Genomic DNA, 60,948 nt, shown 5'->3' on the forward strand with positions numbered 1-60,948 from the left:
TTTAATAGACTTAATTTGTTTAGAAAATTGCCTAGAACATAAAAAAATGCTCAGTAAATGGGACATTTTATTATACAGAATTAATTATAGAAAAAAATAGAAAATGTGATAAAAGGTATATAGCATTGTATATGAACAAGGAGGCAAACAGGAAAAGTTTTATCTGTTTAGTAATTATTTAATGGTGAACATATTTTCTTTTTAGATTTCCAGGGACATCTAAAATTATGATTAATTATTTTTCTTCTCCTTCTTCTCCTTCTTCCCATTCTTGATCTTCTTCCTCTTCCCCTCCTCCTCCTCGTCCCCCTCCTCCCCCCTCCCTCTCCTCCCCCTCTCTCTCCTCCTTCTTTTAAGTAGGCTCCACACCCAATGTGGGCTTGACCTCACAAACTTTACATTAAGAGTCACATGTTCTGTCATCTGATCTAGCCAGGTGCCCAACCCTCAAGATTAGTTAAATTTTTAAATTAAAGAAAACTGTACTCCTAAAAAGCCACTCTTAAAAGCAAATATTGGGGGAAGAGAACTGTAAATGTCCTAAGAGACAGATTGGAATATCATAAATTTTTTTCAACATACTGTTTTTCATAAGAGGATGAAATTTCCTTAGTGTAAAAGCAAAACAAAAATCTTCCTTTCCTTATCTGTATGTCTGGCACAAAGCACTACCTAATATCCTACATTCTATCTAACTACCTTAAAACTATCTTATAACTATCTATCTAACTATCTTAAAACAAGTATTAAAAGGTGTCTGAGGTGTGTATGTGAGTTTGTGAGTGCACAGACATCTCTGTAGTCAATGAGTTGGGATATCACTAAACTTACTATTGCCAAAGATCTGGGAATTGCCAAATAAATGATTCTTTTTCACCTATGAATTCGATCAACCCACACCACAGAAAAATTGAAGGCACATTTTTCATACTAAATTTTATGAGGACCTCTGAAAAATTTCTCTGAATCAAGGGATACCAAATTTTCTCTGCTCTAGGAATTGGCAACATCAGAATCACATATGGGCATTAGTTAAAAATAGAGATTCCTTGATCACTTTTGCTTCAGTCACAGAATGTATCCCAGGAATGTGATTGTCCAGCATAGATTCAAGGTGATTGTGATGTGTGAGGCACTCCTTGGTCAGATCAAGTTTCTGGCTCTCAAAGGCTATTTCTCTTTTTCCATTGAGGTTCTGATGCAGAAGACAGAATCCATTTGAACTAGTTTGAACAGAGAGAGATTTATTATGGAGTGTTGAATGACTTTCTCAAGAAGCAAGATAAAATAGATAAAAGGAACAACCCTCAAAGTGACAACAAATCAAGAAAGTACTGTTTCTGCCTCTCCTAACATCAGGGGCTTCCCAAGAAGGAAGCTGCTATATCAGGACACTGATGTGATAGCTTCCAGCTCCTGAACCATGCTGCCTCTGCCAGCCACACAAGCAAGATGGATGCCCCACCACCAGCTTCTCTCTCCACCTTAGGTTTGTATTCATTTCCTATGCAGTTGTGTTGGGTTAGTAGACATACAGAAACTTGGTGAAAATTAGTCTGAGGAAATTTTAGTTTTTTAGCTTCTTCAGTCCAAGAAGAAAAACTAGAAAGAAGTTGGAAAAAAAAATAATGAGGTGGCCAATTTATCATAACTTTTACAATCTCCAGGTTCTCTAGTCAAATCTAAATTTAATTTGTTTGAAACAAGATTATTCAGAAAATGATTAGATTTCATACCATAAGCTTGTATCATTGTCTCTCTCTCTCTCTCTCTCTCTTTCTCTCTTTTTTCTGATTGATAACTTCATTCCCCTGAATCATCAGATCATTTTATCTGGACCTCCTTATCAACATGCATCATTTTCCACTATGTTCTACGGATATTGGTTATTTTTCTTACTGTTCCAGAAGAAAATCTGTAAAACAGTTGGATTTATTGTATCTGCACCAAATTTAGAGTGGTTCTTTGCAAGAGAAAGTACTTATTCTCAAAAACCAGTTGTTCTAAAAGTGCACACTATTTTAACATTCTTGTTATTCATACTTCTGTGACTTTGAAGAAATTAATGAACAAATGTTTCCATTTTGACTACTCTCAGTTGTTTTAAGGCATTATAGAGTTATATTTTTATATAATTTAGAAATATTCAGATTTAATATGATATATGTCTATGTGTGTCAGTCTACTGCTGAACTTTAGTATCATATGATAACATTGGATGCAAAGTCTGGAAAGGTCGGTTTTGCCATAGAAATTTGTTCTTCCCAGAATACATATCCCTTTCTTAAAACAAAACAAAACAAAATAAAAAACCAGCCAAAACAAAAAGAAAATGTCCTCACTTTATATTATATTGACTCAGATTCTATTCCATGGACCATGCAAGAATTATAGTTACTCATTAGCATGCACCAAACTTGCCCCACCAACCTTTGCATTCTTAGTACTTGGAGAACTCTACTGCTGATTAAATCCAATTTTCTACCACTTTATACTTGCCTTTTCCTAGCTGAAAATCCCTGGAGGAAAACACAGCTGTGCTGAATGAAGTATTTGGTACCCAACAGGGCTCTCACAGATACCCAGTGATACTGTTCTATTTGCTGGGCCCAGTCATTGTCCCACTTCCCAGTGGACAATTTCATACTTTTCTGTCTCTTCTACAACCTCTTCTACAACCTGTCTCTTCTACAAACCTGTATTGCCGTATCTTTGTTATTATTCCATGGCTGTGTTTCCTACAGCAGTACAAATACTGAAGCAATGAGCCTGAAACTTCCAGGCTCCCAGCCACACATTCACCCATTACTTACCTCTTTGCGCATTTATCCTGCCTGGTCCTTTGTGCATATTACTACAGAAGAACTATTCATATTCTTATCTAAGTCAACACCTTGAATCTATCCATTGCCTCCTGCCTTCTTAAAGACAATGCTCCATCAACTAGTTTCCTCTCTGTGCAATCATCAAATTTTCCTTATTTATTGGATTATTTGTATAAGCATAAAGCACATTATTTTGGCCCTCTTAAATAATAACCATCTTATGCCACCTCTTTTGTCTCCAACTGCCACAACTTTCTGCTTCTCTTTACAAAAAACAAAAACAAAAACCTCCTTAAAAATGTGGTCTATGTGCATTATCTAAATTCCTCCCTCCCATTTCTCCCTTAAATCCTTGCAAATGAGTTATTATTCCCACAATTGTATTTAATCAGGCAGTCATTAATTCATTGATTCTACTACACAATTATTTGTCCTTCATTACTGAAGACTTACCTATTGCTAAATACAACTGTCAATTCTCCATTCTTATCATACTGGACCTGTCAGAAAAATTTGGCCCAGCGGATCACTCCTACATTCTTTTTTTTCTTTTTTTTAAAGATTTTATTTATTTATTTGACAGATGGAGATCACAAGTAGGCAGAGAAGCAGGCAGAAAGAGAGGAGGAAGCAGGCTCCCCGCTGAGCAGAGAGCCCAATGGCGGGTTCCATCCCAGGACTCTGGGATCATGACCTGAATCGAAGGCAGAGGCTTTAACCCACTGAGCCACCCAGGCACCCCACTCCTACATTCTAAAAGGTTTTCCTTTGTTTAGAATTTTAGATGCCACACTCTCTTTCTTTTCCTTCTACCCTCAAGTCAATACCTCTTCACAGGATCCTTTTGCAGATCCTTCTCAACTTATCTTCTTACTGTTAGTTTCCAGGCCTCAGTTCTCATTCCTTGTCTGTTTTCCATCTATATTTACTCTTTAAGGGATCTTATCTAGTCTTTTGGCTTAACTAACATCTATGTGCTACAATGCACAAACTTTGAAACCCACCTAGGACTCTGCTTCACAGTCAGAACCAACATCTCCAACAACCCACTGGGTATTTTCTGTTGAATTGCTAGTGACATTTCAAAATTAGCATGTCTGAAACTAGGCTTCTGATATTCTCCCCAAAGCCTGTCTTTCCTATAATAGTGCCCATTCAGCAAAACAAAACAAAATAAAAACCACAATCTCATTTTTTTCCAGTTGGATGGGGGGAAAAAAATGTGGAATCACCCATAACTCCTTTTTTCACTCACATACCTCATACCAGGTATCAGCAAGTCCTTGTGAGCTTGGCTTTCAAAACGTACCCTATATCAGACACCTTGTCCACATCTCGACCAATAACACTATAGGCCAAGGTGTTATTGGTCAAGATGATCTCTTGCTTGGCTTATGTTCGTAGTCTGGAAATTGGTCCACCTACACCAGTATCCATCCACAGGTTATGATTTATACAATTGCAACTTTTATTATACTTTTAAAACACAAATGAAAGAATGCTTTCCTTTCCCAAACCCCTCTGCGGGCTTCCATCTCACTAAGCCAACATCTTTATTTAAGCCTCTAAGACTCTATTTTTCTTTTATCCACCAAATCTATTATCATCCCCCCCCCTTTGTTTTTCATCCCCCTCTCTCTTTATCGTTCACTGTGCTCTAGGTCCATATGCTTTTTTCAAACATAGCAAATAAGCTGCCAGGTCATTGCCTTGATCATTCTTCCCTCTGTACCACTCTTCTCCACTCAGATACCTCATGAATGGACGCTCACTTCAGATTTCCTTATCAGAACAATAATTCTTGGCCATTCTCTTAAGGAGCAAATTCTCTGCCAATACCACTGTACTCCCTGTACCTCTTGCCCAACTCTATTTTTCTCCATAATATTTGTGTCCGTCTGGTGTACTTCATAGTTACTTATGTATGTCCTTATTCATTTATCATTGCCCCAGTAGAATATAAGTTTCATGAGATCAGAGATTCTATTTGGCTTCTATTATCACACCTAGAATGGATCCTGGTCAGAACAGGTGCTCAATACAGACCTATGGAATGGATGGATGAACATTCTTAAAGTTTTCATTGAGACTTCAATACCTTTCCATTTTCAGTCCTTTTAGTAAGTGGTTACTAATTGAGTCAGTTCATCAGATGACCCAGGCCAGAGTTATTAGTTGAGTGCCAGACATGTGGCATGAGCTAATTCCATAAGAATAATATGGTCTTGGTGATGGCTGCTATAGAAGAGAGCCTTTCTTCCCTGGACTTGTAATCAAGAGTATATGAAATTAGGGTGACTTTTACAAGAATCCACCTCCTGAAGCATGAAGAGAAGCTAACAAATGGAAAACAACTGAGCAAAACCAAGATACAGAAATTTAGGATGATCGCACTCTTTGAGCCTGAATCCAGCAGCTTTCAAAAGCACTGTACTTCTGGAATTTTCCGATTCTGAGTCAATAAACCCACTTAAAGAAGAAGAAGAAGAAGGAAAAAAAAAAAAAAGTCCAGCTCAGAGTGGGTTTTCTACCACTTGTAATCAAAATAGTCACAACAGAAATGTCCCAGATTAGGTCAGGAAGTCTTTCTAGTATTTATTTCCATGATATCCTGTAATTTCTATTTTTCTCAGCATTTAAAAAAGTACTTAGATGCATTTTCCTCTTTACTTGTCTGTCTTCTTCATCAGGCTATGTCTTAAAATAAAGTATTGTAAATCGTTCATTTTTTACATGCAGTACCTGAGCCAGTCTTTGACACAGAGAGAGAGATCACAAGTAGGCAGAGAGGCAGGCAGAGAGAGAGGGGGAAGTAGGCTCCCTGCTGAGGAGAGAACCCGATGCTAGGCTTGGACTCCATCCCAGGACCCTGTGATCAGGACCTGAGCTGAAGGCAGAGGCTTAACCCACTGAGCTACCCAGGCACCTCTGTTTGTTAGTTTTTGTACCAGCCATTCACATACCTCATTTCAATTGTGTCCGTCTAAAGGTGGGAAAGATCATGGAGTTTGAAGTCATATATGAAAACTTTGAATCACACTCTATAGAAAGGCAAATAATAAGTGAACTATTTTGCCTTGTCTAGATTTTTCACTAAGACAGGGATGTATACTTACCAGACCAGAGGCAAGAAATGAGCATGGTAGTTAGCTTTAATTATGTTATACATGGAAAAATCCATTCCTGTATTTATTCCTTCAACAAATAATGTTTTTGTGTGTGTCTTAAAACAATAGAAATTTATTATCCCACAGTTCTGAAGGCAAGAAGTGTGAAATCAGTTGCACTGGCCTCGAATCATGTTGCAGCAAGGCCAAATTCCCTCTTAGGCTGTGGGGGCAGTCTCTGCTCCTTGCCTCTTCCCACTTCTGGTGGCAATTAGTGTTCCTTGGCTTATGGCATCAATCCAATCTCTGCCTTTGTAGTCACATTGTTCAATATGACTCTATGTTCTTATGTTCAATATGACAAGATTAATTCTTCCTATGACCAGCACTATATTAGGCACTGTTATGGACTGAATTGTGTTACTGCAAAATGTATTTGCTGAATCCCTATTCCTTAGTATCTCAGGATATAATGTATTTGGAGATAAATTCTTTAAATGGGTGATTAAATTAAAATGAGACCTTTAGGGTGAGCCCAGTTAAAAGAATAACTGGTATTCTTCTAAAAAGAGAAAATTTGGACACAAACACACACATACACACCTACACACACACACACACACACACACACACACACCAGGATGTCTACACACACAGGAAAGACCATAGAAGGACACAGCAAAAAGGTAGTCATCTACAAGAAAAGGAAAGATGCTTCAGAAAAATAGCAAAACTGTTAAAACCTTGATCTTGAATTTCTAGCCCCTAAAACTAGAAGAAATAAATTTCTGTTGCTTAAACCACTCAGTCTATGGTATTTTATTATAACAATCAGAGCAAACTAACAAAGACACTGTGTATGGAGTATATATTCTTAAGAAGACTTCACCTTTTGAGGCTTAAAACATAATTATGAAGCAAAATAAATGTAGAAATAATTATACAAATGTATAGCTACAAACCCAGAAGGGGCTAAGAGGGCGATTTCCAGGAAGCTATAAGGGCGTGGGATAAGGGAGCTTGGCCTGTTCCAGGGAGTTAGCTCTGAGAAAGTTTGTCACAGAATTTAAAAATGACTAACTATTAACTAAATGAATCAGGTAGGAGGGCCATGAAAGGGGAAGAAACAGCTTGTGAATAGGTACTACTGTAAAACACAGCCAGATTCATTGGAGAATTTAATTAAAGGCTTATGTGGTTCTTTACCGCATATGAAAAATAGGGATCAGGGTCAAAGCTATGCTGCACTTCATGGGTCATATTAAGAACATCTTAAGAGCAGAGAAAGTCCTTGAGGATACAGTCTGATGAAAAAATAACGTTTCTATTTCTAGAGGTGATGGTAAAAGCAGGATTTTTTTTATCCTCCAAATTAGTTGACATATATACATGACAGACTCACATTTATGGTATCTTATTTCGGAGACATAGTCTGCAAGTAACAGAAGTCATGAAATTTGTTAAGTCACTCATAACTGGAGACCAAGTTGTAGAGTAAGCTGTAAGACTGACCAACTCAGTGGTTCAAAAATTTATCAAGAAAAAGGTTCATTCTATCACTCTGCTCTGCTACTCTCAGAGTTAGATTCATAATTAAACTGGCAAAAACAAAATGGCTGCTGGCCTCATATTCAGTCAAGACCTCATACACCTGTTCTTTTGGCTCTCTTAAGGATGATAACCTAATTCCAATAACCTAACCAGGAGACTTCTTTTTATACCCCAAAGGCCACAGCTGAATCACATGGATATTTGAAGTTGGGTAAAATCAAGGAAGGAGACAGAATTATAATGGGCTTAGACAAATTACTGATGGTAGAATGGATGATGGGTCTCTGTCACAATGACAACTACCTATGCATAAAGTAAAAGTAGGCTTTAGGACTTCCTTCCATCCAAAATAGACACAATGGGAACAAATGGAAGGGTTTATTTAAGAGAGTAAAGAGTTAGAGTTCCTTCCTATCTTAGGTAGGCTTCCATGTACACCAATGACAGAGAAGGAGGATTGATTCATCCTTACCATTCAGAGGTCACCATGAGATTGAGTCTGCCCTGATTCACTTAATTACATGTAAATTACAGTAAGACAGTGATGGAGCTCACTGAATGTTCATCCTGTTGCTTCAAGATAGTTTGAAGAAAAGACTACAGATTCTTTCTTTCTAAGGCTATACAATACTAATCCAGGAAACTGAGCATGGCCAAGCCTTCAAATTCCTGACTAACTAGGCATAAGTAATACACAAATTAACAAATAAAATACACAGATAAAAGTCAAATATATGTTTGCATTTTGGATATAACATTGAAATCAACTGCCGTGAATTGTGTGTTGCCTCAAAATTCATATGTTGAAGTTCTAACACCTAATGTGACTGTACTTGGAAATAAAGCCTTTATGAAGGTAATTGAGGATAAATGAGCTCATAATGATAGAGCCCTAATTTGATAGGACTAGTGTTCTTTTAAGAAGAGGAAGAGACACCAGAGCTCATTCTCTACAAGTGCTCATGAAGAAAGGTCATGTGAAGACAGAGCAAAAAGATAACCACCTACAAGTGAATAAGAAAACCCTCACTAGAAATCAAATTTGCCAGCACTTTGACCACAGACTTCTAGCTCCCAGAACTGTGAGAAAATAAATTTCTTCTGTTTAAACCACCAGTCTGTGATTTTATTATTTATTTTTTTTTTTTGGCAGCCTGAGCTGACTAATGCACCAACTATCCAACAACTGAAGAATAATCAAGTTCATCTGTCAGTTTTAAATCTAATGTCTACAGGCTGCAGTTACTTTAGAAGATAAACTGGTAACTAAAGAAAATCTCACTATGAAGTGGCATTTGCCTGAAGGATTCCATAGAGGAAGTGTCTTATGATTCCCATACCAAAATAAAGCACTTACTCACTAGGAAACTATAAACAGGCTTATGCTTTTTTTTTTGTTTGTTTTTCTTTTTAAAGATGGCTTTGGTTGTATTGTTGTAAATGTGTTCTTTTGTGAAAGAAAGAGAAAGAGTAGATGAGATAAAACACTTCAGTAGGATAGTAGAGAAGCCCAAGAAATAAATAATTGCGAAGAGTTTCACTTTGGATTAAGATGTAGTAGGATAAGGAAGAACATATCTCCTATGTTAAAAACAAGGGGAAAAAACTGATAAAATATAAAGCATGCTTTTCTTTTCTTTTTTCTTCTTTTTTATAGCATTATTTTTTTAAATTGAAGGATAACTGGTACAAATTTTTACATTAGTTTCAGATGTACAAGGTAAGATTCAACAAGTCTATACACTATGCTATGCGTACTTTTCTAAAAAGAAAAAGTTTTTGAAAAATAGCTGTTAGAAAGTGCTATAATAAATTAATACCAAAAAGGGATGAAATCTTCAAAGGTGCGCAAAGAAGTACAGATGCATCATCCTTGTCACAATAGTGACAAGTGTCTGGTGTGAATGCAAGTGTGCAGATGGGAGTCATGCCTTAGATGGATAGACCTTATAAGGAGAAATAGGATGAATTTTACATGACAGCAATGGTGGCAAGAGAAATTTTTATCTGGAAAAACTCCAAATGCAAAAATAAATACTTCATCTCAATAATTCCCTCCCCCAGAAGTATTGATGAGGAAATGGCAGAAAAAGTGACAGAACTAGAAATTAAGAAGGCCTCAAAAACAGTGTGTCTATTGTCTTACAGTGTTCAGATTCCAGGGTTTGCTGATATACAATACAGAAATGAACAAAACCAACTAAGGCTAAACCCTGAACTACTTACAGTGCAAATCCTGAAAAGATCAAGGATTAGCCCCTTTTAGGCTGTTGTCCTGAAAGTGGGAGTTAAGCTAAGAGGTAAAGTAAAATCTTTATACATAGCTGCCCAATTTTCCCAGCACCATTTATTGAAGAAACTGTCTTTTTTCCACTGGGTATTTTTTCCTGCATTGTCAAAGATTATTTGACCATAGAGTTGCAGGTCCATATCTGGACTCTCTACTCTGTCCCACTAGTCTAAGTGTCTGTTTTTGTGCCAGTACCATGCTGTCTTGGTGATCACAGCTTTGTCGTAAAGCTTGAAATCAGGCAGCTGTGTATGATTGAAACTTGACCATTCTCTTAAAAACATACCCAAAGATAAACTGAAAATGGATAAAGGACCTCAATGTGAGGCAGGAATCTATCAGAGTCCTAGAGGAGAACATAGGCAGTAACCCCTCCTCAACATCAGCCACAGCAACTTCTTTCAAGACCTGTTCCTAAGGCAAAGGAAACAAAAATGCAAATGAACTTTTGGGACTTCATCAAGATCAAAAGCTTCTGCACAGCAAAGGAAACAGTCAACAAAACAAAAAGGCAACCCATGGAATGGGAGAAGATATTTGCAAATGACACTACAGATAATGACAAATGACACTGCTGATACACAAGATCTATAAACAACTCCTCAAACTCAATACTCAAAGCAAACAAAAAAACAAACCAGATAATCATGTCAAAAAAAAAAAAAAATGGGCAGAAGACATGAACAGATGCTTGTCCAAAGTCTAACAAGCACATGAAAAAATGTTCATCACCATTAGCCATCAAGGAGATTCAAATCAAAACCAAATTGAGATACCACCTTAGACCAGTTAGAATGGCCAAAATTAACAAAACAATAACAAGTGTTGGAGAAGATGTGAAAAAAGGGGAACCCTCTCACACTGTTGGTGGGAATGCAAGTTGGTACAGCCACTTTGGAAAACAGTGTGGAGATTCATCAAGAAATTAAACATAGAGCTACTCTAGGATGCTGCAATTGCACTACTGGGTATTTACCCCAAAGATACAGATGTAGTGAAAAGAAGGGCCATGTGTACCTCAATGTTCATAGCAGCAATGTCCACAATTGCCAAATTGTGGAAAGAAAGAAGATGCCCTTCAACAGTTGAATGGATAAAGAAGATATCATCCATACATAAAATGGAATATTATGCCTCCATCAGAAAAGATGAATACCCAACTGTTGTATCAACAAGGATGGGACTGGAGGAGATCATGCTGAGTGAAATAAGCCAAGCAGAGAAATTCAATTATCATATGGTTTCACTTACTTGTGGAGCATAAGGAATAACATGGAGGATATTAGGAGAAGGAAAGGAAAAGTGAATTGGGGGAAATTGGAGGGAGAGACAAACCATGAGAGACAATGGACCCTGAGAAACAAACTGAGGGTTTTTGGAACCCTCGTGCTTCCCAGCCCACAAGGATGGGTGAGCCTCTTGGTGGGTATTGAGGAGGGCACATATTGCATGGAGCACTGGGTGTTATATGTAAACAATTAATCTTGGAACATTGAAAAAATAAAATGAAATTTTATAAAAAATTGTCTTTATAATCATATTTGAAACCAGTTGTGAACACAACCTAATTAAGCCTTCAGGAGTGGAGTAAGGGATGAGTAGTCAGAGCACAGAGGAATTTTAGGGCAGTGAAAATACTCTGCCTGCTATAGTGGTGGATATATGTTGTCATCCATTTGGTCCAACATCACAGAATTTATACACCAAAAATGAACTATAATGTAAACTATGGAATTTGGGTGATTATGATGTGTCAATGTAGGTTCATCAGATGTAAAAAATAGCACAACACTTGTGGGAGATATTAATAACAGGAGGCTATGCATGTGTGAGGGTAAAGAATATGTCGGGTGTCTCTGTACCTTCTTCTCAATTTTGTTGTGAATTGAATTTACTCTAAAAAATTAAGTCCTTTGAAAAATATTCACTCCAGGTATCTTATGGTTCTTGGTGCTGTAGTCAATTGAATCAATTCTCTAATTTCCCTTTCTATATTTTCATTGTTAGTGTGTAAGAAAGCAACTGATTTCTGTATATTGATTTTCTATCTTACCACATTACTGAATTGTTGTGTGAGTTCTAGTAGTTTGGGGGTGGAGTCTTTTGGGTTTTCCATATAAAGTATCATGTCATCTGTGAAGAGAGAGAGCTTGACTTCTTTTTTGTCAATTTGAATACCTTTTATTTCTTTTTGTTGTCTGATTGCAGTTGCTGGGACTTCTAGTACTATGTTGAACAATAGTGGTGAGAGTGGACATCCTTGTTGTGTTCCTGATCTCAAAAGGAAGGCTGTCAGCTTTTCCCCATGGAGATGATATTTTCTGTATGTTGTCAAATGCTTTTTCTGCATCAACTGAGAGGACCATGTGGTTCTTCTCTCTTCTCATATTAATTTGTTCTATCGCATTGATTGATTTGTGAATGTTGAATCACCCTTGCATCCTGTGGATAAATCCCACCTGGTCATGGTGTATAATCTTTTTAATATACTGTTGGATCCTATTAGCTAGGATCTTGTTGAGAATCTTGGCATCCATATTCATCAGGGATATTGGCCTGAAATTCTCCTTTTTGGTGGGTCTTTGTCTGGTTTGGGGATCAGGGTAATGCTGACTTAATAAAGAATATGGAAGTTTTCCTTCTGTTTCTATTTTTTGGAACAGCTTCAGGAGAATATGTATTATTTCTTCTTTGAATGTTTGGTAGAATTCTCCAGGGAATCCATCAGGTCCTGAGCTCTTGTTTTTTGGGAGGCTTTTGAATACTGCTTCAATCTTGTTATTAGATATTGGTCTATTCAGGTTGTCAATTTCTTCAGTTTTAGAAGCTTATAGGTTTCCAGGAATGCATCCATTTCATCTAGGTTGCTTAACTTATTGACATATAACTGTTGATAAAATTTCTGATGATTGTTTCTATTTCTTTGGTGTTAGTCATGATCTCTTCCCTTTCATTCATAATTTTATAAATTTGGGTCCTGTCTCTTTTCTTGTGGATTAGTTTGGCCAATGGTTTTCAATTTTATTGATTCTTTCAAAAAACTAGCTTCTAGTTTTATGATGTGTTCTGCTATCTCTAGTTTCTATCTCATTGGTCTCTGCCTTAATCTTGATTATATCCCTTCTTGTGTGGGGGGTTGGCTTAATTTGTTGTTGATTCTCCAGTTCTTTAAGGTGTAAAGAGAGCTGGTGTATTCTGGATTTTTCAATTTTTTTCAGTGAGGTTTGGATGACTAGGTATTTCCTCCTTAGGACAGCCTTTGCAGTATCTCATAGGTTTTGGACCAAAGTGTTTCCATGAATTGCTTAACTTCTTTGATTTCCTGTTTGATCCAAACATACTTAAGCAGGGTGGTCTTTAGCTTCCAAGTGTTTGAATTCCTTCCAAACATTTTCTTGTGGTTGAGTTCCAGTTTCAAAGCATTGTGGCCTGAGAATATGCAGGGAATAATCTCAATCTTTTGTTATCAGTTGAGCCCTGATTTGTGACCCAGCATATGATCTCTTCTGGAGAAAGTTTCATGTGCACTCAAGAAGAATGAGTATTCTATTGTTTTAGGGTGGAATGTTCTATATATTATCTATGAGGTCCATCTGGTCCAATGTGTCATTCAATGCTCTTGTTTCTTTATTGATTTTCTCCTTGGATGATCTGTTTATTACTGAGAGTGGTGTGTTAAGATACCCTACTATTGAGCTGGGGAAAATCAGAGAGGAAGACAAGCCATGAAAGAATGTGGACTCTGAGAAACAAACTGAGGGTTTTGGAGGGGTTGAGGGGTGGGTAGGCCTGGTGGTAGGTATTATGGAGGGCACGTATTGCATGGAGCATTGGGTGTGGTGCATAAACAATGAATTTTGGAACACTGAAAAAAATTAAGTAAAATTTAAAAAAAATATTCAGTGCAGGTCTTGGTGCACTCTAACAGAGTAGCCTCTCACCTTAGCCACTTGATTAAAGAATGAGATTGCAGGGGCGCCTGGGTGGCTCAGTGGGTTAAGCCACTGCCTTCGGCTCAGGTCATGATCTCAGGGTCCTGGGATCGAGTTCCGCATCGGGCTCTCTGCTCAGCAGGGAGCCTGCTTCCCTCTCTCTCTCTCTGCCTGCCTCTCCATCTACTTGTGATTTCTCTCTGTCAAATAAATAAATAAAATCTTAAAAAAAAAAAAAAAAAAAGAATGAGATTGCACATCCCAGAGACAGAGGCATAACAATTTAGTATCCATTATTCTTTTGGACACAACACATGTTATCCTGCCCTGTGAAAGATATAAAGAAGTTGGAAAATATAGCCCATAATCATGAGGAAAATTAGTCAATAGAAGGAAAATCACAGGTAATTCAGATGGAATAATTAGTCATCAAGGATTTTAAGATGACTGTTATAAAAGTGCTAAATAATTTATGGTATAAAATAAAAAATATGAGTGATTCTAGAAGAGATGTCAAATAAATAATGTATAATTAAATTGATGTTTTTTAATTGAAAAGTACAGTATAAGACATAAAATGTATTAGATTATTTTAACAGTAGATATAATAAAAGCAGAAGAAACTATTGTTGAACATAAAGATGTATCAGTAGTAATTATCCAAATAAAAGTAGACAGGGAATATAAGATTAGAAAAAAAACTAAATAAGGGACAAGAGTCCTATGGGAATATATTAAATTAGTAAACACTTTTGTCATTTGGAGTCCAGAATGAGAGGATATAAAAGACTTGGCAGAAAATACTTAAAGAAATAATGGCCAAAAACTTTCAAAACTTGATTTAAAAAAATCTCAACTTACAAACAAAAAGGCACAGGAAACACCAAGGAAAATAAAAACAAAGAAATTCACACTAAAGTGCAGCATAGTCAAACTTTTAAAAATAAATATAAAGAGAACATTCTAAAAGCAACCGCCAGATAAATAAGACACCATGTGTATCAGGGAGGGGGAACCAGATATCCATAGGGAAACATTTTTAAACTATTGAGAATAAAAAAAATTGATGTAGAATTCCATATCTGGTGAAAATATACTTTAAAAACAACATAATAAAGAAATATGCAGATAAAAATAAGTTGCAAGAATTCATTTTCAATATATGAAGACTACAATTAAAGTTAAAGGGAAGTTTTCAGGCTAAAGTAACTAATAACAAATAGACACTGATATCTAGAGTAAGGAATAAAGATAACCAATCATGGTTAATATGTGAGGAAATGTAAGTACATTTTTTTCTCCTTTTAGCAAAATCTGAAAAAGACAATGACATTTAAAGTTAAGAAATAATAATATGTAATGTGGTTTATAACACACAAAAATAAAATAAATGGAACAATAGTATGAAGAATGAGAAGTAAATGGAATTGTACTGAAATAAGGTTGTAATAGTGAATTGTCATTACATTAACTCAAAATAGTGTTAGGTTAATGTTGTATGTTATGATTGCAAAAATATTATTAATAAAAATAAATGCATATTATATGTTTTTATATATAAATGTATGAAAACAATATAGCTAAGGAGCTAACAGAGGAAATAAGTGGAAAACTAAAAGAAATCAAGGGAAGCTGTAATGTTGGATCCATTACAAAATGTACTTTGTCAAAGCTCATAGAATTTTGCAGCATATAAAGCTTATGCAAATTTAAGAAGGTCAGGGGTTCCTAAGATAGAATGTATAATGTAACCAAAACACCTAATTATATTACAAATAAATGAAACAATCTCACAGAAGACAAAAGGAAAAAAATTGACCTAATTAACTTTGAAAATCAATGACATCTGTAAGACTAAAGGCAAAAAGAACTGCACATTAGCATTGTACTCTACTGGATAAAGTAATTTCTCATGGGGGTGTGAGTTAAGAAGGAATACTGTGGTAGATGTATACTGGAGTTTAATAATTAAGTTAATTGATTATAGGGGGTAGGAGTGAGGCAACTTTTCTTATTTTTGAAGTTATACAGATAGGTAAGGAAAAAAGGCTAGAATGTTTCATACATAATGGATTAATGATAGAGACATAAGTAGAAACTCATGTTTAGTTTATTATAGATATAGATTATTCCATACACAAATAATTTTATATACAGGTGTATACATGGATTAGTAGACACACATATATTACATTGTTTCGTTACTTTAGATGACCTAGAAGTATAAGACCCTAGTAAAAATGAGCATACCTAGTGCCCACACCTTGGTTGCTAATATCACTGTTCAATTAAAGAACCAGAAATCCTTGGAGAAATGACAGATTCTAACACTAGACCTGGGACTATACCAAAGGATTCTGGAACATCTTGTAATTTCAGGAAGTAAAGAGGTGTTCCACCACTCCCCTTTTCAAAAACAAGAAAAAGAAAAAGAAAATGGAAAAAAAAAAAAAAAAGACACGCAATGTTTAAGGGTGTATCAGAGAACACAGGAGCCAACCAAAAAAATTCCTAATGGCCAAAAATTTTAACCAATATAATAAAGTAGTATTGGATTATTACCTAAGGTATAAAATAATATTCATGAGTCTATCTTGATATAAATAAATATTTGAATAAATCAGAATGGAAGGGAATAAACAAAAATTTTGTGCAGAAGAATTCCAAATAATTTATGTAGATACTGCCCCCTCAAGGAAATGGAGCATAACTCTCCATTCCTTCAGTGTGTACTGGCTAGTGACTTCCTCTCAAAGAATATAATATAGAAATAATAAGGGAAAAGATTAAATTTACATTGCAAAATCTGACAAACTACCTCAGCCAGGTATCAAGATTAACATCATGTACTGTAATATGACACTTGTGGTGAGCATAGCATAACATATAGAGAAGCTGAAACACTATGTTGTACACCTGAAACTAATGTGACATTGTGAGTTAACTATATTCAAAACATTTTTTTAATATTACATAATGAAAACAGCAATTGGTATTTTATGGTATTCCTGGTATTCCTCTGCTATTCTGGTATTCCTGGTATTCCTCCTAAAGCCCACAATCTCAGTCTAATCATGAATAAAATATCAGACAAATCCCAGTTAAGGGGCATTCTATAAAAGGATCAATATTCCTCAAAAATATCAAGGTCATCAGGAACAAAAAAGTCTAAGATAATCTCATAGCCAAGCAGAAGTCAAGGAGACATGATTACATATACATGATTACCAACTGCAATATGGTTTCCTGGATAGAAACCTGAATCAGAGAATAGACTTTAGGTAAAGAATTAGTAACTGTGAATATACATGTATATTCACATATACACATAAAAGTAATTTGACAAAATTTAAAATCAGTTCAGGATTAAAAAATATGAAACATAACAAAACAAAACAAAAAACCAAAAACCTCTCAACAAACTAAGAATAAAAAGGAAATTACATCATCTTGAAAAGGGGATCTATGAAGTACTATAGCTAATGTCATAATCAGTGGTGAAATACTAAATATCTTCTTTCAAAATACAGGAATACACAAAATATATATAATTCTTCCATCTGCTATACACAATACTGGAGGTCTTACCTAGTGCAATAAAGAAATTAATTTAAAAGCTAAGCAAACAAAATGGAAATAAAGAAATAAGACATAACTCACAGATGCCATGAATGGGTTTATGGAAGATGCAAAAAATTTTTAAAAAAACTTTTTGAACTTATAAATAAATTTATCAAGTTTGTTGTACACAAGGATGATATAAAAATAATTAGTTTTTATGAGCAAACAAAAACAGATTCTTAAATACAGAGAACAAACTCATGCTTGCCAAAGGGAATGTGGGTGGGAGACTGGTGAAATAGGTAAAGAGGATTAAGGGGTACAAACTTTCAGTTATAAGATGAAAAGTACAATGTAGGGAATATAGTCAAGACTATTGCAGTACCATACTATGGTAACAGATGGTGACCACTCTTACCATGGTGTGCATAGAATAATGTATGGAATTATCAAAGCACTATGTTGTACACCTGGAACTTAAATAATATTGCATGCAGTTACATTTCAATAATAAATATTTTAAAATGAATTGTTTTTATCTCCTAACAACACACACATGAAAAATAAAATATAAAATGCTATTTATAATAGGGTCAAAACTTAATATACCCAGCCAAATTTTATAATGAGAGACAACCAAGATTTCTATAGTAAAAACTACAAAACATTGCTGGGATAAGTTGAAAATATGTAAGTAAACATATAAATTGACTTCATAGTTGGAAAACTTAATGTTGGTAAGATGGAAATCAGCTGCAAATTGATCTATAAGTTCATGCAATTCCTGTCAATGCTTTTTTCTTTTTTTTGGTAGAAATTGATGAGACAATTCCAAGAATTAAATGAATATGCAAGAAATTCAAAATAGTCAAAAATAGTTAAAAATAATATAGAGGACACCTGGGTGGCTCAGTTGGTTAAGTGATTGCCTTCAGCTCAGGCATGATCCTGAAGTCCCAGGAATTTGTTTCGCATTGGGCTCCCTGTTCAGCAGGGATTCTGCTTCTCCCTCTGACCCTTCCTATTCTCATGCTCTCTCTCTTTCATTGTCTTTCTCTCTCAAATCTTTTTTTTTAATAAAATCTTTTAAAAATATAGAAAAAGGATAAAGTCAAGAAACAAGCAGTACCAGATTTCATGACTTAAAGTTGCATTAAATTTATAAAAGTTGGCATTGAGGTAAAAGTGAAAATTAGTTTTAAAAAAATGTGGCATTGGACTTCCACTTCCAGCAAAGATAGAATAATAAAGACCAGATTTATACTCTTATCCAAAACAGGTAAAAGGAGAAAGTGATAAACAAGTTTTAAATGCATGGGATATCAGGTAGTGATCCCTAAGAGACGGTAAAAGTGAAACTTGGCCTTACTATTGCCCTACTTACAATTTGGAGAAAGCCTCCAGGCCATAGCACAGTGAGGGGGAAACCAATGGAGACTGCCAGTCCCCCTGAGTTGAAGACCATGGTGAGAGACTAGGAATGCCAGGATAACTGGTCTTCAAGGAATAGCAGGGGAGAGAAAAACTTGCACATGCAGAGGATTCCAGAGATCTACAGAAGGTCACCCTTCAGTCTTTAACTAAATACAGACATCCAAATGCAGATGAAGCCAGGAAAAGAATATTCATAAAGAATCGGCGGGGGGGGGGGGGTGCCTGGGTGGCTCAGTGGGTTAAAGCCTCTGCCTTCGGCTCAGGTCATGATCCCAGGGTCCTGGGATGGAGTCCCACACCGGGATCTCTGTTCAGCAGGGAGCCTGCTTCCTCCTCTCTCTCTCTCTGCCTACCTGCAGTCTCTCTCTGTCAAATAAATAAATTAAATTAAAAATAAAAAAAGAATCAGAAGGAACAACACCTGATGTTCGCAGAGTGTAGAGACTAGTTCGAGTTCCCACATAACAAACTATAAAACCTCTTATCACATGGAACACTGGATAGAATACACAGACTAGTACTGAGTTTTCAGTAATGGGGCAAAATCAGCCCTGGAATAAATGTTTGTTTTGGTCCTGCAGAACAAAGCTTAAAATCAAGACTTAGAAGATTGAATGTTTCCAAACAATTTAAGTGCATCCCAAGGGGAAAGCAAAACAAAGCAAAACAAAACAAAAACAAGAGGATTAAAACAACATAATTATACCCAATAGCCAAAGAGGGAAACTTGATAATATCTGCAATTTAATGAAAATTTAATAGGTATACTAAGAAGGAGGAAAATACAACATAATGATGAGGGAAAATACTTGTCACTCAAAACTGATCACTAAATGACACGAATAATTGAATTAGCAAATAAGGGCATTAAAACAGTTATTATAACTGTATTCTATATATTCAAGAAGTCATAAAACATTGAGTCTGTTAAGTGGAAACATGAAAGATCTAGAAATAAAAACAAAAACGTTTAAGATTTTGAAAAACAGAAAATCAAGGGGGAAAATGGGCAGAAGACACTTGTCCAAAGAAGACATACAAACGGCTAATAGACACATGAAAAAATGTTCATCACCATTGGCCATCAAGGAGATTCAAATCAAAACCAAATTGAGATACCACCTTACACCAATTAGAATGGCCAAAATTAACAAGACAGTAAACAACAAGTGTTGGAGGAGATGTGAAGAAAGGAGAACCCTCTCACACTGTTGGTGGGAATGCAAGTTGGTACAGCCACTTTGGAAAACAGTGTGGAGATTCATCAAGAAATTAAACATAGAGCTACCTTAGGATGCTGCAATTGCACTACTGGGTATTTACCCCAAAGATACAGATGTAGTGAAAAGAAGGGCCATATGTACTTCAATGTTCATAGCAGCAATGTCCACAATTGCCAAACTGTGGAAAGAAAGAAGATGCCCTTCAACAGATGAATGGATAAAGAAGATATCATCCATGCATACAATGGAATATTATGCCTCCATCAGAAAGGATGAATACCCAACCTGTGTTGCAATATGGACAGGACTGGAGGAGATTCTGCTGAGTGAAATAAGCCAAGCAGAGAAATTCAATTATCATATGGTTTCACTTACTTGTGGAGCATAAGGAATAACATGGAGGACATTAGGGGAAGGAAAGGAAAAGTGAATTGGGGAAATCGGAGGGGGAGACAAACCATGAAAGACAATGGACCCTGAGAAACAACCTGAGGGTTTTGGAAGGGAGGGGGATAGGGGGATGGGTGAGCCTGGTGGTGGGTGTTGAGGAGGGCATGTATTGCATGGAACACTGGGTGTTATATGTAAACAATGAATCTTGGAACACTACATCAAAAATTAAAGATGTATGGTGACTAACATAACACAGTAAAAATAAATAAATAAATAAATAAATAGAATTAACAGCAGATTATAATTTATAGAAGAAAAATGAGTGAATTTAAGGCCAAAATGAAATGTAAGAACAATACCGAATAAAGGAACACAGGGTCAGGGACAACTTGAAGCAGCCTAATACAGATTTTATTAAATTCCCTGAAGTGAAATAAAGAAAGAAGCATAAAAAATGTTTATGTTCTCTAAATTTAATGAAAAATATGAACCCTTGGATCTACAAAATCCAATGGAATCCAGACACAAGAAACGTGAAGTAAACTATATCAAGTTGCATTATAATTAAATAGTTCAGAAGCAGTGATAAGGTGAGAATTTTAGAATTAGCCTGAGCAAAAAAGACACATTAGAGAAGAATAAACATAAGAATTAAAAAAGACTTCTCACTAGAAAATGTACAAGCCAGATCACAGAGCAAAACATTTAAAATTTTTAAAATAGTAAAATGAAAATAATTCTTAACCTAAAAGTTTATGCCTAGCTAAAAAAAAAAAAAAATCCCTCTATAACAACAGCAAAAAGATTTTTCTCAGACATACAAAAGTTGAAAGGACTTACAACCAATAGACTTGCACCAAGTGAAATGTGAATGAAAGTCCTTCAGGCACTAAGAAAATGACATCAGACTGAAATATAGATTTATATAAAGGACCAGAGAAACTCAGAAATGATAACTATGTGGATGAATGTAAAAAAGATTTTATGACTTGAAGACCTTTTAAAGATATTTGATTGTTTAAAGCAAAATAAATATCAATGTATTATGGGGTGTATATCATAAGCAAAACTAAAATATATAACAACTGTAGCACAAGGCCAAGAGAAGAGAAATGGAAGTGTACAATGTAAGATTCTTTCATTATGTGTAAAATATTGTAATATCACTTGGAGGTAAACTATGATTTACTATTCATAAACTATAAGCTAAAGATGTATACTAAAAACTTAGAACAAACACTAAAGAAACAAAAATTTATAACTAATAAACCCACAAATAAGAAAATTAAATCACACAGAATATATCATTAATATAAAAGAAGTAAAAAAAAAAGAAACCCAAAGAACAAACATGACAAAAGGAAAACAAATGGAAAAGTGATAAATATGAGTCATCACATTAAAAATAAATGAACACCCCAATTAAAAGTACTTTATATGAAATGTAACAGCAGACCCAAGTATACACCATATATAACCCACAAGAACTCTACTTTAAGTATAAAGACAGGTTATGCATAAAAGAATATGTCAATAATCTAAATAATTTAGACAAATAGAAAATCCCTAGAAAAACACTTAATAAAACTGACTCAAGAAAAAATAGATAAGCTAAATAGACCTATAGCAAGAAAATACTTTGAATTAGTAGTTTTAAAACTTTCAATAAAGAAATCCAGACTCAGATGGTTTCACTGGTGAAATCTGTAAAATGTTTAAAGAATTAACACTAATCCATTACAAACTGTTTTCCCCAAAATAGAAGGGGTAATACTTCCCAATTTATTATATAATGGCAATATACCTTGATACCAAAACCAGACAATGGCATCATAAGAAAACTACAGATCATGTTCTTTATGAACATAGATATAAAATCTTCAACAAAATACCACCAACCAAATCTGGTGTTATATAAAAAAGAGTATGCATCATAATCAAGTGAGATTTATCCCAAGAATTCAAAGTTGCAAAAAGCAATGAAATTCATACACTAACTTATAAAATAGAGAATAAAAACCACATGATCATCTCAATAAACACAGAAAGAATTTAATAAAAACCTTTTATATGATTAAAAAAACTCAACAAACTCATGATAGAAGGGAACTCCATAACCTAATAAAAATTTGAGGTACAAAAACCCACAACTAACAACAAAGTAATGAAAAAGAACTGCATGCTTTCTCCTTGAGATCAGGAACAAGATAAGGATGTTCATTTTTCCCTCTTCTATAAAACATTGTTTTGGACATTCTATCCAAGAAACTTAATCAAAAATAAAAAACAAGAGGAATCCATATTGAAAAGGAAGAAGTAAAACTGTCTCTCCTTGCAGATGACAAGTATACTTATGTATAAAAATTCCTAAGAAATCCACAAAAACAAAGCTATAAAAGTAATAAATGAATGCAACAAGGTAGTAGAATGCAAGATCATCATACAAAATCAATTATGTTCCCATACATTAACAATGAACTGTAAAACAAAATAAACAATTTATAGTAGAATTGATAAAAATATAATACTTAGGAATACATTTAACAGATGAGGCAAAACACTTGCACCTTGAAAACTAGGAAACATTATTGAAAGAAATTAAAGTAGATCCAAATAAATAGAAAGACAGCCCGTAACCAAGGATTAGAAGATTTAATATTATTAAGATGGCAAAACCACCAAAACTGATCTTTATGTAATTCTTGTCAAAATCCCACCTGGCTTCTTTGTAGAAAATGACAAGCTGATCCTGAAATTCATATGGCAAAGGGCCAAGAATAGCCAAAACAATTTTGGAAAGGAAGAACAAAGTTGGAATACTCACATTTCCTAATTTCAAAATTTAGTACAAGGCTACAGTAGCAAGACATTATGGTGCTTGACTAAAAATAGAGATATAGATAAATGGAACTGAGTTGAAAGCCCAAAAATAAACCCTCAGGTTTATGGTCAATTGATTTTCCACAGTGGTGCCAAAATAATCCAATAGGGAAAGAATAGTCTTTCAGAGAAGGTCCTCTAGAAGAAAGCATCAGAAAAATGGCATCACTGCAAACCCATAGCTAGAACTGGAAGGAGCCAGAAGAACAAATAATACAACTTAACTTTCCTTTAACCCTTTGATACCACTGGTACATTATGATAACACAAATTTAGCCAGAACAACCACTCAAAGGTCAAGGAGCACAGTTCATACATCTCATAAATAACATACAGAATGAGAAGTGGGATACAGAATGAGAAGTGGGATACAGATAAATCAAGAGAAATAAGAGAAAGTTGAGAGATTAAAATAGATTAATCCCACCTTGATAATCCAGGATATTTTCTTCATCATGAAATCCTCAACTTAAGCCATATCTATAAAGTACTTTTTGCCATGTAAGGTAACATATCCACTGTTTCTGGAGACTAAGGCATGGACATCTTTGCAGTGCCATTATTTTCTCTACTAGTCTCTGTTGATTCATTCTTTTGATATTACCTAAGTTTAATAACAAGTGCACCACACACAATAAACATTTACACAAATACTCATAATTATTATCCAAAATATCCAAAAAGTAGAAATAATTCAAATGTCTACCAGCTGATAAATGAATAAAATGTACTAAGTTTATAAATGCAATTATTATTAGGCAATAAAGAGTGATCTACTAATACATGCTACAATATAGATGAAGCTTGAAAATGTTATGCTAAGAAGCCATCACAAAAGACTACATTTTATATGATTCTATTCTATGAAATATCCAGAATAGGTAAATCTGTAGAGACAGAAAGTAGATTAGTATTTGTTTGCCTAGGAGTCTGGGGTGAGGAATGTGGGAAATGATGAGTGACTGCTAATGGGTACAGAGTTTCTTGCTGGGGTGATGAAAATATTCTAAAATAAGTGGGGGGCCTGGGTGGCTCAGTGGTTTAAGCTGCTGCCTTCGGCTCAGGTCATGATCTCAGGGTCCTGGGATCGAGTCCCACATCGGGCTCTCTGCTCAGCAGGGGGCCTGCTTCCCTTCCTCTCTCTCTGTGATCTCTTCCCTTCCTCTCTCCTACTGTGATCTCTCTCTGTCAAATAAATAAATAAAGTATTAAAAAAAAATTCTAAAATAAGTGAATTATATTTCAACAGAGCTATTAAAAAGAAGTCTGCCTGAAAAAACTAAAGTATTATATAGACTTTTTTTTTTTTTAAAGATTTTATTTATTTATTTGACAGAGAGAGATCACAAGTAGGCAGAGAGGCAGGCAGAGAGAGAGAGAGGAGGAAGCAGGCTCCCTGCTGAGCAGAGAGCCCGATGCGGGACTCGATCCCAGGACCCTGAGATCATGACCTGAGCCGAAGGCAGCGGCTTAACCCACTGAGCCACCCATAGTCTTTGTGGTCAAAATAACAGGTCATCTTTAGGTGAGAAAGGAGGAGGGAATGGTTGGAAATAACTCAAGAGGAACTGTTGGTTCCTCTTATTAACAGTTTAACAATTGTTAAAATATTAACAATATTCTGTTTCTTGACCAAGTGTGGTTACCTGAGTGTTCACTTTACTATCATTCAATGAGCTCTACATTTAGAATTTATGCAGTTTTCCAGATCTATGTTATATTTCAAAATAAAAGTCTATACAAGTTTTTAATAGTAACAAATATATTCTACCTATGACACAAAAGAAGTAAAATAATTTGGAAATATTGCAATAGTGGGGCGCCTGGGTGGCTCAGTGGGTTAAAGCCTCTGCCTTCGGCTCAGGTCGTGATCCCAGGGTTCTGGGATCGGGCCCCACATCAGGCTCTCTGCTCAGCAGGGAGCCTGCTTCCCTTCCTCTCTCTCTCTCAGCAGGGAGCTTGCTTCCTCCTCTCTCTCTCTGCCTGCCTCTCTGCCTACTTGTAATCTCTGTCTGTCAAATAAATAAATAAAATCTTAAAAAAATATATTGCAATAGTGACAGGGTTGTAATAGTGATAGAAAGAAGTAAAGAGACATATGAAATATTTAAGTTAAAATCCACCAGTCTACGTGGATTGGAAAGCAAAATAGAGGATGATGTTAAGGATTACCTTTAGCTTTCTTGCTGTCAGTCAGATTTCCTTTTCAACATTAGGCATACTGGATTCAGGTGGCTTTCAATCTACTGGTTCTTAGACATCTTTAAGATTTCCACTTGAAGAAATCAAATAAGAGCTTTACAAACATTTCAGAGCACAGATGAAGCATCCAATTTGGACAGTCTGCTAGACTTTCTCCAGTGCCTCTAAATAAACCCCATATCCTCTCCTTCTTTCTATCTGTCCAAAGGAGTAAATTCTTGAGATGCATCATATAACTGTATCTCTTGATCTTTGGGCAAGGTTATCCTGGTTGTTTTTTCAGTGGGAAATTCTAGATCAGAGAATGGAAGGAAAGAAAGTTCATGCTGAGGGGTAGTAAAAGCTCCCAGGCTTTGCTAGCCCCAGAGTGCTTTACCATCTCCTTTTGGGTTTTGGTTTCTATTATACCAAGCAGATTTCTGTAAATAGTCCTTTATTAGACTCTCCTTAATTGGTCCATTTGAATGCACCATCTGTTTCCTGCCATGATCTTGAGTGATTCAGTAATTGGCACAAGAAGTGGCCCCAGGAAACACTCTTAAAATAGGTCCTTGGGATGGGTAGCTAGCATATTTGAGAGCTCACAGATAGCTTCTTTGCTTTGGGAAATGGGACACTGATAATCTCTGGCATGCTGTGACATCGTGATTAGTTAAATAATCACTGGTGGTGGCATGAGATGAAGTACAGATGCAATGAAGGCGTTAGGAGATCAAGTGGCTGTGGCACTTAGTCACTATGGCAACAATGGTTATTACAAAGATTGTAGCAAAGCAAAGAAAAAAATTAAAGGTCTGCCTCAGACCATGAATGAAAAATCAGAAAGCTCCTATGGAAACTTGAAAGAGTCCCTTATCTCCAGTAGCTATGGGGAAGATATGAATGAGAATCAAGCCCAAGGACTGAACATAATTGCAAGGTTGTTAAAGCCAAGTAAATGAAAAAATCAGCCACATATCTCATGCTAAGGTAAGGCACTCTTGAAAAAAGAATAGGGCCCTGCAATATTTGGGCAGACAAGAGAAAAGATAAACATTTCAAATTTCTGAATTTCAGGTATACTCAACTGAGATTTGAAAGGTAATGAATTGGGCTTAGTTACCCATGGAGTGGTTTTCAGATCCCAAAGGCTAATTAGTTGAAGTTTGAGCTCAACAATGGTTTACAATCAATGAGGAAGAAATGCTAGAAATTTTCTGACAGTGTTGCAGCTCTCAACCTTGGCTGTACATTTCAGTCACAGAGGAAGCCGAAAAAAAAAAAAAAAAAGAAAAAAAAAAAGAAAATTAATGTCTAGGTAGCACCCACCGAGAGTGTGATTTTAACATTCTAGCGTCAATCCTGGGCATTGGGTTTCTGAAGCTGCAGCCTTAGTTGAAAATTATTGATGATGAAGGCAAAATCTGAAGGTTTAGGGATATGGGAATTTTAGAGTAGATTTATGTGTTACCACCTCAGCTCCCCTCTACCAATCACCCTGAATAGCTGATGGAGAACACTCCCCCTCCTAAAGAATCTTTGAAAATCTCTGCAGTAAATGTCTTTATAGTCCAAAGATGACTGATGGTGAGAGAAGCTGCAATAGAAATGGCATCTTATTTCAGTGGAATAATGGAATGCCAGTATATTAGAATGCCAGATCAAGGAGTCTAACCATCAGAAACAAGGTATTTAAAGTCACATTGATAAGACAAGTGTTGAATTGGTATAGTGCTCTGACCTGCATTAACCTGTGTCAGTGGCTTTCTGATCACTAGGTGCCTCAAAATGAAACAGATGAGCAGCCTACCGAGGTGTGGCTTAATATATAAAAGCAGAAAATTTGGGGATCTAGTGCTAAAAATCTAACTCGTCATTATAATGAGTATTCATAGCCTCCTAAGCAGTTCCAAGACCTAAGCCAAGACATAGGCCAAGAGCCCTTCCACTGAAGGAAAGCCATTAATAAATACTATATATATTCCCCAAACCTTCTTTATGTGAGCTATAGCCATTTACTGGGATAGCTGAGCATGTGTGAAAGAGAAATACTCAGAACTTCTATGGGATTATTAATTAAAGACTCTGATATGCTGCTAATCACCAAAGACTCAAAGCAGCCTGGTTCCTGGATAGTGGGCATTTATTGAGGTCAGGTGATAGGAGAAATCTCAACTCCCTTCATATCAGAATGAGTCTAATGGGACCACTGACTGATCCTATGGGTTATTTTTGGGTTGCTCTGCTGGGATAAAGTAAGTAGAAGCTTTTACAACTGCATTCAATGCCAAAAGAGTAAATCAAAAGAAATGCTCCATCCCTGGCTGTAATGCAGAGAAATATCATCATCAAACACTAGAAAGATGTGTGTGGTGAAGGGTATGAGGGATTCTAAACACATGCTCAATTAACTCACGTATTTTGGCTGTTGGAAAGCCATTCAGGAGACTGACTGTGGATCATTACAAACAAAATCGGGCATTAATGCCTATAGCAGCTCTATTTCCAGATGTAATGTATTTATTGGAGAAAAATTAATATTACTCTTGCCACTTGAATGGGTTCTCGAAGTGTAGTTCTTGGGCCAGCAGCTTCAGCGTCACTGGAATCTTATTTGAGATACAAATTTCTGGGTTTCACTCAAGATAGAACTCTGCAAGTAGGGTTCAAAACTTCCTGTTTTAACAAGCCATAAGATCATTCCTTTGCACTTTCCTGTTGGAGAAACACTGTCTTAGATAATGCTGTTTTTTTTCCAATTCCTAAGCAATTTGCCTCTGCACTCTTATGCTATCTTTTATAATATAAACTGGAAAGAACTTAATCATCTTTATGCCTCATAAAACATCAAACTGGTCTTTACATTGATGACCTTATGCTTATGACATCTGTAGGAAGAGGTAGCGAGGACAGGATGGCTTCCTCTAACATTTGGGTACCAAAGTTGAGAGATAAACCTTATGAAAGCTCAAGACCCTGAGCCTGCCATACTGACAGGTTTACAAAATTTCAGTGGCCTGACTTAGGACAGGTTATTTCTTCTAAAATAAGAGACACATAACAGAAACTTGAAACAGCTAATTTTAAGAAGTACAAAACTTGTTGAGCCTTTTAAAATTGTGGAAGCAGGATGTTTGGGTGGCTCAGTGGGTTAAGCCTCTGCCTTCGGCTCAGGTCATGATCTCAGGGTCCTGGGATCGAGCCCCACATCGGGCTCTCTGCTCAGCAGGGAGCCTGCTTCCCCACCTCTCTCTCTGCCTGCTTGTGATCTCTGTCTGTCCAATAAATAAATAAAATCTTTAAAAAAATAATAAAAATAAATTTAAAAATAAAATAAAATTGTGGAAGCAAAATATACCACATTTATGTATACTGATCTAATTCACTGGCTAATTCATATGACATCACAAGACATTAGGTCAGGGCCTGGATGGTCTATGCTTCAGTGCAAACTATACTACCATTTGTGTGTTATGATCAGCCAATGCAGCTGCCTGAGACAAAGAAGTTATATAGACCTTCTAGCATAATTATGCACATTTCCATAGTTTTGGTGGACACTTTTCTACCAAAAACTCATATTCATTTGAAAACCAGCTTCACTTTTGCTTTTATACCCTTTATCTGACCCATAGGTCTATGAGAAATGAACTTCTTATCAAGAAATGGCTATTACCTCATTCAATTAAAATCAGATGTTAAAGATTAACAGGGACTGAATTTACCCTCACCTCTGAAACAGCTAAAAAACTGCACAAAACATATGAAACAAACATTTTCAAAATATTGAACATCAGCAATGAAAAATGATCATCCCTAAAGGAAAAGAAACAAGTAAGATAAGCTCTGTGATTGCCACAACTTACTGGTAGGAGAGTTCCCAGGCTGAATCTAAGGTACAATAAACCTCAGTGGAAACTAGAGATCTCCCTGAGTTGATGAGAGTGTTTGGGAAGTTTGGGAGTTTGGGAAGGAGTTTGGGCAGGAGAAAGCAGCTAGAGTTTACAGGGCAGAATACCAAGAGAAGTAAGAGCCAAAAGATTTTCAGAAGTCTGAAGACTGCCTCTGAATATTGACCAGTGCATCCATGTAAGAAAACTATATGAGACTCAAAAAGAAATCACTTGAAATAATTATATAGAATAATCACCAGATAGGGATCAAGGAGGGCTTGAAATAGTTTCCACAAACCAGATTAGAAGACCTCCTAATTTAAGGGACATGAGTTAGAGTACTTAAAATGGTTTGACCTTGTCAGTTAGCCAAACTTAGTACTAGACTAAATGTTGCTGCTAGCAAAATTACAAAAAGACCAAAAACATCATATTGTTTATAAAATAACATTACTTATGTGCTTGAGTAGCTGGATTGGTTGGATGTCTACTTTCAGCTCAGATGATGATCCAGATGTCCTGGGATCTAGGCCACTGTCAGGGTCCCTGCTCAGCGGGGAGCCAGCATTTCCTTCTCCCGGCCCCATGCTCATGCTCTCTCTTGCTATCTCTCTCTCTCTCAATCTCTCTCAAATAAGTAAGTAAATAAATAAATAATCTGTAAAGAAAATAAAATAACATTACTACATCACAGAGAAAAGCTTAATCATATTTATAGACATAAAGTTTATGAGGCTACAAAATACCTATCTATCCCAAACAAGGTAAAATTCATAATGTCTGGCATCAAATTTAAAAATCATTCAGCATTTACAGGAACAGGAAATTTATTACCCATAATAAGAGAAAAAAACAATCAATTGATAACATTGAAAAATAGTACAGATGATATAAATAACAGACAGATACTTTAAAGTTATCATTATAACTATATTCCACATGTTTGAGAGGGTAGGGGAATGAGTGAACATTAACAAGACTGAATTGATATTCTAGACATGAAAACTACAACATCTGAGATAACAAATAATTGAATGGGGTTAGAAATTGCAAGGAAAAAAAATGAGTAAATTTGAAGAGTAGCAACAATAACTATCCAAAATAAACACAAAGAGGAGAGAAGACTGAAGAAAATTTACATAGCACCACTGTGCTGTGGTACAAATTCAAAAGGACATTATGTAATTAATTGGGGTCTTTGAAGAAGAGTAAGGAAGATGGTAAAACATTTTTTTAAAAAATTAGTGAATTTTTCCATGATGGACAAAACTATGAATCTATAGTTATAAGACCAATAAACCTCAAGCACAAGAAATAAGAAGAAAAATAAACCATGGAATATCACAATCAATTTCAGTAAACCTGTGAAAAGCAGCCTACAAAATAAGATACATTATATAGACAGGAACGAAGATAAGGTGAATATTTCATCTGACAATAAAAATTCATGCCTGAATATAGTAGAGAAACACATTTAATGTACTGAAATAAAATAAACTACCAACCTAGAATTCCATAACTAGAAGAAATAGCTTTCAAAAACAAGAGGAAATAAAAAAGGTTTCAGACATATAAAAACTAAAAAAATTCATAAGTAAGACCTGAACTATAAAAAAATACTCTATGGGGGCATCTGGGTGGCACAATCAGTTAAGTGTTCAAAAATCAAGTGTCTTGGTTTTGGCCCAGGTCCTGATCTCAGGATCCTAGGATTGAGCCCCACATGTGTCTCTGTGCTTCGCATGGAGTCTGCTTGAGATTCTCTCTCCCTCTCCTTCTGCCATTCATGCTTTTTCTTCTTCTTCTTCTCTCTCTCTCAAAAGTAAATAAATAAATCTTAAAAAAATACACTAAAAGAAATTTATACAAAAAGGGGGGGGGGGCTCCTGGGTGGTTCAGTGGGTTAAAGCCTCTGCCTTCAGCTCACGTCATGACCTTGGGGTCCTGGGATCGAGCCCCTCTTCAGGCTCTCTGCTCAGCAGAGAGCCTGCTTCCCCCTCTCTCCCTCTGCCTGTCTCTCTGTCTACTTGTGATCTCTGTCTGTCAAATAAATAAAGGAATAAAATCTTAAAAAAAAAAGAAAAAAATTATACCAGGTGAAAATATAAATCTACATAAAGGAATGAAGGGTACTGTAAATGGTAACTACCTAGAAATACATAAAAAACTTTTCAATAATTTAAGTTATTTAAAACATGTCTGAATGTTAAATAAAAAAAAAAACTAAAACTAAAACTACATATTTTGGGATCTACAAATTAAGTAGAATTGAAATATACACAATAGTAGAAATACCAAGAGGAGAGAAATGGAGATAATCTGTTGTAAGATTTTTTTCTTCTCGGGGGGAAAAGGGGTCAGGGAGGGGCGGAAGGAGAAGGAGAGAAACAATCCCAAGCAGACTCCATGTCCAGCACAGAACCCAACAGGGGGCTCGATCTCAGGATCTAGAGGTCATGACTCTGAGATCAGGACCTTAGCCAAAATCAAGAGTTGGCCGCTTAACCAACTGAGCCACCCAGGCACCTCACTGTTATATAAGATTCTTATATGTGAAGTATAATATGACTTGAATGTTCACAGTAAGAAGTTAAAATATATAGTATAAACCAAAATAACAAAGTTTTGGCTAATAAGTCAACAAATAAAATAGAATGAAATCATAAAATGTACTCAATACAAAAATGGCAGGAAAAAAAAGAAAAAGGAAACTAAAAACAGATGGTATAAATGGAAAACAAATGGCAATGTGGTAAATTTAAAGCCAACCATACAAGTAATCATATTAAATGTAAATGGTCTCAACATCCCTATTGAAAAATAGAGATCACTAAGTTGTAGGAAAAAAGTAATAACTAACTGTATGTTACTTAGAAGAAACATAATATAAATATAAAGAAATAATGAAATTAAAAGTAAAAATTATTGTAAAAGATAAACTACATTAACAATAAAAAAGTTGATATGACTATATTAGTATTAGGCATAGTAAATATTGGAAAAAGGAATAGAGCCAGAGATAAAGAAAGCCATTTCATATAATAAAGAGGTCAATTCGTCAAGAAGACATAATATTTCTAAATATTTATATACCATAATAATTATAAGAACTTTATAGTACACAAATCAAAAATTTATTGAACTTCCAGCAGAAATAGGCAAATCCAAAGTAAGAATAGGATTTTAACATCCCTCTCCAATAATAAATAGAATAATTAGACAGAAAATCAGTAAACATATAGAAGACAATAACATTTCCAACCAATTTAACCTAAACTTATATATCATTCGACCTAATAATAGCAGAATACATGCTGTTTTAAAAGTGCACACAGAAGGGGCCCCTGGGTGGCTCAGTGGGTTAGGCCTCTGCCTTCAGCTCGGGTCATGATTTCAGGGTCCTGGGTCTGAGTCCTGCATCCAGCTCTCTGCTCAGAAGAGAGCCTGCTTCCCTCTCTCTCTCTGCCTGCCTCTCTGCCTGTTTGTGATCTCTCTCTGTCAAATAAATAAATAAAATCTTAAAAAAGAAAAGATTTACTAACAAAGTCCATAATCTAGGCCATAAAAGAATCTTAATAAAATTGAAAGGATTCAAATCAAACATTTTCTGATCACAGTGGAGTTAGGTTTGTAATCAATAACACAAAGAGCTCTGAAACTGAATTTTGAAACCAAATCACTTTTAAATCATACATGAACCCAGGAAGATACCAAAAGAAAATTAGAAAATAAAAATATATTGAAACATCTTGAAAACAGATTGAAATAAAACATACTAAAATAAGTTAAAATCCATCATACAACATTTTGTGTGACATGACTAAGTAGTACTTAGAAATATATAGTACTGAATAGTTCTATTACAAAAGCAGGAAGTTCTCAAATTAGTGATTTCACCTTTTACCTTAATAAAACAAATATATGAGAATAAACTAAACTCAAGGCAAGTAAGTGAAAAAAAAAATAATTACAAAATTGCAATTATACCAGAAATCAATGAAAGAGAAAATACAATCTATGAAACCAAAAACTAAATCTTTAAAAATAACTCAATAAAACTGATAAACTTCTAGCCAGACTGATCAAGAGCAAGAAAATTATCCACTGTGAGATCAAAAATCAGGATGTCAAGATGTCCTGGTTTACAGATATTCTGGTTTGCTTCCCAGCTATCCTAACATTTTTTTGAAAGACCAAGTGCAAAATGATCATGACAACACTAATAGTATACATAGGTTCTATTTGACCAGACTACCAATAGCTGAATTTAATTCTGAATTCTGATATAGTACCATCTTCAGGGGAACCAGATGGCCATCCAGGAGTCAGAACCTGGACTAATCCCAATTGAAATTGATGCATTCTCTGGATATATGTTTACATCTATACCCATAAAACTTCTGCTAGTACCACAACTGTGGACTTAAATAATGCTGTACCCATTGTCTAGCATTTCACATATTCCTCCCAACCAGGTAAAATGTTTAACAACAGAAGTGAGCCATTGGGCTCATTTCATGAAATTCACTGGTTTTGCCAAGTTACCCATCTTCCAAAAGCAGCAGTCTTGAAGAACTACAGAAGTCTTGGTTTATAGGACAGGTTATAGGACAGATGTCAAAATTCATAATTTTCCCAAATAGCCTCCTTAAGGAATTTTTGCTTTATGTCTCTGAAACCTTGAACTTGGTGTATTTTTAGTCATAGTGCTCAAGGAAGAAATATTTCCACCAGGGAAAACAGTCATAGTTTAGTTATATTGGAAAATAAATCTTCATCCTGACTATTTTATATTCTTTATGCTACTAAGACACCAGGCACATTATTCACTGCAGTGTACCAAGGGATACTGGATTACATCTCCACAAATTGGAGAATAAGCCTATCTGCCCCTCACAGAATTCATGAGGCCAACTCTTAATATACCTTACCCAGTAGTTGATAGGAAGCATCAACAACTTAATAAAGATAGAATCATTAAGAATTCAGATTTTGAGAGAATAAATATTTGTGTCACTTATCACATAAAGACCACCATCCAGTTATGGGTAAAGCTAAGGAAAATGTGAAGTGGGTAATGATAGAAAAAAATATAGAATTCAGGACACGGTACTGAACAAGGGGGTAAAAAGACTATGGTTTACATTAACTTTTTAAATTTATTTTTAATCTGCTTCCTTCCCTACTAACTTCTATGAAGAATATTGCCAGCAAACAGTTTCAAGTTTGACTAAAAGTATAGATGAATTATCAAAGAGTATAGCTGAATTATCAGTCAATGATAATAAAGTAATAGATTTTTATGTCCTCTATGTATGGAACATACAATTTTTTTAAATCTGGACAAGATTTTAAATAAATACAAATGGATATTGAAAGGGAAAAGAGGGAGACTGTACTAAGTAGGTTTTATTTGTCCCTTGAGACCAACAGTCTGCTCTTCTCCTCCCTGATTTATGTCCTAGACTGTATAAATAAATTCCCTTAAACTCTAGCTGATTAGATTCAGTTAATGGCAGGCACCAGCCAAAGACCTGAAAGCAGAGGCAGAGTGTCATGGGCTGTTTATTCCTCCAGTTTCCTCTTGCCCAAGCCATAGATTAACACAGATTTGAAGAAGATGAAGAATATGATATATGAAAAAATTTAGAAATAGACTGATAGGGTAAAAGTGGTTTTCTCTCTGTATATAGGAGATACATTCAATTTTTATACAAACAATTTATATAAACAAACCAGGAAACCAAATGGCCCATTCAAGAGGTTTTACCTGAAATTTAATGAAAAGTCTGTACACAGAGATGTGCACCTCAGTAAGAGATGAGGAAGTATTCAGGTATCAGTAACAGTGGGAAACCATTACCATCTCTAGCGCCAAAGAGGAAGAGATTATTATGTAATCAGCCCTCAGTGAGCTCTGATTCCATGGAAGAGGGGCTAAGTCACTAGGCAATGTGGCTGTAGAAGAAAGACACTCCCAGAGCCCAGGGCACAGAAAGAATGGGGTGTTGGAGCAAAAGAGGAATGGAAACTAAATATTCCAACTTTCTCTATAACCTTTCCATTTCACATTATGCCCTCTTGGCCAAATACATCCAGAATTCAAAGGGCAAAAGAATCAAGTGCTGCAGTCTATAGAGGGCAGAAGTCCATGGCAGAGAGCAATGCAGAGACCAGCAGAGAAGGAAAATCTGGTGAGCATGTGGTCAGGATGGGTGAATGGAGTGGGGTGGGAGACAGCCAACAGATAAAAACCAGCACACCAAGGAAATTATTTTCAACAGATTTTTTTTTTATGAGCAAAATTGGAAGCAAAAGACTGAATAGAAATGCATTAAGAAAATTAACATGTTTCAAAAAATGCTTTGAGTCAAAAAATCACAGTAAAGGCAAAAATATAAAAGATGTTCTTGGATTCAACATATTTATCAGAGTCACAAGACACTAGATTGAGTAGTATGACTTTGATTCCTGCTTCCTCTTGATCCTGTAAGACGTGATCTTTTAAGGTTCAGAATGAGCAATTCCCTTGCATCTATCTCTGCAGTGATGTCTTTGAAAAAGGTAATTACTATAAATAACCTCATTTCTGCTAAAAATTATAATATGAATTTTTGATGTAAGAACAATAAATCAACCCAAGCAGCTGCCTCACTATTATTCATCATAACAAACTTATGATGTAGCCAATTTAGGGGAAAATGCAATTTTCCTAAAGTGCCTCCTTGAATTATTCAAAGTTTCTGTTGCAGCTAATTAATTTAGAGCACATTACTAAAATGAATCCGTGAAAATAAACAAAATACTGAGCAAAAATAAAAGTGTAGATTCTAGTAGGGTTCTATTTTCTTTGATACTATGCTTTACACATCTGCCCCCAAAATAGTAGAAATTAATGTAGTAAAATGAATGGGTTCTATACATAGCCAAAATATGTTAGCAATGGTAACTTGATACGCACTTATAAAGTACTCTGGATGGACAACGTGCAATTTCTTTGGAGAAAGGGTGTTTGTCACTAACTAAAATTAAAGCAAGAAGTGGGTCTTTATTAAATACATGATCATTTCAAATACTTCCTTCTTTCACTCAAGTCTTACAAGAGGCAGCCTACTTTACATATTAAGTTATTTACATCTCTTACATCTAACATTAGATCACTTCATGATAAGATTATCACAAAAGAAATTATAAGGAGTGGTAAAAAAAAATCCACATCAGAATGGAAGACAAATGTATTCTTAAAATCACATCTACTAAATTGCTAAATTGCCATTCCTTAGGCTACAGCCACATGCCCCTTCCTTGAAATATTTTTTCTTCATTTAAGGAGACATTCAGCTCAGATCCATCTGATTTTATGAAAGCAGAGAAACTGAAGGCTGAGAATTCTAACCTCAGAGAGTCATTAATATGTTACATGACCTTGGGCAATCTCTCAAGCTTCATCTCCTTTATTTAAAAGATGATGTTCTCAACTCGAGTAACTTACTTCACAGTCTTATACAAAGGATAGCTAGCAATGTCTGCCAGGTTTATTGAAAACATTAAGTGCTAGATACATATTTAATTATGAGATGGAATCTTTGTAACATTAAAAAACCTGCTGCAAAAAAAAAAAAAGCAAAATAAATCAGGTACTACTAGGAAGCATAATCAGAGCAATTGAAAAGTTTTCTCCATAAACTAGATATTTTTGAATCAAATTAAAAAAATAATAAGCTTTCTCATGAGACCAACTTAGTCCATCTGGGCTGCTGTAACAAAATGCTATAGACTGGGTGGCTTAAACAACAAACATTTATTTCTCACAGTTCTGGAGGCAGGGAAGTCCAAGATCAAGATGCCAGATTTGGTGTCTGCTGAGAGCCCACTTCCTGATTCATAAATGACCATCTTCTCATAGCTCTTCACATGGCCTAAGCAGAACAAGAGAGCTCTCTGAGGTCTCTTTCATAAGGACACTAATCCCATTCATTAGGGTTCCACCTGGGTAGTTCAATCACCTCCCAATGGTCACCTCCAAATACCAACCATCACATGGGAGATTAAGTTTTAGCTTTTGAAGTTTTGAGGAAACAAATGAAAGGTTCAGTCCACAGCAACACCTGTTACAAAAGTAAAGCAACTGAGCCAAGTGTACAATAGTGTTTTTAGGACAATGAACTCCATGCCCCAACAAGATTTGTGTGGAGGCAGAAATTTTATTAATATTGTGCAAAATTGAAGACATGTTGTGTTACTCCAAGTAAACAGATTATGACCAAGAAAAAAAACCAACCAAACAAAAAAAACCACTTAGAATCTTTATAGACCTGAGGAAAAAATCAGATGTAATATGCAGGACAATTTTCTACACTTTATTGTCATCCCTTATACATAGGAAGGTGAGTAGAGCAGAGTACAGATAAATTATAATCTATAAAAAGATGACAGCAATATTTCCTAAGTAAAAAACATACTGGAAAATCTGTGAAAACAAAAGGTAGTTTTTTGAAAAGGTCAATAAAATTGATAGGGCTCTAGATAGGCTAAATAAGAAGAAAAAAAAAAGAGGCTACAAACTACTAGTATCAGAAATGAAAGAGAGGACATCATTACCTAGCCTATGGATATTATAAGGACAATAAAATATTATGAACAACTCTCCACACATTTTTTTTTCTTTTTTCTCCATTTACTTATTTTTCTTAATTAACATAAAATGTATTATTTGTTTCAGGGGTACAGGTCTGTGATTCATCAGTCTTACACAATTCACAGCACTCACCATAACATATACCCTTCCCAGTGTCCATCATGCAGCCACCCTACCCCTCATACACCCTTCCACTCTGGCAACCTTCAGTTTGTTCCCTGAGATTAATTAAGAGTCTCTTCGGGCGGGGGGGGGGGGGTTGCTGGATGGCTCAGTCATTAAGCATCTGCCTCCAGCTCAGGTCATGATTCCAGGAACCTAGGACTCAGTCCCACATCAAGCTCCCTGCTCAATGGGAAGCCTGCTTTTCCCTCTCCCACTCCCCCTGCTTGTGTTACCTCTCTCACTGTCTCTCTATCTCTGTCAAATAAATAAATAAAATCTTAAAAAAAAAAAAAAAAAGAGTCTCATGGTTTGTGCCCCTCTCTCGTTCACCTTGTTTCATTTTTTTTCCTCTCTTCCTCTATGTTCCTTTGCCTTGTTTCCCAAATTCCACATATCAGTGAGATCGTATGATAATTGTCTTTCTCTGACTGACTTACTTCACTTACCATAATACCCTCTAGTTCTATCTACATCCTGGCAAATGGCAAGATTTCCATACTGTTTTCCAGAGTGGCTGCACCATCTTGCATTCCCACCAACAGTGTAGGAGGGTTCCCCTTTCTCCACCTCTTCACCAAAATATGTCATTTCCTGACTTGTTAATTTTAGCCATTCTGACTGGAATGAGGTGATATTTCATTGTGGTTCTGATTTGCAATTCCCTGATACCAAGTGATATTGTGCACCTTTTTATGTCTTTTGGCCATTTGGATGTCTTCTTTGCAGAAATGTCTGCTCATGTCTTCTGCTCATTTCTTTTTTTTTTTTTTTAAGATTTTATTTATTTATTTGACAGAGAGAAATCACAAGTAGACGGAGAGGCAGGCAGAGAGAGAGGGAAGCAGGCTCCCCGCTGAGCAGAGAGCCCGATGCGGGACTCGATCCCAGGACCCTGAGATCATGACCTGAGCCGAAGGCAGCAGCTTAACCCACTGAGCCACCCAGGCGCCCTTCATTTCTTGATTGTATTATTTGATCCTTGGGTATTGAGTTTGATAAGTTCTTCATAGATTTTGGATACTAGCCCTTTATCTGATATGTCAATTGCAAATATCTTCTCCCATTCTATCGGTTGTCTTTTGGTTTTGTTCACTGTTTCCTTTGCTATGTAATAGCTTTTTACCTTGATGAAGTCCTAGTAGTTCATTTTTGCCCTTGCTTCCCCTGCCTTTGGTGATATGTCTAGGAGGAAGTTGCTGCAGCTGAGGTTGAAGAGATTTCTTTCTGTATTCTCCTCAAGGATTTTTTTTTAATTTAATTTAATTTTTTCAGTGTTCTAAGATTCATTGTTTATCCACCACGCGCAGTGCTCCATTCAATACATGCCCTCCTTAATAACCACCACCAGGTTCACCCATCCCCCCCACCTCCCTCCCTTCCAAAACCTCAGCTTGTTTCTCAGAGTCCACAATCTCTCATGGTTTGTCTCCCCCTCCGTTTTCCCCAACTCACTTCTCCTTTCCTTCTCCTAATGTCCTCCATTTTATTCCTTATGCTCCACAAGTAAGTGAAACCATATGATAATTGAATTTCTCTGCTTGGCTTATTTCACTCAGCAGAATCTCCTCCAGTCCTGTCCTTGTTGATACAAAAATTGGGTACTCATCCTTTCTGATGGAGGCATAATATTCCATTGTATATATGGACCATATCTTCTTTATCCATTCATCTGTTGAAGGGCATCTTCTTTCTTTCCACAGTTTGACAGTTGTGGACATTGCTGCTATGAACATTGAAGTACATATGGCCCTTCTTTACACTACATCTGTATCTTTGGGGTAAATACCCAGTAGGGCAATTGTAGGGTCATGGGGTAGCTCTATGTTTAATTTCTTGAGGAATCTCCACACTATCTTCCAAAGTGGCTGCACCAACTTGCATTCCCACTGACAGTGTAAGAGGGTCCCCCTTTTTCACATCTTCTCCAACACTTGTTGTTTCCTGTTTTGTTAATTTTGTCCATTCTAACTGATGTAAGGTAGTATCTCAATTTGGTTTTGATTTGAATCTCCCTGATGGCTAATGGTGATGAACATTTTTTCATGTGTCTGTTAGCCATTTGTATGTCTTCATTGGAGAAGGGTCTGTTCATGTCTTCTGCCCATTCTTTGACATGATTATCTGTTTTGTGTGTATTGAGTTTGAGGAGTTCTTTATAGATCTTGAATATCAGCCCTTTGCCTATAGTGTTATTTGGAAATATCTTCTCCCATTTTGTGGGTTGCCTTTTTGTTTTGTTGACTATTTCTTTTACTGTGCAGAAGCTTTTGATCTTGATGAAGTCTCAAAAGTTCATTTTCACTTTTGTTTCCTTTGACTTATCTTTCGATAATCACTCTCAATGTGAACGGTCTAAATGCTCCCATAGAATGGCACAAAGTTGCAGACTGGAAAAATGAAAGAACCCATCCATATACTGTCCACAAGAGACACATTTGGAACCTAAAGATACATCTAGACTGAAAGTGAAGAGATGGAGAACCATCTTTCATGCCAATGGAACTCAAAAGAAAGCTGGAGTAGTGATTCCTATATCAGATAAATTAGACTTTAAGCTAAAGACTGTAGTCAGAGATACAGAAGGATACTACATCATTCTTAAAGGATCTATCCACCAAGAAGATCTAACAATGGTAAGTATTATGCCCCCAATATGGGAGCAGCCAACTACATAAGCCAACTGTTAATCAAAACAAAGAGTCATACTGATATGAATACATTAATTGTAGGGGATCTTAGCATGCCGCTCTCAGTAACAGACAGATCACCCAAGCAGAAAATCAATAAAGAAACAAGAGCTTTGAATGACACATTGGACCAGATGGACCTCACTGATATATACAGAACATTCCACTCTCCACAAGTATTTTGATGGCTTGCTGTATCACATTTAGATCTTTCATCCATCTTGAGTGTATTTTTCTGTATGGTGTACGGAAATGGTCCAGTTTTACTCTTCTGCATGTGGCTGTCCCATTTTTCAAACACCATTTGTTGAAGAGGCTAGTCTTTTTTCCATTGGATATTCTTTCCTGTTTTGTCAAAGATTAGTTGACCAGAGAGTTGAGGATCCTTTTCTGGGCTCTCTATTCTGTTCCACTGATCGATGTGTCTGATTTTGTGTTGGTACCATACTGTCTTAAAGATTACAGCTTTGTAATAGAGCTTGAAATCCAGAATTGTGATGTCACCAGCTTTGCTTTTCTTTATCAACCTTCCTCTGGCTATTCAGGGTCTTTTTGGTTTCCATGCAGATTTTAGAATTATTTATTTCATTTCTGTGAAAAAAAATGCTGATATTTTGATAAGGGTTGCATTGAATGTATAGATTGTTCCAGACAACATACACATTTTAACAATATTCTAATCCATGAGCATAGACTGTTTTTCCATTTTTTTGTGTGTCTTCCTCAATTTCTTTCATGAGTATTCTATAGTTTTCTGAATACAGATTCTTTGCCTCTTTGGTTAGATTTATTCCTAAGTATCTTATATTTTGGGGTGTAATTGTAAATGGGATCAACTCCTTAATTTCTCTTTCTTCCATCTCATTGATGTAAAGAAATGCAACTTATTTCTGTGCATTGATTTTAGATCCTGCCACTTTACTGAATATGAGTTCTAGCAGGTTTGGGATGGAGTCTTTTGGGTTTTCCAAATAAAGTATCATATCATCTGCAAAGAGTGTGGGTTTGACTTCTTCTTTGCCAATTTTAAAGCCTCTTATTTCTTTTTGTTGTCTGATTGCTGAAGCTAGGACCTCTAGGACTATGTTGAACAGTGGTGGTGATAGTGGACATCCCTGGCACGGTCCTGATCTTAGGGGAAAAGCTCTCAGTTTTTCCCCATTGAGAATGATATTTGCTGTCAGTTTTTCATAGATGGTTTTTAAGATACTAAGGTTTGCTCTCTATCCCTACATTGTGAAGAGTTTTAATCAAGAAAGGATGTTTTGTCAATGTTTTTTTCTGCATCTATTGAGAGGATCATATGGTTTTTGTTCTTTCTTTTATTAATGTAGGGCATCACATTGATTGCTTTGCAGATGTTGAACAAGGATTATAATCCTTGCAGCCCAGAAATAAATCCCACTTGGTCATGGCGAATAATCCTTTTAATGCACTGTTGGATCTTATTGGCTAGTATTTTGGTGAGAATTTTTTCATCCATGTTCATCAGGGATATTGGTCTGTAATTCCCCTTTTTGATGGAGTCTTTGTCTGGTTTTGGGATCAAGGTAACACTGGCCTCATAAATGAGTTTGGAAATTTTCCTTCCATTTCTATTTTATTGAAGAGTTTCAGAAGAATAGGTATTAAGTCTTCTTAAATGTTTGGTAGAATTTCTCTGGGAAGACCATCTGGCCCTGGACTCTTGTTTGAGTTGGGAGATTTTTTAATACTGCTTAGATTTCCTTGCTGTTTATGCATCTGTTCAAGTTTTCTATTTCTTCCTGGTTCAGTTTTGGTAATTTATATATCTCTAGGAATGCATCCATTTCTTCCAGATTGTCTAATTTGTTAGCATATAGTTGCTCATGATATGTTCTTGTAACTGTTTTGATTTTCTTGGTGTTGGTTGTGATCTCTCCTCTTTCATTCATAATTTTATTAATTTGGGTCCTTTCTCTTTCCTTTTTGATAAGTCTGGCCAGGGGTTTATCAGTCTTATTAATTCTTTCCAAGAACCAGCTCCTAGTTTTGTTGATCTGTTCTACTGTTCTTTTGGTTTCTATTCCATTGATTTCTTTTTTTTTTAATTTTTATTTTTTATAAACATATATTTTTATCCCCAGGGGTACAGGTCTGTGAATCACCAGGTTTACACACTTCACAGCACTCACCAAAGCACATACCCTCCCCAATGTCCATAACCCCTCCCCCCTTCTCCCAACCCTCCTCCCCCCAGCAACCCTCAGTTTGTTTTGTGAGATTAAGAGTCACTTATGGTTTGTCTCCCTCCCAATCCCATCTTGTTTCATCGATTCTTCTCCTACACACTTAAGCCCCCATGTTGCATCACCACTTCCTCATATCAGGGAGATCATATGATAGTTGTCTTTCCCTGCTTGACTTATTTCACTAAGCATGATACGTTCTAGTTCCATCCATGTTGTCGCAAATGGCAAGATTTCATTTCTTTTGATGGCTGCATAGTATTCCATTGTGTATATATACCACATCTTCTTTATCCATTCATCTGTCGATGGACATCTAGGTTCTTTCCATAGTTTGGCTATTGTGGACATTGCTGCTATAAACCAAAGAGGCACAGAATCTATACTCAGAAAACTATAAAGTACTCATGAAAGAAATTGAGGAAGACACAAAGAAATGGAAAAATGTTCCATGCTCCTGGATTGGAAGAATAAATATTGTGAAAATGTCTATGCTACCTAAAGCAATCTACACATTTAATGCAATTCCTATCAATGTACCATCCATCTTTTTCAAAGAAATGGAACAAATAATTCTAAAATTTATATGGAACCAGAAAAGACCTCGAATAGCCAAAGGGATATTGAAAAAGAAAGCCAAAGTTGGTGGCATCACAATTCCGGACTTCAAGCTCTATTACAAACCTGTCATCATCAAGACAGCATGGTACTGGCACAAAAACAGACACATAGATCAATGGAACAGAATAGAGAGCCCAGAAATAGACCCTCAACTCTATGGTCAACTAATCTTTAACAAAGCAGGAAAGAATGTCCAGTGGAAAAAAGACAGCCTCTTCAATAAATGGTGTTGGGAAAATTGGACAGCCACATGCAGAAAAATGAAATTGGACCATTTCCTTACACCACACACGAAAACAGACTCAAAATGGATGAAGGACCTCAATGTGCGAAAGGAATCTATCAAAATCCTTGAGAAGAACACAGGCAGCAACCTCTTCGACCTCAGCCTCAGCAACATCTTCCTAGGAACATTGCCAAAGGCAAGGGAAGCAAGGGTAAAAATGAACTATTGGGATTTCATCAAGATCAAAAGCTTTTGCACAGCAAAGGAAACAGTTAACAAAATCAAAAGACAACTGACAGAATGGGAGAAGATATTTGCAAACGACATATCAGATAAAGGACTAGTGTCCAGAATCTATAAAGAACTTAGCAAACTCAACACCCAAAGAACAAATAATCCAATCAAGAAATGGGCAGAGGACATGAACAGACATTTCTGCAAAGAAGACATCCAGATGGCCAACAGACACATGAAAAAGTGCTCCATATCACTCGGCATCAGGGAAATACAAATCAAAACCACAATGAGATATCACCTCACACCAGTCAGAATGGCTAAAATCAACAAGTCAGGAAATGACAGATGCTGGCGAGGATGCGGAGAAAGGGGAACCCTCCTACACTGTTGGTGGGAATGCAAGCTGGTGCAACCACTCTGGAAAACAGCATGGAGGTTCCTCAAAATGTTGAAAATAGAACTGCCCTATGACTCAGCAATTGCACTACTGGGTATTTGCCCTAAAGATACAAACGTAGTGATCCAAAGGGGCACGTGCACCCAAATGTTTATATTCCATTGATTTCTGTTCTAATCTTTATGATTTCTCTTCTTCTGCTGGGTTTAGTCTTTCTTTGCTGTTCTTTCTCCAGCCCCTTTAGGTGTAGGGTTAGATTGTGTATTTGAGACCTTTCTTGTTTCTTGAGAAAGGCTGGTATTGCCACATACTTTCCTCTTAGGACCATGTCTGCTGAATCCCAAAGATTTTGAACAGTTGTGTTTTCATTTTCATTTGTTTCCATTAATTTTTAAATTCTTTAATTTTCTGGTTGACCCATTCATTCTTTAGTAGGATGCTCTTTAGCCTCCACGTATTTGAGTTCTTCTCAACTTCCTTCTTGTGACTGAGTTCAACTTTCAAAGCATTGTGGTCTGAAAATATGCAGGGGATGATCCAGTCCTTTGGTGCCAGTTGAGACTTGATTTGTGACCCAGGATGTGATCTATTCTGGAGAATGTTCCCTGTGCACTGGAGAAGAATGTGTATTCTATTGTTTTGGGATGGGATATTCTGAATATATCTGTGAAGTTAATTTGGTCCAGTGTGTCACTTAAAGCCCTTATTTCCTTGTTGATCTTTTGCTTAGAGGATCTGCCCATTTCAGTGAGGAGGGTGTAAAAGTCCCCTACTCTTATTGTACTATTATCATTTGTTTCTTTGATTTTGTTATTTATTGGCTTATAGAATTGACTGCTCCAATGTTAGGGGCATAGATATTTAAAATTATTAGATCTTCTTGTTGGAAAGACCCTTTAAGTATGATATTAGTGTCCTTCCTGTTCCATCTCTTATTATAGTCTTTGGTTTAAAATCTAATTTGTGTGATATAACAATTGCCACCCCAACTTTCTTTTGATGTCCTTAGCATGGTAAATTGTTTTCCACCCCCTCATCTTAAATCTGGTGGTGTGTTTGAGTATAAGTTGAGTCTCTTGCAGACAGCATATCGATGAGTCTTTTTTTTTTTTAAATCCAATTTGATATCCTGTATCTTTTGTTTGGGACATTTAGCCCATTTACATTCAGGGTAACTATTGATAGATATGAATTTAGTGCCATTGTGTTGCCTGTGAGATGTCTGTTGCTGTATGTTGTCTCTGTTCCTTTCTGGTCTATGTTATTTTTAGGCTCTCTCCTTGTTTACAGGGTCCTTTTTAATAGTTCTTATAAGGCTGGTGATCACAAATTCCTTTAGTTTGGTGATCACAAATTCCTTTAGTTTCTGTTTGTCCTGGAAGCTTCTTATCTCTCCTTCCATTTTCAATGACAGCCTAGGTGAATATAGTATTTTTGGCTACATATTTTTCTTATTTAATGATCTGGATATATCATGCCAGTCCTTTCTGGCCTGCCAGGTCTCTGTGGATAGGTCTGCTGCCAGACCTATCTAATGTTTCCACCATTGTAGGTTACGAAACTTTTGTCCCTAGATGCTTTCAGGATTTTCTCTTTGTCTATGAGATTTGTAAGTTTTAATATTGGATGTCAGGCTATTGACCTATTTTTATTCATTTTGAGGGGAATTCTCTGTACCTCCTGGATTTTTACACCTGTTTCCTTCCCCCAAATTAGGGAAGTTCTCTGCCCCTCTCTCTCTTTCTTCTTTTTCTGGGATCCAAATTATTCTAATATTGTTTCACTTTATGGTATCACTTATTTCTCAAATTCTTTCCTCAAGGTTCAGTAATTGTTTGTCTCTCTTTTTCTCAGCTTTTTTATTCTTCATCATTTGTTCTACTATATGACTACTTCTCTCTTCTGCCTCACTTATCACAGCACTTAGGGCCTCCATTTTTTATTGCACATCATTAATATCCTTTTGGATTTTGACTTGGTTAGATTTTATTTGTCCAGAAAGGGATTCTCTAGTAAATTCTATGCTTTTTTTCAAGCCCAGCTAGTATCTTTATAAACATTATTCTGAACTCTAATTCTGACATCTTACTAATGTCTCTGTTGATTAGGTCCCTGGCAGTCAGTACTGCCTCTTGTTCTTTTTTTTTTTTTTTTTTTTTTTTTAAGGTGAGTTTTTCTGTTTTGTTGTTTTGTGCAGAGAAGAATAGATGAACAAGAGAATAAAATGCTAAAAGGTAACAATGACCTCAGAAAAATATACACTAAGCAAATCAGAAAAGACATACAGAGGGAAAAGAAAAAAAAAAAAGAATATGATCAAGCTGGTGAATAGAACAGAGCCACACACTAGAGTCTGGGTGTATTTTGGTCTTTAAGAAGAAACTGACTCTCAAAATTTTAAAGAAAGAAACACACACACACACACACACACACACACACACACACACAAATAAGCATAAATACAATGAAGAGAATATGAGTGTAAAAATAAAAATTTAAAAAGATTTTTAAAAAGGAAATGATAAGAAGTTGGTTGAAAAAAGAAAGAAGAAGAAGAATTTTTAAAAAATAGACAAATACCAAAAATTTTTAAAAAATTAACTTTGAAAGACTAAAGAATCACAGGGGAAAAAAACCATGAATTCTATGTGCTGTATTCCCCTAGCGCTGGAATTCTGCAGTTCTCATTGATCAGTAAACTTGGTTGGCTGGGTGTTCTTGCTGATCTTCTTGAGGGTGGGGCCTGTTGCTTTGATTCTCAAATGTCTCTGTCCTAGCTCAAATTGTACCACCCTTGCCAGGGGCCACGCTAAGTAATCTGTTCCCATTTTCTTTTTGTAGCATTTGTTCCCTGAAGGCATTCTGCACAGGCTTAGAGGATTAGAATGAAAATAGCAGCCTCCTATCTCTGGCCCCAGAGGAGCTGAGAGCTCAGGGTCCCATTCCTCAGTGCACCCTCAGAGAAAAATAAGTACTCCTGTCTCCCTAGTCTCCAGCCATGCTTCATGCTCACCCAGCCTGAGACTGATCATTTCTGTCTCTGATATGACCCTGTTTGGAGTCTCCAAACCCAGCATATTCCTGCAGCATACTCCCACACTGCTCCTCCTCAGGAAGGAAGGGGAGGCTCCCCAGATATGCCACTTGTTGGGCCCCTTCTAAAAGAGCAGTAAGCTGACCATGCCAGAGATCACAGTTATGGCAACCCCAGGCTGAGAGCCCATTCTTGGGCTTACTCTTTTTGGTCAGTGTCTCTGCTCCAATATCTGAGAGCTCTGATGCACTCAGGCACCCTCAGTCTTTCTAGGACACTGAGAGCCCTGAGACCACACTGTACCAGCTAGGGTTCTACCCCCCATTTAGCCACCAGAGCAATGAGCCTTACGGGAGCAGACTTCTAAAAGTTCTGATTTTGTGCTTCTCTGTTCTATCACTTGCTAGTAGCCAACTGATGGAGGCTATCCCTCAGTCTATCTTCCCTTATATCACTTCAGAGTCATTTCTCCACACATCCTACCTCCCAGAAAGTGGTTGCTTTTCTGTTCATAAAGTTGCTGCTATTCTTTTCTTTAATCTCCTTTTGAGTTTGTAGGTATTTAGAAAGGTTTGATAGCTATCCAACTGAATTCCTGGGAGCAGATGAAATTTAGATCTCCTACTCCTCCACCATCTTGGACCACATCCCCTTTCCACAAATTTGATAACCTAGAGGAAATGGACCAGTTCCTTGAAATGTACTATTTGCTAAAACTCACAAAGAAACAGACAATCTGAATAAGCCTGCATCTCTTAAAGATATAGAGTCCATTAATATCTTTATAAACCAGAAAGCAGTAGGCCTAGATGGGCTACAAATATGTAAGAAAGAAATTATACCATTTTTTTAAAGACTTTATTTATTTTTCAAAGAGAGAGAGAGAGAACACAAGCAGGGGGAGTGGCAGGCAGAGGGAGAAGCAGGATCCCCACTGACCAGGGAGCCAGAAGCAAGACTCAATCCCAGAACCTTGAGATCACGACCTGAGCTGAAGGCAGATGCTTAACCAAAAGAGGCACCCAGGGGTTCCTGAAATTATACCAATTTTCTAAAATGTCTTGCAGAGGATAGAAATGAGGGAATACTTCCTAATTCATTTTATGAGGTCAGCATTATACTTATGCCAAAACCATCCAAAGATTTATAGGAAAAGAAAAATACAAACCAATATCTTTCATGATAATACATGCAAAAATCCAGAATATTAGCAAATTGAAGCCAACTATGTATAAAAAGAATTATACACCAGTAACAAGTGGGATTTATCCTGAGTATGCAAGTTTGGTTCAATATCTGAAAGCCAACTAATATAAGCCATCATATCAAGTGGCTAACAAAGAAAAATCACATGAACATATCAACAGATGCAGAAGAATTATTTGACAAAATCCAATACATATTCATAATAAAAACTCTTGGTAGGAATAGAGGGAAACTTCTTCAAATTTGATAAAGATTATCTACAAAAGTCCCATGGCTAACATCATATCTAGTGGTGACAAACTTGAAGATTTCCCAGTAAGATCAAGATCAAGTAAGATCAAGGAAAGACTGTCTCCTTTCATCACTCCTTTTCAACATTGTACTGGAAGTCTAGCTAATGCAAAAAAAGAAAAAAAAGAAGAGGCATACAGATTGGGAAGGAAGAAATAAATGTGTTTGCTTGTAAATGACGTGACCATCCAAGTAGAAAATCCTAAAACAAAAACAAAAACAAAAACCTGACAAAAACCCTCTTGGAACTAACAGGGAAATTAGCTAGGTTGTAGGATACAGGTTAGTATGCAAAAGTCATTTGAATTTGAAATGAATTTGAAATTAAGAACATTACCATTTATATTAATGCATTCTAAAATGAAATAGTTCATTTTAAATCTAACAAAATACATACAATTTCTAAAAAAGGAAAACTACAAAATGATGAATAAATTCAAATCATAGAATGCACACCCTTCAGAAAAATTAACAGGAAATGTACCATAGACTTAAATAGAAAATACAAAACTACAAAATTCCAAAAAGACAGCATAGGAGAGACACAGATGACCTTGAATATACCAATAATCTCTTAGATACAACATCAAAAGCATGACCATAAAGAAACAATTTTTAATAAGACTTCATTAAAATTAAAAATTTCTGTTCTGAGAAAGACATTGTTGAGAGGATAAGAAGAAAAGCTACAGCCCAGGAGAAAATATTTGCAAAGACACATCTGAATAAATAATTTTGTGCAAAAATATACAAGGAATTCTTACAACTCAGCAAGAAGAAAACAACCAAATTAAAAACAAGCCAAAGATCTTAAAAGACACTTTACCAACTAAGATAAATTGATGGCAGATAAACATATGAAAAGATGCTCCACATTACATGTCATCAAGGAAATAAATACAAATTAAAATCGCAACGAGACACCAGTACAAACCTATTGAAATAGCCAAAATCCAGAACATTGGCAATACCACGCACTGACAAGGATGTGGAGAAACAGTAATGCTCATACATTCCCAATGGAAATGCAAAATGGTCCAACCACTTTGGAAGACAGTTCTGCAGTTTCTTAGAAAACTAAACATATTTTTACTTTATGGTCCCACAGCAATCACACTCCTTGGTATTTACCCAAAGTAGTTGAAAACTTTTGTCCACACAGAAAGTACACATGGATGTTCATAGCAGCTTAATTCATAACTACCAAATCTTGGAATTGACCAATGTGTCCTTCAGGAGATGAATGGATAAACTGTCTGTGATACATCCAGACAATGGAATGTTATTCATCATCAAAAAGAAAGGAGATATCAATCCATGAAAAAACATGGAAGGAACTTAAATGCATAGTACTAAATGAAACAATCTGAAAAGGTTACACACTATATGATTCCAATTATATCACATTCTGGAAAAGGCAAAACTACAAAGACAGTAAAAGATCAGTGGTTGCCAGCAGTTAGAGCAAACATTTCAATAAGAGAAAATCCAGATTCTGGAAACATCTATTAATGTCATTTTACTTGTGTTTTGTTTTTATTGTTTAATTCCCACAGATAGTTGCTGGCTGAGGTGGAGGGAAGGTGGTTTATTATTCTAATCCTAATGAGATGACTAGGTGGGCAGATTTAGTAAGTGAAGTCCAGAAAAAAATAAGATCAAGAGTCAAGAAAATATTCGATCAAAGTGGATAGAACAATATTTTTTTATTTTTATTCTAGTTATAATATACTTGAGGAGACACTCAATATTCAATTCCATTCAGGGCCAGTGTCTCCCTAAGCAAATTATTGTGAATAGATAGAGTGGGAGAGCTGAAATCTTAACCAAACTTCTTTAAATGTTGAGGAAAAAATCCTCCAGATGAATCTAATATGATCCCCTATAAGTATTCTAGGGACACACCCCACTCCAACTCTCAGCAGATGAAATGTTAGGATCAAGATACAAAGCAAAACTAAAAAACAAACAAACAACAAACAAACAAACCAGGGAAAGAATGATGCAGAATTTCTAAAGACTGAAGTCCAGGGGAGGGAAATTTGGAGACTCAGATATCAAAGAGTACAGGAAAGAAGGTAGGATACTCATAGTACCTGGAGTGACATTTTATTAGGTTATCAGAAAAGGATCTGAAACTGAATAGACTATCAGTTAATTATTGCTGGGTAGCATATCACATCAAAACATAGTGGCTTAAAGAATTTATTATTTCTCTTGTGTCACCTGGGGAGCTCAGTTGGCTAAGCATCTGTCTTCAACTCAGGTTATGATCTGAGGGTCCTAGGATTGAACCCCAGGTTGGGCTTCCTGCTAAGCAGGGAGCCTGCTTCCCTCTCTGCCCTTCCCTCCTGCTCTGCTCCCTCTCATTATCTCTCTCTTCCTCTCAAATAAATAAATAAAATCTTTTTAAAAAGCTTTAATTATTTTTTCAAATGTTTGTGAATTGACAGGGAATTTCTTCTCCTACATGCATGTTGGCAGGGATTACACATGAACTAGGGAGCTCATGAGGGACCTCAGTTTTCTTCCAGTGTGCTTCCTCTGCATATACCGTTTCATCTTGAAGAACCTCTTTTATAGCCTTTTTTCTCAAGCAATATAGCTAAGACAACTTTAAGCATGGTGGCTCGTTCTACAAAAGAACGTTCCAATCAGAAAAGCACAATTGTTTAAAAAAAAAAAAAAGCCCAATTGTGTAAGTGTGTATCAAGACTCTGTTGCATCACACGAGCTAAAGCCCTGTTAGCCCAGATGCAACAAGGTGACTGACTATACACGTATCTGAATACTGGGATGGGTAGTCCAATGGATGCACTAATAGAATAGTCTACCGCATGCACCGAGGACTGAGTAGTCTACCGAGGTCCACAATGCTATCATCCAGGTGTTTCCAAGTTCCAGTAAGTTTCTTTTTCTCAATTTATTGTTTATTCATTTTTAAACGATTTTATTTATTTATTTGACAGAGAGAGAGAGAGAGTGAGAAAGGGAACACAAGCAGGGAGAGAGGGAGAGCAAGAAGCAGGCTTCCCACTGAGCAGGAGCCCGATGTAGGGCTCGATCCCAGGACCCTGGAATCATGACCAGAGCCAAAGGCAGCTGCTTAATGACTGAGCCACCCAGGTGCCCCTATTTATTCATTTTTAAGACTGTTTTTTAAGAGTAGCTTAAGATTCACTGTAAAATTGGGCAGAAGATATAGAGATTCTTTACATAACCCCAAGTATACACATGTAGCCCCTCCATTATCAACATCCTCCACCATCATGTTATATTTGTTACAACTGATGAGCCTACATTGTCACATCATAATTACCTGAAATTGTTAGCTGACTTGAAGGTTCACTCTTGGTGTTACACAATGTAAAGTTATGGACAAATGAATATTGACATGTATCTGTTATTGTGGTATCATGCAGAGTATTTTCACTGCCCTAAATATCTTTTTTAAATGTTGTTCCCTTATGTATATTGTAATAGAAGTAAAAACTGAAAACAACTGTTCTATCCTTTTTGATGGAATGTTTTTCTGATTTCTTATCTTATTCTCCTTCAGGAACTCCCTTACTGAATCTACCCATCTAGTAATCTCATTGGGATTAGAGCCATAAGCACCTTCTCCAAGCCTCAGTCAATAACTATCTATGGGGAATAAGTAATAAAACAAAGTAAAAACAAAAATAAGCCTTGAATTAATGTTTGCAAAACCTGAATGCTCACTCCTTGAAATCTTTGCTTGAAGATAATTTTCTTTTTGGACAATCATGAACCAAGCCTAGCTACTGCTATAATTTCTACATGATCCACAGTTATATAATATCAATGAGAACCTAAGATTTTCAATGCAAAGCTAAAGAAAAGAGGAAGGAATTTCTTTTTTTGGATACCTGGACTTGATTTCAGATTGAAATGGTAAATAGACAGTTGGTCATTTGGCAAGAAAGCAAAGAAACATATAATAAAATACTTTCAATAAGTGGATTTGCAATGATAATATAGAAGCCGCCATTATATCATAATCCACTGTTACAATGGTCATATACCTATTGTAATAAACTATTGTCAAAGTTCTTGCCAGACCTAGTGAATTTTTTTTAATGCACCTTTTACCAAATTGTCAATATTAAATATAACGATCAATTAATCTGTCCAGAAAGGGAAGAGGATGAGAAGAGAAACTGGGAGTCAAAAGTGACTTATTTTAAGAGTAATTTATGTTTGTCCTATAAGTAATCCATCAATTAACCACATCAACACAGCTAATATAATCTACTAGTTAGTTAAAAATGTATATTTTGCTTATAGTCACTTGAAAAGAGATTTGGAGTTTAAAAAAAAAGTCTAAATTGTACTACTTTTAAAGTAAATTTGAGAACATCAAAAGGAACCTGGAAACTAGATAAATATTAGTGTAATTTGCTAAAGAACACATCTGATTAATTTAGCTTATGTTGAAGATTGATAGGCATGGAAAATTTAGGAAAAGAAAAATATTTAATTTACCTTGATTTTAATAAGACATCTTATTTTGTCATACAACTTTGGATGCCATGCAATGCATACTGATTAGTGAGGATGATCTGGTTTGGATATAACATACCTATTAGGCTGATGCATAACTGGTTGATGAATAATGTTCACAAAATTTTTACCTGTGATGACTTGGAGATAGGAAAGATAACTCAATATTCTACAGAGATTGATATTGAAGTCTTGGTTGCATTTATATCTTTCATTCATGATCTAAAGCATAACATCAAAAATCCCAGAATTCTCTATAACTGGATAAATTCATTTTAATGATGATAATGAGATATAATAGAAAGAAACTGACCTGAGAAGCCTACAGATAATCAATGGTAAAACATTGACATGAATTCAAGTCCATCTTTTTTTTTTAATCCCTATTACTGTACTTATTGTGTGAAAGACATTCTATTTCTTTAGCATAGATTATGTGAGAGTAATCAAGAAACTCTTCACATACTTAAGGTTGATGTCTTCAAGAATATTGTAACTCCATGTGATATAAATCACTTTTTTATTATTAACTTATGTATGATATTATATTAATTTCAAGAACACAACATTATGTTCCAGTGATTATGCACAGTAGGCAGTAAGCTACTAGTAAGAAAGCAAAATAAATTTAGTTGATGTTATAGAAATAAAATGGTTGCCCAACACAATGTAATTTGTAGAAGAAAAGAGAGACATAGTGAACCAAAGATAAAAATTCTGGTGAAACCTACAATAAAGGAATGCACAGAGAAAGAATAGCTAATAAAATGTCTGAAGAATAATAACTAAGTAGGTATAAAGAGAACTGGAGTTAAGGGTTTCATGAGTCAAGGGCAGCAAAAGTTCCATGAAATAATGACAGTCCGACATTCTAGCAGAGCATAAGGCACTAATGAATAATCAGCAGTGAAGTTCCTGAAGCAAAAACGAGTCATAGGAGAACAAATTAGTACAATGCATGTAAAAAAATTCTAGAACTGGTTTTGAACTTTTAACCCCACTGTTATATGTTCTTTAGGAAAGAGAAAGTGAGGATTAAAATAGACCATTAATATTAAAAGAATGAGATAATATAAACCCTTCAAAACTGAAAATTCAGAGAACATGTTTGCAGACTACAACTCACTAAAAACAGCGGAAAATGTGTGTATGTGTATGTATAAAACAAATGTAACAAATAAATGAAGAATTTTATATATTCTCCTAAAAAGTACAAAATACAATACTGTTATTATAAAACAATTACAAGTCATAACAATCCACATCAAATCTAAGCTAGGATCACTAGAGGATCAGAGGCATATGCACATTTAATGCATAACTTATTAAACAAGATCGCTTGGAAATAAATGAATTTAATCCTTCAACTCAAGAAGTTAGAAAAGGAAAAAGAAAACAAACTTAGAGAAAGAATTAGAAGCAGAAATTAATAAATGTGAAACCAGAAAAATTAAATTAGAATTAATAAGAAAAATCCAAGAGCTGACCTTATAAAATTAACAGAAACATACCCAACCCTTCTAAGTAAACTGATCAGGTGAAAAGTGAAAACATTATTATTTAGAAATGAGAAAAATATACAACTCCAGAAACAAGTAAGATTTTAAAAATTATAATGCTGTGCATAATCTATATGTAATCCCATGTAATCCACATTTAATCTCCAATGGAATGAATAATTATTCTAGAAAAATTCAGACTACCAAAATCAACTCAAGACAAAGTAGAAAATCTGAATATATCCACAACCGTGTGGTAAATTGACAGACTCATAAAAAGAGTTATTCTTTGAAAAGGCATGAAGTTCAAATGATTTTAGCAAGAAATTCTTCCAAACTCGGAGAAGGAACTGATAATTTTGCGCTATTGAAGCTGTTCCCAACCATGGAAGAGGTGGAAAGTGTCACAATGCATGTTTTCGAGTTGTGTTGCTCTTCCCTATATCCATTCAGCCCCACTCAGTCCCCAGCTATTATGATTTGTAATCCATTACCTCAAGGCTTTTGATCCTCTCTCCATTTTTGCAAAAAACTTCATTGAAGAGATTAGATAAGTGTTTTTTTATGGTGGAGATCAGCTTTTACTTGAAGGGAAGAAAAGATACTCCCTCAAACTGATGAGAAAGGAGAGATTTATAAGTCTCTAAAACATCAGGGACCCAAGTTCCACTCTGGCCTGGTCTAAAAAGAGTAAAACCTGGGTTTCCTCCAATGTCTTGGTATTTTGTGAGACCCTGGACACTTACCACTCCCCTCATAATAGAAAAGAGACTCTGGAATAACTGACATTGAATTTCCTGCTAAGCTAGGGGCATATGTGCTTGAAGTTGGAATTAAATTGATTTAAAAGGTAATAAGGGATGCCTGGGTGGCTCAGTCATTAAGCTTCTGCCTTCAGCTCACGTCATGATCCCAGAATCCTGGAATTGAGCCCATGTCAGTCTCCCTGCTGGGCTGGGGTGGGGGGAGCTGCTTCTCTCTCCCACCCCCCTACTTCTGTTCCCTCTTTCACTGTTTCTCTCTATGTCAACTAAATAAATAAAATCTTTAAAAAATGGATTTTTTTCACAAATGAGTTTGCACATTAAGATCATACCCACTACATATGGATTAAAAAATATTTTTTTAAGATTTATTTATTTGAGAGAGAGAGAGCATGTTCGTGGGGAGAAAGGGGGAGAGAATCTTAGGCAGACTCCCCACTGCCCCTGGAGCCCCACACAGGCTTAATCTCAAGATCCTGAGATCATGACCTAAGCCAAAACCAAGAGTCAAATGCTCAACCAACTGCACCACCCAGGCACCCCCCAAAAAGGAAAAGAAACTTAAATACATTTCTGGTTAATTTAATCCAGAAGAATAATAAAATATCAAGATAGGTTAATTCTACAAACATAAGAATGGTTAAATATTGAAAAATCTATTTATATAATTGATTAAATTAATGGCTAAATTTAAAAATTATAATTATACTTCTAACTGCTGAAAAGGAATTTGAAAAAAATAGCATTCTTCGTTTTAAAAAAATCAAATACCGTTAAAAACAAAAGGCTCCAATGAAATGAAAATAAATGGTAAGGTGCTGCAGTTATCATATATTCTTTCATACAATAATTTAGTTTTTTTTTTTTTTTGATAGGGAAAGCAATTGAGCCGGGGGTGAGGTGGGGCAGCGGTCAGCGGTGGCAGGCAGAGGAAGAGAATCTTACACCTGTTGCACACTCAGTGCAGATCCTTCAATCTCATGACCCTGAGATCATGACCTGAGCTGAGAGCTGGAGTCGGAGATTTAACTGACTGAGCTACCCAGGTTCCCTTTGTCTTATCCCTATTTTTTAGAGACAAAAGTTGGGAATATCAAATAATTGGCCCAAGTTCATACAGATTGTTAAGTCATGATGTTGGAATGTATAATACAAGTATTCTGTTTCCTTACAGACTTAACCACACTGTAAAACTACATGGTCAAAAAGGTAATAAATGAATAAAGCAAAGAATAAATCTAAGTTGTCTGACTCTGAACCAAGGCTTCCTTCTTTTGAAGTTGGAAGTATCTGTCTGTCCTAATGAATTATACACTCTTAGACTGCAAACTTGTCTCTATATTCACCTTTGTTTTCCCTGATACCAATAGTGTGCTTATGCCAATTATAAACCCTTGAAATATGTTTTGCATCAATGCATGAGTATATTAAGTTAAATCTGAGGACAGGTGTGATATTGAAAATGTTTAACAGCTTATATGGCACAAGAACTAGTTAATAAGAACAGGCACCAGCTGGAAACAAGCAACATGACCCTAATCGTATATTCTGGTAACTATCAGCCCTGGCCAACAGTAAATACATTGGTCCCTAATTTCTCCTGCCTGTGTGAAAATACCATTGCAACTCCCGTAGTCATTCTGTTCAGCCTACCCTGTTGTATTTGACACAGTCATTTGGACTAGTGGTGGGCACCAGACACAGTCCAATTCCTTCCATGTAGTCTGCTTCCCCAGAAACAGAGAATAGCTCAAGGATAGAGTGTAGGGTTCCCATGTGTTCTACACAGTCTGTGTCCTGAGATTTAGAATTTGTCACTACAGGAAGATAGATACTGAATAAGGAAACTCATGTCTCTTCAGGTAGTTGGACATTTAAGTGATTCTACTAATTCTCAGGGCCATATTTCCCAACTTGTTTTCTGGAAATGCATGGTGTAAAGAGAAACTGGAAGGTAGAGTAAGGAAAGACAGAAATGAGGGCCAGTCTGGATTTCTAATCCTAATTCTTGATTTCTGATTCCATTTCCTGCATGTAACAGTCAGGGTTCAAGAGAAGCAGAACCAATATGATATAGAGGTATATGTTAAGGAATTTATTTCTGGGTATCTGCTTACCTAAATTATGGCAGCTGGCTAAGAAGTCTCCACAAGGCTGCCTCCACATCTCAAGTTAGAGCCCAAAGTTCCCAGGGAAGCCTGTTTGGAAGAGAAGATCCCCAGGCAACTGGAATCCCATGAGGAAAAGTTGGAAATCCACACAGAACTGAGGTCCATTCTTGTTGCCGCTGACCTCGTAAGCCAGAACTCTTCCTCAAGGTGCTGAACATGTACGCTAACACACCTGTTTCAGAAGTCAGAGGAACTGAAAGAAGATCCAGAGGTAAGGGAGAGAGCAGTTGCAGGACAAGCTGCTTTTTCTCACCAAGGGGGTAAGGCAGCAAATCAGCCACAACATATGTCTCCTACAAAACGGCTGCTGCCTGCTTTCCTTTCTCTGCCTCTGGAGAAAATCTTCTTTGTATATGACCCTGATGAAACAGATCATTAAGGGGCATTATGGGCAATGTTAATTCAGTCCAGCCAAACTGGCTATTACTTTAGGCTATTACAAAGTTGTCACTAGGTGGTGCGAACTCAGATGCATCTTTGTTGCTTATAACAAACTGGTAACAAGAAATTCGTAATTTATGCAGAAAAGAAATGGAAACCATAGAAAATGAAACATAGTAGGATAGAAGATATACGGAGGCCCCAGAATCAGATCTCAGATGATGATACAATAAGTTCTTTATAAATGGCTTATATTTTTATGGTGTTTTTAATTTAATTTGCTACGAAAGGTATTTAAACAACTTCACAATCCTAAGAAATACTATAGGGCAGCATTTCCCTGGGGGGTTTATTTTACCCTCCTTAAATTGTTTTGAAAACAGGACAGATACCCCTTTGGAGAGAGGTGTGCTTGAGGGTGTCCTTTAACCTCCATACAAGCGTTGAAGTCAGTGACTTCTCAAGATTCTTTCCATCTACATGACCATATTATACACCAAAAAGTCTATAATTGCACTTTTTCCCATGGCTTCAATTAGCTTATTCATATTAAGAATCTTCTCAGTCTAAAAAAAATATCCATAACTTGTTGGCTAGAGCGAGTGTTTTCCATGAAATGCCACAGGAAAAAAATAACTTTCAAGAATAACTGCTTCCAAAATTTGAGTTGGAACAGTTAGGCAATACCTCTGCTGCTTATGAAAAGCATACATGATCTGACTCTAAAAATAGCTTCTTGATTTAGGTAAAATGACTCAGGGTTAAACTTTAAAAATGAATAAAAGCTGGACCTATCACACTTTTCCCAATTGCCCTGGACAGCTCCTTTACTGGGACAGATTTGAATAGAGGGAAGATTTCTTGATTTGATATAGTTTGTGTTCATTTTCTGTGAGATTCAGATCCTCCCTCCAGACTCCCAGTTTATAGTCAACCTGAGATCACTTTAAGGGCTACTAATTTTATAAAAAGCGGTGTCATTTTAACAAAAACATTCATGCAACCTTACCCTGGACTTAATTTGGTCTTTTTGGAAGAATGCATATTAAAAAAACAAAAAAAGTTGCAGGTGAGGTAAGTGCCTGGATGGTTCAGTTAGTTAAGCATTTGACATCAGTTCAGGTCACGGTTCCAGGGTTCTAGGTTGGAGCCCTGCCAGCCCTGTGTCTAGCTCCTGCTCAGCAAGGAAACTGCTTGTCCCTCGCCCTCTGCCCCTCCCCTCACCCAGCTTATACTCTCTCTCCCCAAAATAAATAAATAAAATCTCAAAAACATAAAAAAGTAAAAAAGGAAACACAATACAAGAAAAATTAATTTTATTATTTTATTTGTGAACTTATTGCCAAAATTTTAATTATATATGTCCATTGGACAAATACAGCTGTTTGCACAAAGAAGCAAAATAATTAAAAGCACTCAAAATTAAACAATCACATTTCAGTGTCTTTCCATATAGCCATTTTTATATAATGCATATACGTGTATGTGTATATGTTTATGCTATATATGAGTGCACCCATATACATGTGTATATATGTGTATTTTATATAATATTTATATATATTTATTTATATAAATAATATATAATATGTATAAATAATATATATAAATTAAAAATTTATATTCGTATAAATAAAATTCAAATAGATATATAAATATATTATATATTATAAATAAAGTTATATATATTGTGTATATATATATAATGTGTAACTTAATGCATTGCATCACTCAAACCAGGACTTGGAGTATAAAGCATGTAGATCCTGTCAGTGCTCTTTTTTTGTTTTGGAAAAGGAAGTCATCTCTCCCACCCTCACACTTACATTCTCATTCAAGAAAACAAGGTAGATTGGTTACATTCCCTGATGTCTTATGAAGCTCAAGTTCCAGAGGCTCAGGAAATTACTGGGTATGTTACAGGATCTGTAAGGACTTCGTTTCTCGGAGCTAGAGAAAAATATAACCTCTGCCCTGATCCTACCTTTTCTATATGAGACAAGACCATAACCTGCAACTCCACTTGGTCTGAGAAGGCCCGAGATGGATAGCTAGGACCATCTTTGCCTATGTGTTGGCAAAAACTCAGGTTCTTTCTGAAAAAGAAAAGGCTTTCTCTATAGTTCTGCTGGTAAAATCTGACACTCAGGCATGTACAGAGGATGTAGAAGGCTTACAGCTTGTTTTGGTTCTAGATCTCTTTAAACCCAGTAGTAGCAACCATTTCCCCAGTTCTGGCTCTGCATCAATACATTCCTTGAGTGCTCAGTATCATTCACTTCCTTATTTCTTGCATCTACCATGTATGGTTGCCTCATTACTTCAGTAAGCCCATTAGGTAATGTGAAACTAACTCTTTATTCTCTATGGTAGATAATTTCCACAGTAACAATTGAGATATGTGCGTTAGCTACTTTCTTAGAACATCTCGACCAGGTTATAAGGAAAATAAAGTTCATTTCAAATTCTGCCACATAATAAATTCAGTAATTAAATAAGTATTATTAGGAAGCAGATACAGACCAGTTCATACAGCCTATTCAGTAGTTTTAATTAACCCCAACTCTGTCCTTTTAGTTGCTCCCACTTCCAACTTGAAGAAATGGGCTGTTTAAGGAAGATGATGA

General features: G+C 35.9%; 1 long non-coding RNA gene across 1 annotated transcript; it reads left to right on the forward strand.

Annotated features, from left to right (window-relative positions):
• The first annotated feature begins 38,198 nt into the window (after nucleotides 1–38,198).
• Nucleotides 38,199–59,478, forward strand: LOC116583706. The gene is made up of 3 exons (XR_004282846.1): nucleotides 38,199–38,209; nucleotides 55,864–55,908; nucleotides 59,444–59,478. It is a non-coding gene; the product is annotated as an uncharacterized LOC116583706 (long non-coding RNA).
• Nucleotides 59,479–60,948: the final 1,470 nt, after the last annotated feature.

This window comes from Mustela erminea, chromosome 2, assembly GCF_009829155.1.
Source record: "Mustela erminea isolate mMusErm1 chromosome 2, mMusErm1.Pri, whole genome shotgun sequence".
Lineage (NCBI taxonomy): Eukaryota > Metazoa > Chordata > Mammalia > Carnivora > Mustelidae > Mustela > Mustela erminea.